This window comes from Chelonoidis abingdonii, chromosome 6, assembly GCF_003597395.2.
Source record: "Chelonoidis abingdonii isolate Lonesome George chromosome 6, CheloAbing_2.0, whole genome shotgun sequence".
Lineage (NCBI taxonomy): Eukaryota > Metazoa > Chordata > Testudines > Testudinidae > Chelonoidis > Chelonoidis abingdonii.
Genome location: NC_133774.1, coordinates 136731698 through 136803786, shown reverse-complemented (window position 1 = coordinate 136803786; position 72089 = coordinate 136731698).

The following is a 72089-nucleotide window of genomic DNA, read 5'->3' as shown; positions in this document are numbered from 1 at the left end:
GAATCTCGTTGCGACGAACTATCCCATTTGGCAGAGATAAACCAGCAGTCTTGTGTATCCAGCTGCAGACCAAGCAATGAGAGCAGACAACCTCAACATCGCCACAAAGCTGCCAATGATGTTGGCATTGAGTTTTAATGCACCTCAAAAGTTGTCTTCAGTTTCATAGTTCCTTCACTAACGGACTGGCATGACCAAACGGAATTGATGGCAAAACACGCTTTAAGACCATCTTCGATGAATATGAACAGTCTCCCAAAACTCATCTGGTCGGAACGATGTTTGAGGGCTGCCATCACACCATCGATGTTGTTGCAGGCTGACTAATCTCACTTCCTCATGAGCAGAATGGGATAAGATCCTTTGATGTCACAGACCATGGAAACCCTAACATCACCTGCCAGGAGATTCCACTGCTGTAGTCTGGAGCCCAACAGCTAGACTAGAGCCAATCAACAATTTTAAGCATCATTTTCTTTCTCAGTGACCCAGAATTAGTAAAGTTTGACTACATTTGTTTCAGAAGCATTTTGGCTGTAGAGCAGTGTAATTTCAAAATGTTTTGTTTCAAGTTTGACCTTTTCTCCTTTTAACTCTTTTAGGCTACATTTACTAAACTTGCAAAATAAAAGTCCCATTTCAACAATTTTGAAACTTTTCTCCCAAAAATTTAGTTTGGAGATGTCTCCGAAGCAGATCTACTTCATGAACAGTCTAAGTTTTGACAAATCAAGCTTTTTTTTGTGTGTGTGTGAAAAAGTTTGTTGAAAAACTGCCAACAAGCTGTAGCTCAATGCTCCAAATTTTGAAACTGAGAAAATTATGGAAAAAAGAAGAAATTATGATTCTCCTCCTTCCCCTGTCTTTTGAGCAGTGCTAATCAGTAGGTTCTCAGCATTTGTGGACTTACATAAAGCCAGTGATCAGAACCATCTTGTCTGGGCCAGAGGCACACTCAGATCACTTCTCTGGCAGAGGCAGAGAAAAATCATGGTCTAAAAAGAAGGGACTTCTAAGAAAGAAGTCTTTTTTAAAACCAAAACTCATCTGATTCCTGTTCAGATAGATTGGCTGAAGGACCTGAAGTTTGTGGTGATGCACTGAAAGATGAGTAATGCATGGGTGATGAAGTACCCTTCTATTCAGAAGTAACTTAAGGATTAATGTGATCCTTGAATGCATAAACAGGGTACTTCCGAGTAGGAGTAGAGAAGTTATTCTATCTCTGTATTTGGCACTGGTGCAACTGCTGCTGGAATACTGTGTCTGGTTCTGGTGTCCACAATTCAAGAAGGATGTTGCTAAACTGGAGAGTGCTCAGAGAAGAACCACGAGAATGGTTCAAGGATTGTAAAACATGCCTTATAGTGGTAGACTCAAGAAGCTCAATCTATTTAGCTTAACAAAGAGAAGGATAAGGGGTGACCAATATGCTCGGGCCATACTTGGGGCAGCTAGCCCCTCCCACCACACATGGTGCTGTGGCTATTCTATTTTTAGCATGCTACATAGATCATTGCTAGCCAAAATACGTTTCCTCAAGCTGGGAAACACACCTCCAGCTTGAAGTGTAGACATACCCAAGACACATATTTGATAAAAGCTCTTCAGCCTAGTAGACAAAGGTGTAACAAAAGCCATGGCTGAAAGCTGAATAAGACAATTCAGACTGGAAACAAGGGATATATTTTTAACAGTGTGGGTAACTAGCCGTTGGAAAACTTACAATGTTTATGGTGGACTCTGGATAATCGGTAATTGTAAAATCAAGAGTGGATTTTTTTTTCTATGAGCTATGCTCTGTTCAAACGGGAGTTAATTCTGAGAAGTCCTGTACCTATGTTATAGAGGAGATCACAGTGGTCCTCTTTGGCATTGGAATTTATGAATCTATTAGCTGGGTGCCTCCATGCTGAGACACAATTTGGCTAAATTCTGCCTTTAGACCTGCTACCTGCAAGGTCTACTTATCCCAGTGCAGTGTCATTGACTTCCCTGAAGGTGGATGGGGCACAAATCAGCACATAATAGTCTGGAACTGACTTTTCAAAAAAAGTTCAGTTTGACTCCAGATAAAGGAGAAACCTAATTATTTAAAAAAAAAAAGACTGGAGATTGTTGAATTTAGTTTTAAATAAGTTTATTTTGGAATGAAGAACATGAGAAAAAAGGACTGTCGTGATATTTCACTATCATCACATCATAAATCAGAAAACTTGGAAGCAGCTGTTCCATTTTTATATGTAAAAAAATCAAACAACTTTATGGATTAATTACTGAAGCTAAGATGCTGCTAGAATGCACGTGAACCATGCCAAAGGCACAAATGTTCTGATCATGTACATTTTTCTTAGCTCATGATGTGCTGCCAGTTAAGGCATTTTTGCAGTCTTTTTTTTTTCTTTTTATAAAAGAGAGGCTGATACAAATGGAACATTGTTGTAAGGAGTGATATTTGAAATGGCAATGTTGAGTACAAAGTCACAGAGAAGAGACAGTTGTGTCTTTTGCCTTGTGCAGAAAGTCCAAGTAAATGACAGTGATATCAAACAAGAAATAAAACAAAGGATCATTTACGTTATGAGAAGAGTTTCTCAGTAAATCAGAGTGCAAAGCTACACTTTATTACCCAGATAAATGCTTGCTTTGGTAAACATGTGTGAAACTGATTCTAGTACATATGGAATCAGATCTTCAGTCCCTGCTAAGGTCCATTTGCAAGGGGACCTTAAACCAGCCCTAATAGGGCTGATGAGGAGTCCCCTGATACAGAAGAATCCTGTGTTTGCATAAAGTCATTACACCCAGCTTTACATGAGCTCCTCCTAGATTTTCCATGATAGTAGAAGCAAGTCTGTCAAATGGAGGTGGAGCACAAACATTCTGGGGCAGGAAGGGAACGTGATGGGAAATCTCATACCAATCTTACACTGGAGGAACAGCTCCTAGAGACCTATTCAAGCCAGTACAATTTAGGGCAGCTCTGTGACTGCTTGAATGGCAAGATTTGGTCCCAGTAATTGTCATGGTACCTTGTCTCTGCTCCACATCACAACCTAATCCCCTTCCAAAATCATGAATAGGTAGTGGAACTAACACAGTCAAAATACTGCTGTTCTCCTAGTGCAGTCCTCCCCTCCATTTTCATGGTGAATGTAGAAAAGCATAATTTTTTAAATGTGACTAACAGGGTTTTGTCACAGTAGTTCCTGATGCTTTGGAGAACTGAGTGCACCAGCCGGCATCAGTATTCAACAATTCCAGCCACATACAGCAGATGATCTATTTTAGGGGTGTCATAAACAGATAGCTAAGGGTTAATGTCTCTTTCACCTGTAAAGGGTTAACAAACAGTGACCTGCAATACCTGAAAAAAGAACCAATCAGGAGACAAAATACTTTAAAATCTCGGTGGAGGGAAGTCTTTATTTGTGTGTTCTTTTCTTTGTCTGTGTTCTCTCTGGGATCTAAGAGTGACCGGACGTACTACACGCTCTAATTTTCTATTCAAGTAGTAAGTGCAAGTAGAAAGGTGGTTTAGTCTTTTTAATTGGTTTTCTTTATTTGCAAATGTGTATCTGGCTGGTAGAGTTTTAATGCGTATTTGGCTAAAAGTATTTTAAATTGTATTTCTGCTGGAGGAGGCTTTTTCTCCAGTTTCTATAAGCTGAAAGACCCTGTAGTAATCCATCTTGAATTTACAGTGATTATCTTTATTCTTCTTTCTTTTATTACAAGCTTTTCTTTTAAAATACCTAATTGATTTTTTCCCTCTAGTTAAGGCTGATGTATTGAGTCTGTACTCACCAGGGACTTGGTGGGAGAGAGAGGAGGGGAGAGGAAAGGTGAATTTCCTCTGTGTTTTAGATTCACGGAGCTTGAATCTGTATTGCCTCTGGGTAAGGGGGAAGGCAGGAGGGGGGAAGGGACATTCCTCCCTGTTTTAAGATTCAAGGAGTTGAATCCCAGTGATCTTCCAGGGTAACCCAGGGAGGGAAAGCCTAGGAGAGGCACTAGTGAGGGAAAGAGTTTACTTTCCTTGTATTAAGATCCAGGGGGTCTGGGTCTTGGGGGTCCCCAGGGAAGGTTTTGGGGAGACCAGAGTTTATCAGGCACTCCAAGTCCTGATTGGTGGCAGCTTATCAGATCTAAGCTGGTAATTAAGCTTAGAGAAATTCATGCTGGTACCCCAATTTTTTGGACTCTAAAGTTCAGATTGGGGAAAGATACCATGACAAGGGGTTTATACTGCTTCCCATTGCTGTAGTATCCAGGGACGGCTCCAGGCCCAAGCACGCCAAGCGCGTGCTTGGGGTGGCAAGCCGCGGGGGGCGCTCTGCCGGTCACCGCGAAGGCGGCAGGCAGGCTGGTCCCACAGCTTTGGTGGACCTCCCGAAGGCTGCGGGAGGTCTTCCGAAGCCGTGGGATCAGCAGACCCTCTGCAGGAAAGCTGCTGAAGGCAACCTGCCTGCCGTGCTTGGGGCAGCAAAATGCCTAGAGCCACCCCTGGTAGTATCTGAGCGCTCTGGGAGATCGGGTTGCTCTTAAGTCAGTTAACAATGAAGCGCAATTCCTTGCAGTCATGTGGTTTACCATTAAAGGATACGGATGGGTCAGCATCGGGGAAAGGCCTACTGATGGCCATATAGTTACCAATATGCCTTTGTTTTAAACCTCTGGATATGGGAATGCTTAGTCATGACTAGAGCTGAGTGAATAATTTGAGTTTTCAGTAAAAAAAATTGTTCACATGAAACAAAATATTGTGTTCAATTTGAAATGATTTTTTCTTCATTTTTGTCTGTTTACCCTTGTTTTTTAAAAATCAATCTAACTAAATTTCTTCTAAACGAAACTAAGGACTTGTCTATGCTGTCCTCTGTTCAGATTACTGGGATGCAAACAGCAGTGTACACCAAACTGCAGCACTAAAACTCCCCCATGTGGATACCTTGGGTGCAAAATAAAAGGTTCCTAGTTTGCGCTAACGTAGTCCTCTTCCTGCAGCAACCATGCAGAGAGGCAGGGTTGTGTGTGTGGTTACAGCAGAGTACTTTGGTGCATACTGCTATTCACAGTAGTCCAAAGTGCGGGGACAATGCCTCATTTAAAAATAGCAAAACAAAACTTTGACTTTCAATTTTCTTTTCATTTCTTTTCAATCTGAATTTTTGAATAGTTCCAATGATCTGTAACTGCAATTTTAGTGAACAAACTATTCATCCAAAATATTTCACCCAGCTCTACTCATGACATTGAGGGGATTACTGCTCGAATCCTTGTAGCAGCCGAGGCTATGCCCTGGTTTCACCGATTGCATCCAATATCCATGAATGATTGACACAATTAATTGCAGTCCCTTAAACAGAGTTCAGTTACAGAGCAAAATACTGAATACTGATCTGTACTAAGTTTAGCTTGCAAACTGGAAGACAGACTAACAGTAAATGCAGGTTATACTTTGTACATAATAATGTACCTACCATTTGTCTACCTCCAAGTCTGGATTACTAACCTCCAGTTTTAACTAGCTACCATTTCTAACACAAGATATTGGGACAATGCTAGAACTATAACTCGAGATACCTTTACAGCAAAGATAAGCTCATACAAACTATGATTGTGACCCTGATCCTTGAAATTAGTGCCCCTAAATTACCTTCTCACCTTTAGAGATGGTCTCTTCAGAACACTGGCAAGGACCATTTGGTGTGAGAAAGCTAATGTTCAAACTCTGCTATGAACCTGTTTTATGTATGAAACAGAGGGTGTCATTCTCTGCATTACCAATGCCAAACATTCAAAAACAAGGAGTCAGGTTCCAAATATCATGAAACTGGTTTAAAGATCATGGGATCTGACTTATTTTTTGAGCTTTTCTCCATGACCATGGAGCAATTGTGTTAAACGAAAGCTAAGATTCTCACATATTCACATGCTTCCAGGACCTGGGGCTTTAACAAAAACATCAAAGATTGGGAGACATAATAAAAATCAAGAAAGATGGCAAATGTGCATTCTTCAGTACTATTAATTCAGCACCATGCCTGGGAACTAAACTTTGCATTAAGAAAGAAAATTAATGGTATAAGAATTAACTCATTCTTTCCTCCACCCCCTCCATATACAATGGAGCAGCCAGTCATGTTCACAATATTTTGCTCTTGAGCTTCTCCAGTCAAAAGATGAAAACAGAATGAGATAGTATTGTCCCCATCTGGAGTGAGCTGTGAATAGTGGTTAATAGTGTACTACCCCTCTAGCCCGATATAACTTGAATTCAGATATAATGTGGTAAAGCAGTACTCCGGTGGGCGTGGGACTGCACACTCCCGTGGATCAAAGCAAGTTCGATATGGATGGGGCTGGGAGCGGCTGGTGGAACTTTTCTGTTCTAGGAGCAGCGCTGACTAGCAATTGTTTCCCCAGCCCTTGATCTTGGCTTGGTGTCCTTGTTACCTAACTAGAGAGCAGAATGCGGGGGAGGGGATTGAGGCTCGTGCATTGGTGGTTGCTGGTGGGAGTGAAACGAGCCACCTGGTGCTGGTGTGGGGCAGAGGACAGGCGGGGTGGGGCGCTGTCTGGGTGCTTGAGAAGGGGGGCCGTGTCCGGGTGGCTGGTGTTGGCCTGCTTACTGTTTTCTGACAACTGGTCTCCCATTGGCCCTAGTGAGGGGTGGGTCCCTGAAAGCTGGGCTCCTGTTGGGCCCTCACTAACTGACATTTCTGACAGACTCATCTTCACTTCAAAAAGGGGGAGGGATAGCTCAGTGGTTTGAGCCTTGGCCTGCTAAGCTCAGTGTTGCGAGTTCAGTCCTTGAGGGGGTGATTTTGGGAACTGGGGTGAAAAGCTGCCTGGAGATTAGTCCTCCTTTAAGCAGGGGGTTGGACCAGATGACCTCCTGAGGTTCCTTCCAACCCTGATATTCTGTGATAACACAGGAAGATTTTTTGGCCCCCAAAGACAGCATTATATCGAGGTAGTTGTGTATGTTGGGCTGAGGATGTTGTTTGCAACTCTGTTTAAAAAGCATTCAGGTACAGGAGGACCCCTACAACACAATTTCTCTCCTGGAAGATTGCTTTTTCCCTAAAAGGGATGTTCTAAGCACAAATGTTAACTACATGTTGGAAAAATTGCACAAGGAATTGAATTAATTTAAATGTTACAGATGGAGCTAAATATTAATTTGGCTAGAAATTATCTGATGACTTGTTACCTTTATTGCTTCTTCGTAATCACTTTCTACATCTAAACAGAGATAAGTATTCAAAGCCAGTGGCTGTCTGTTCAACTACCTGCGTTTCTCAAGCCAAAGTCCTTATTTCCTCTTCTTGAAAACCCCACCCTGACAAAGTGCTCAACGTAAACCCAGAGTAATAGGAGCATAATTAAACTTTGTTACTGCTCTTTTGAGCTGCGCTTCTCCCATCCTAAATCATCCAAATGTACTGTTTTCCAAGCCAAATGTGTGTCAGTTTGATGCCATTAAAACCCCTAATCCCTTCCCATGTTCCTGCCTTTTTTGTTACTCGATGTTTATTGCAGATACACCTCAAAGATTTACCTACGTTTTTAGGATTTTTAAAATTTTTTTACACCAGAATAGATTATGTACATATATCAAATTTGATCCTTAATTGAAATTCCAATAAAACTGGCATTTCTGCAGTTTTATTTAGTTTTCCTGATTTTTAATGAAGTCTAGATTCTTTCCACTGTAATCTGAGAGATATTTTGAGGGCCAGCCATGCAGAACATGGGGCTGAGTTCTGCTGTCATTTCCACAGGAGGAGCTCCCACTAAAGTCAACAAGAACTAAGAACTGAGAGAAGAAAGAGACCCCTCTGGTCAAGTTCACCCCTAGTGGAACCTCCTGAAAATCAATGGAGTTGTTTCAGGGGTGCGTGTGGCCTCTAATGTCCATTACATAGTATGCTGTGTACTTGCTTTCAGGATTGGAAACAGCAGTCGGGACAGGGATGAATGCAAATGAAACATATTGAAACCAATGGGAGTTTGCTAGGGATGCAGGTCTGTTTATTTTTTTTTTTTTAAATCTTGCTCAGCTAATGTGGAAAAATGCTAACACTATTCAGGAATGTGAAAGTGGCATTCAGTGTAAGATAGATGACTGAAGTAGCAGCAGCCAACAGAACAAAAGGGGCTCAGGCAAGCCCTGGTTGTAGTGGGGCTGTCAAGGTTCCTTCCCCACTCTGAACTTTAGGGTACAGATATGGGGACCTGCATGAGAACCTTAAAGCTTAATTACCAGCTTAGATCTGGTTTTACTGCCACCACCCAAATCCTTTAAGAGTTATTTGGGAAACTCTGTCTACCTCCTCCAGAATATCTCCCTCCACCAACTCCCTGGTGAACACTGATCCAAGCCCCTGGATCTTAAAATAAGGAGAAATCAATCATTCCCCTCCATTCCCCCCACCAATTCCTGGTGAGTCCAGATCCAACCCCCTTGCATCTTAAAACAAGGGAAAATTAATCAGGTTCTTAAAAAAGAAGTATTTTAATTAAAGAAAGAATGTTAAAAAAATCATCTCTGTAAAATCAGGATGGAAAATAACTTTACAGGATAATCAGCTTCAAAGAGCCCAGATGAACCCGCTCTAGCCTTAGGTTCACATTTACAGCAAACAGAGGTAAATCCTCTCAGTTAATAGGAACATTTACAAGTTGAGAAAACAAAGTTAAACCTTAGATGCCTGGCCTGGCTGTTACTTACAAGTTTGAAATATGAGAGACTGGTTCAGAAAGATTTGGAGAGCCTGGATTGACGTCTGGTCCCTCTTAGTCCCAAGAGAAAACAACCCCCAAACCAAAGAGCATAAACAAAAGCCTTCCCCCTACCAAGATTTGAAAGTCTCTTGTCCTCTTATTGGTCCTTTGGGTCAGGTGTCAGCCAGGTTACCTGAGCTTCTTAACCCTTTACAGGTAAAAGGATTTTGGTGCCTCTGGCCAGGAGGGATTTTATAGTATTGTACACAGGAGGCTGTTACCTTACCTTTATACTTATGACAGGGGCTTAAAGTGGTCCCTGTGGGTATGTCCACCCTGTAATGATAGGGTGTGACTGCAGCTCATATAGATGTGCCTGAGGCACCTTTAAGCCAGCTAGCTCAGGCACTGTAACAGTGATGCTATGGCAGAGCAGGCTTCAGCAGGAGCTACTTAAGTAGGTTAAAACTAGCATGGGTACGTGGCATGGGCTGCAATCACCCCCCTGATTGCAGTGCAGAAACATCCCATGCCTTGTGCTGGCTTTCTGGACAGAGGTGAATTTCACTCATTTCCAGCAGGCAAAAGTAGCTGGATTTGATTGTCCTACCTTGGCAACCATGACAGTCCATTTTAGGCAAGAAATATGTGGCCAGATTTTCTAAAGAGCTGGTGGATGCTAAACTGTTTTGGAAATCTGACTTTCAGTGTTTAAATGGGAACTGCTGGGCCTTTTGGAAAATCTGACCTCTTCATTTGCCTGTCTAACTGAGATCTCAGCTCTTTTAAAATGCTGTCTGGGCACTGCCGGGTACTTAAAAGTCTGGCCCCACAGGATTATTCCAGGTGTGTTCTTTAGTAATGTGCAAAGTCTGTTCCTACAGAGTGCTCCAAAGGAGCACCAGGAGAATTCCAGCTTGTCAGCTTCACTAACACTATACCAAGGGGGCTTTTTAAAATTCACCTTAAGTAATGAGCACATGTGGAGCTAAGGCAAGATGTAGTGACCTAGCTGCAATTTTGACACAGAGTTGTCATCACTGGAAGGCACCAATATTAGTCTGACAGTAGGAATGGCAGGCGAGTCCTGGTATAAAAGAGGTGTTTCGTATTCACAGATAAGGGGACTATTAGGTTCTTGTTTTTCAGAAACAATGATTAGTTAATACATTTCAGATTGACTTTTCTTTTCCCCTCATCAAGAATGAAATCAACATGTGTGCATCTGTATCCCAGGAGTGATTATGTTAGATTTATTGGATAACTCATAAAAACCCATATGATCAAAGGAATAAAAGAGAAATCATTTTCCAAGCTCTTTAGAAAAGACTTTTTTGTTTTTATTTAAAGCCTTAGCACAACATCAACATACCGACAATTGGGCATGTCAGTTAGTATTGCAGATTTCTAAAAAGATTGTGCTTGATAATTAAGATTTTTTTTGGTGATGGGGGAACATTGGGGATTTAGTTACTCTTTTGTAACAAATATTTGTTTATTTTAGCGCTTCGCTAAAAGGAAAGTAAATCCTCATTTTTACTGCAGTAACCATACAGATGTGCACAACAATGGTCCAACAGAGGAAATAAGAAACATGCATTCTCTGAACAGCTTCCATACGTTGTCCATGTTCTATTACAGCATTCAGCTAAAATATCAAATGTAGAGGTGTCAGTGGAAGGAGAAAAAAGCTCCCTCCCATTCAGATTCAACTTCACACTCAGACTACCAAACCAACCAGCTTCTCTTTAACCTGAAGCACCTTCCAGATATCCACACACCCCTGCAACCAGTACATCCTTACAACTGATAGGCCCATCCTGGCCAATGTTATTGCATGTCAGTCATTTTACATTTCCATCTATCCTAGGATCCTCTAGAGCCCCATGATTGTAATATCTGAGCACCACACAATCATTAGTGTATTCCTCCTTGCAAAATCTCCATGAGTAGAGTAATGCTGTTATCCTCATTATACAGATGGGAAACTGAGGCATAGAAAGACAGGAATGGAATTCATGCCTCCCAAGTCCTAGGAGTGTGCCCAACCACTGGACCACACTTCTCCTCTTTGTTTTTCAATGTCAGTTCCCTGACATAGCAGAATAATGGAAAACAGTTTCACAGATACCTTTGGATAAATGGAGTGACTGCTCTGCTGCTATGTACAGATCTGTATCATTTATTCATGAGTATTCAGATAATTGCTGGGTATTCATGAATATGCTCACAGATCCCAAAAGTTACAGAGTTTAGCATAAATGATTATTCCTCTGAACATGCATCACTAGAGATGTTATTTGTCAATCATTCTCTTGTTTAGAAAGTCATCCATCAGGGATGCACTGAACAATACCATGTGACCAATTTTTCACCTTAAGGGACAAACAAAGACTAGCCAAGGCAAATACGTTGTGAACAGGCTACATTCATCCAAGTTATCTGGCAAACACTCATCAGTTGCAGATGTAGAAAGTAGGGTCAGTTGTGAGCAATCCACAACCATGAAAAACACTTAAATTCACAATGAAAGTTATTCACAATGAATAATTCCACCAGCTTGTGTCCTGTGCCCTAGGCACGTTAGTCTCTCATTCCTTTAGTTAGTCTCTTTCCTGTCCTAAACACTCCCTCCCTTCCCCAGAATTAGGGCTAATACTTTCATGTTTCATTTTGGATGCTTATTAAATTCCTATGTATGAACAATCGCTTTGCATCATGCACTCTTCTGATGTCACTTTCTTATGTATTTGCCTAATATGACTTTCCAATTTTGACATCAATATCAAATAATAATAATGTGTAAACACATTTTTTACAAGCCTTCACAGGCTTCCATGTATTACATCATGGAATGAATGAAGCAAATGCCGACAATTAATTGCAATGATGGAAGAATATCTGCTGTAACTTGTACTCATCAAAATTAAAGGCGGAAAAGGCCAGCAGTATTAGGTCATCTCGACAGTGCAAGAGCATTCCTAGTATGGTAATTACACATCCTTTGGCTTCAAAATAAATCCTTCTAGACGGCATTTCATCCTGTGGCAAACTCGGCTTCCTTTAGGTCTCTCACAGGTTTGCCACACATAGAACCATCTCTTAACATGTGATGTAATTGATTATTTTTGGGAATGAGGTACCTATTATTTCCTTGATGGGAGGAGGTGAGTGAAATTCAGCTTGCATAAAGAAGTTGAGAACATGCTCCTGAGGAAAAGCATTGTTCACATACCATGTATTTAGCAACCTTTTTGACATTACATTTTCCATAGGCAATTCATTGGGTGGTGTTCTTTTCTCTGAGCCAGTACTGATCCTATGTCCCAGAACTGTATGAAGGGGCACAATGTGCTGGAGGTGCTGTCTTGCAGAGGAAATTTAAAAGTAAGGCTCTGACCACTTCTTGTCATTCGGACTGAGATTTCCTGAGGCCTTAAGGGATTTGAGTGCCCAATCCCTAAAGCGGCTTTGAAAATCTCAATCCTATTGACCAGAAGTGTTCAGAACCTTGAATTGAATCCCATCAGAAAGGCATCAACACTAGCAGTACTGATGTCCTGGAATTTTTCATAAGAGTTATAATAGTTATATGTTGCATTCATGGGCCACCATGAAGACTTTCTGGACAAATGAACCACAAAACCAATGATATACCTAAAATACATCAATTATATTTTCATCCTCTGGACAGATGACTTAAACCACCACCAATCCATTAAACTCTTTCTGGAACACTCCCACACTAGCATCAACTTCCTGGATGCCACAATTAGCTTTGACAATGAAACCCTACAGACAACTCTACAAGAAACCCCGAGATCACCACATCTACCTTCATAGATCCTGTAAACACACTAAGAAATCTATTATCTACAGCCAGGCACACAGATACTGCAAAATATGCTTTGAGGAGGAAGTCTGGCTTATATATACTCCTTAACACACTCAAAATTGCCTTCATCAAACAAGAACACTCCATCAGAGAAGTAGATTGCATCATGGAATGATTCATCCAAATATCCCAAGAGAACCTTTCAGTACAGAAACACCCCTTCTGACTGCACACCCCAAGTTGTCGGCTACCACCCCATACTAGAACACATTTGGGGTAACAACTACAAGTTAATGGGGACCCCATCCTGAAAGAAATCTTTCCTGAATCCCCTCTTCCAGTCTTCAAACAACCCCCCCAACTTCTCTAAGCTCATTATCAGATGAAGCTCCCCACAGACCACACCAATTCAAAGCAGCACTAGACCCTGCCAGAAAAACAGATGCAAAACCTGCAGACAGATCTCCACTGCTACAATGATCAACACGCCCCACAACACACCTTTCAGGATCCATGGGTCCTACACATGCCTATCGCAATATGTGGTGTATCTCCGGGATCGGTTTTGGGACCAATCTTATTTAATCCTTTTATTACTGACCTTGGCACAAAAAGTAGGAAAGTGCTAATAAAGTTCGCAGATGACACAAAGCTGGGAGGTATTGCTAACACAGAGAAGGACCAGGATATCCTGCAGAAAGATCTGGATGACCTTGTAAACTGGAGTAATAGTAATAGGATGAAATTTAATAGTGAAAAGTGCAAGGTCATGCATTTAGGGATTAATAAGAAGAATTTTTGTTATAAGTGGGTGATCAGTTGGATTAATTAACAAGAGGAGGGGATAAGACCTCGGCGTATGGTTATCACGGAGATAAAACTCCTGCGGGACCCGCCAATGTGATATGGCCATGAAAAAAAGCTAATGTGATCTTAGGATCCATCAGGCGAGGTATTTCCAGCAGATATAAGGAGGTGTTAGTATTATTATACAAGGCACTGGTGAGACCTCATCTGGAATACTGTGTGCAGTTCTGGTCTCCCATATTAAAGAAGGATGAATTCAAACTGGAACAGGTACAGAGAAGGGCTACTAGGATGATCCGAGGAATGGAAAACCTGTCATATGAAAGGAGACTGAAAGAGCTTGTCTTGTTTAGCCCAACCAAAAGAAGGTTGAGCTTTGATATGATTGCTCTTTATAAATATATCAGAGGAATAAATACCAGGGAGGGAGAGGAATTATTTAAGCTCAGTACCGATGTGGACACAAGAACAAATGGATATAAATTAGCTATCAGGAAGTTTAGACTTGAAATTAGACAAAGGTTTCTAACCATCAGAGGAGTGAAGTTCTGGAACAGCCTTCCAAGGGGAGTAGTGGGGGCAAAAGACATATCTGGCTTCAAGACTAAAGCCTGATAAGTTTATGGAGGGAATGGTATGATAGGATAGCCTAATTTTGGCAATTCATTCGTCTTTGACTACTAGCTGTAAATATGCCCAATGACTTGTGATGGGATGTTAGATGGGGTGGGATCTGAGGCCTGGTCTACGCTACGATTTTAGGTTGAATTTAGCAGCATTACCTTGATTTAAGTCTGGACTCGTCCACACAAAGCCTTTTTTTTTTTTTTAAATACTTAAAAGGCTCTTTAAATCGATTTCTTTACTCCACCTCTGATGAGAGGATTAGCACTGAAATTGGCCTTGCTGGGTCGAAATTGGGGTAGTGTGGATGCAATTTGATGGTATTGGCCTCCGGGAGCTATCCCAGAGTACTCCATTGTGATCACTCTGGACAGCGCTCTCAACTCAGATGCACTGGCCAGGTAGACAGGAAAAGGCCCGTGAACTTTTGAATTTCATTTCCTGTTTGGCCACCGTGGCGAGTTGATCAGCACAGGTGACCATGCAGAGCTCATCAGCATGATGTGCGCATTGCCGGGACACATTGCCCGGCCCGTACTTTGTGAGACGTCTATGTCCATGTTTATGTCCTCATCACTCTCGTCACTGCACTGCTGTCACCTCCTTGCCTGGTTTTGCAGCTTCTGGTTCTGCACTGAAAAAAGGCGTGAAACAATTGTCTGCCATTGCTGTGATAGAGGGAGGGGCGACACGGGAATTAAAATCAACAAAAGGGGTGGCTTTGCATCAAGGAGAAACACAAACAACTGTCACACAGAATGGCCCCCTCAAGGATTGAACTCAAAACCCTGCGTTTAGCAGGCCATTGATTTCACAAAACAAATCAGGTCAATTTCTTGTTTTGATCCACTTCATCTATCTTTTACATCTTAGGTTGGCAGCAGATGGTGCAGTATGACTGCTAGCCATCGTCATCTCCTGGGTGCTCAGCAGAAGATGGGAATGACCTGGCTGAGTCACTCCCATGTCTGCCCAGGTGCCCCTGACTGACCTCACCGAGGTTGGCTAAATGCACACCCAGGAATATGATGACGATGGCTACCAATCATAATGCACCATCTGCTGCCAAAAGGTGTATTTTGGCTGCTGCTGCTGTGTAGCAATGCAGTCCCACGTCTGCCAGCGCCCAGGAGACAGTGACGGTGAGCTGAGCGGACTCCATGCTTGCCGTGGTATGGTGTCTGCTCAGGTAACCCAGGAGAAAAGGCGTGAAACCATGGCCTGCAGTTGCTTTCACAGAGGGAGAGGGGGGCCTGACGACATGTACCCAGAACCACCCGTGACACTGTTTTTGCCCCATCAGGCATTGGGATCTCAACCCAGAATTCCAATTGGCAGCAGAGACTGTGGGAACTGTGGGATAGCTATCCACAGCTACCCACAGTGCAATGCTCTGGAAGTCGATGCTAGCCTTGGTACTGTGGACGCAGTCCGCCAAGTTAATGCACTTAGAGCATTTTGTGTGGGGACACACACAATCGACTGTATAAAAACGATTTCTAAAAAAATGACTTCTATAAATTCGATCTAATTTCGTAGTGTAGACTTACCCTGGGTTACTAGAAAGAATTCTTTTCTAGGTGTCTGGCTGGTGAGTCTTGCCCATGTGCTCAGGGTTTAGCTGATTGCCATATTTGGGGTCAGGAAGGAATTTTCCTCCAGGGCAGATTGGCAGAGGCCCCAGGGGTTTTTCGCCTTCCTTTACAGCATGGGGCACGAGTCACTTGCTGGAGTATTCTCTGCACCTCGAGGTCTTTAAACCACGATTTGAGGACTTCAGTGGCTCAGACATTGGTTAGGGGTTTGATATGGGAGTGGGTGGGTGAGATTCTGTGGCCTGCATTATGCAGGAGGTCAGACTAGATAATCATAATGGTCCCTTCTGACCTTAAAGTCTGTGAGTCTATGATTCTTCCTATGCACTAAATGCCCCAGATACAGGCAATTACAGATACTTGTAACTCCCTTCTCTTCATGTGCCAATATATATTTATACTTGTATCTAATTTTCACTCCATGTGTCTGAAGAAGTGGGTTTTTTACCCATGAAAGTTTATGCCCAAATAAATCTGTTAGTCTTTAAGGTGCCATCGGACCTCATTGTTTTTGTGGATACAGACTAACACGGCTACCCCTCTGATACTTAATAATGACTATGTGGGTGAAGCCAGACAATCACTACACTCTCAAATGAAGTCACCCAGGAAAAATGATAAAAGAAAAACATCCTATCACCTGTCAGTGAACACTTTTCACAAATATCAGAGAGGTAACCATGTTAGTCTGTATCCACAAAAACAACGAGGAGCCTGGTGGCACCTTAAAGACTAACAGATTTATTTGGGCATCAGCTTTTGTGAATAAAAAACCCACTTCTCCAGATGCAATTTTTCACAAAGCAACTACTCTATATTTGACCTATTAGCCCTCCTCTGCCAACGAAACGTGCATAACACTTTCAAAAGATGAGCCTGGTAGCTTAAATTCATAACTTTGCTAGACACTAAAAATCATGGCCTGAACAGAGACACTGGATTTACTGATTACAACAATCTGTAACCTGCTAACTCCCCTTTTTTTCCTATGACTGTAGGGATGTTAACAGGCCACTCTGCCTTGAGTAGTCCCTTAGAATATGTGCTAACTACTTCTGCTAAATTATCTGTTCAACCTTGTATTTAGCTGTGACCCTCTGAATTCCTTTCCCCAGACCTGAAGAAGAGCTCTATGTAACTCAAAAGCTTATCTCTCTCACCAATAGAAGTTGGTCCAATAAAAGATATTACCTCTCCCTCCTTGTCTCTATAATACTTGGTATAATAAGGACACAGTTGCAGTGATTTGCCCTAGACTATACCCTGAGTTGACGTAAAAGCCACAAATAGAACTCAGGGCTTCTGACTCCCAGTGCTCTGATGATGAATTCATGTATGTTTGTGAGGTGTTGAGATAATGCAGTGACCAACAGCATAAGAAAGTGTATACACAAATAAACATAGAAGATGCTGCATGTTGGAAAAGACAGAGTCTGGGAATCAAATTCAGCCCTGGTGTGTGTATCTTGACTGATTTCAGGGGAGTCACACCAGGGATGTGTAACTTTCTCTGTAGTGCATTTGGGGAATGTAGGGTCTTGCACAGATTAGATCTCACTACTTGGCCTGTAGGTTGTGTTTTCAGGGAAAATATTACATTATATTCCCACAAGAGAAAATGAAATCATAGTTGGGCATAGTGGTGTTTCATCTTTCCTTTAATAACCTCTCTTATATATCTTACCCAATGGTAAATTAGGTCATTAATTCTTCACTTTTCTAACCTCATTCAAAGGAAATGCCCTAACATTTGTAATAAAGCTCTTTTGGTGCAACAGCTCTGTTATGTGACAACTGAAATCCATACATGCTCCACCAGCTAGACTTAGAACATGTATCACACCAGCAGTTTGATAAATAGCAACTAATCTTCAGTGGAGGCCTGTTCATAATCCCCTAGTATTGTATTTAAACAGAATATTTAAGTGTTCCTTAAAAGTAGTCTTAACTGTATGGTTGTGTATAATATATATTAAATATTTACACACTATACATACAAATATACATATAGGGCATGATTTTCTTCTTGTACTGATTTTATACTTACGTAACTCTGTTTCCTTCAGTGGCATCATTCTTCTAATCTTTCAATCTCTAATGAGATTAGAATCTGATCTAATATATATTTCCAAGTCTAAAACTATAGTCAGCTGGAATTAAGTTTGCATGCACACCAGTAACTTGAGGGTAAAACCTGTCATGATTATTCCCAAAGCAAGCATTACAAACTCAGGAAATTCAGAGTTAAGATTGAAGTTAAAAGATACCCCCTGCGGTAAGGTATGGAAACGCACAGCTAGGGCGCACGAAAAAACCCGTAACTTTGCCCCATGGAATTATTATTAGTGTATAAATAGTTGTAGCCCCAGATTAAATGATCACCTTGATCTAATCGGTCCTTCAGCCCTCTTATAGATTGCGCTGATCACAACATGTCTTTAATTCTTCTTGTATCCTGGCCTTCCTTCTCCACATGTGGCCACGTCGTTTCATGATAAAATCTTCTCATCTCTTTGGAGGTCAGCCGAGTGGTTGTTTCAGTTCCCATGGGTATCACTCGGTGACATCAATTGTCAGTAAGGCTTGTTATATGCCCAGTCCACTGCATTTTACTATGCCTGCTCTTAACAACAACATCCTGTACTCCACTCTGCTGTCTGATCACTTCACTGGGGACTCAGTCGCAGACTGAAATTCCCGGAATTCTTCTTTCCATCACCCTCTCCATGACAGACAGTTGCTGCTTATCTGTCTTCATCAGCACCCAAGGTTTGGTGCCGTACAAGATTTCTCACAGTACTGTTGACTTGAAGAGGCTGGTGTGTTTTGCCTTATTTATTTTTCCTTGGAGGACATCCTTGATAGAATTGAATGTGCACCAACCTGCTTTCTTTCTTCATGAGAGTTCACCTTCCTCATTGTGGTGCATGTTAATTTCTTGGCCCAAATAGACATATTGCTCAACTTCTTCTATTTGTTCTCCCTTGATTGTTATTTGGACTTTTGGCATGGTATCAGACTGCATACATTTTGTTTTGGAGTGGTTAATTTTCAGTCCGACTTGGCTGTATTTTGTGTTGAGTTCTTGCAGCATTTTCTGTAGTCTAATAGAATTTTTAGTGATCCAGACAATATTGTCCGTGAATCTGAGATAGTTTAACAGTTTAACTGCTCTCTGTTGATGTTGATTCCACCTTTCCAATTCATCTGCCTCATTAACATTTTGAGGCAGGCTTTGAAGAGTTTTGGTGAAACCATGTTTCCTTGTTTCACCCCTTTCTTAACTGGGATGCAAAGGGGGGTATCAAATAAAGTTATATCTGTAATGCAGTCAGAATTTGCTTCCTTTAATAGTTTGATATAGTTTGTGTTGATGCCCTGGTCTGCAAACACTTTCAACACTGCATTGATCTCTACACTGTCGAATGCTTTTTCATAGTTGACGAAGGCAATACAAAAAGGGAATTTGTATTCCCTGGAGCATTCCAATAGCTGGTTTATAGTGAAAATATGGTCCATTGTGCTGAAATTCCTTTGAAAGTCTGTCTGCTCTCTCAGCTGCTGATCATCCAAACTCTTTGAGAGTCAGGTTGTTATTACTTTGGTGAACAGCTTGTAGACATGTGAGAGCAGGCATACTGGATGATAGTTCTTTAGATCTTCATGTTCACCCTTTTTCTACAGAAGAATGGTGTTGAACTCCTTCCAGCTAGATGGTATCTTTTGCATTTCCAAGTAATGGCAAAACCTCAGAGCAAGGTTTTCCCAGAAGTCTTGGCCAACAACTCTTATAATTCTATTGTCAGTCCATCTTAACGTGGGGCTTTTCCTTCCTTCATTTGGTGAACTGAATGTTGAATTTTGCTGACAAGGACTGAGAGTACGTGCTTGTTGTTCTGTTGAAATGTTGGTACTGGGACATTTATCTGAGATGTAAACAGTTCGGTATTGAAGTCTTTGCAGACTGCTTCCATCCCTGTTCTGTCAATTACTAGTTTTCAGTCCCTGTTCTTCAGCACCATTATTGTTGGCCTTTTGCATTTTTGGAGGCTCATGCGATCTTCAGCCGTCTTTAAGAGTCTTTCGTTTCCGTACTTCTCTAAGTCCTCCTTTAGTCTTCTTCTTATCAACTTGCTAGAGGAGGGAGGAGGGAGTCTGTCACCATCATTTCGTTTCATATTCCTCTGCTTCTCTAGCAAGTTACACATTTCCTCCAAGATTCTTTCCTTCAATCTTTTTGGTATTTCTTTCTCGGCTAATTTCATGCATTGCCTCAATTTACCAGTGAAGTTTTTATAGTCCTCATTGCAGTTATCTATAAGACTCCAGTCTTCCTTGGAAATGTTCACTTTCAAGATTGCCTCATTGAATACTTTTGGCCACTGTTCCTGATTTGCCATCTGTAGTGCTTTCTTCTCCACCTTTGTATATCGTGTAGTCACACAAGGTGGTTGAAGTCAGTGGCACTGGAATGTGGGGTGGGGTGGGAGCGGGAAAGGGGCCATAGCCCTCCCACTTTTTGAAAAAGTCCATTTCACCTCAATGGACCTGCCCTCTTCCCCCCAAGGCAACCCCCAAGCTTTAAAAACTGTGTTTGTTTTTTTCCCTTTGGAGCCCAGCTGGGGAGCCCAGGCAGCTGTGGGAGACACTCTACCTGCCTGCAGTGTTGGGGCCCAAGAGCAGATCCTGGCCAATGTTCTTGCCTGCTGGGTTCCCTGCCCAGGGCAAGTGGAGGTAGAGGATCTCTACTGGCTCCCCATAGTTGCCCGTGCTGCTCTTACACTGATCCAGCTCCGGCTGAGGGGTGGGACCTTGGAGCCACAGCCTGGTCATGGTAAGAGCTGCACAGGCAGCTGTGAGGAGCCATGGTGGACTCTCCACCTGCCCATGGGGCAGCGTGCACAGAGCAGCCCCCAGCCCATGTCCCTGCCTCCCGGGCTCCCACCCGGGCCGGTGAGGGGTCTGCGCTGTGGCTGTTACCATGGCTGGGCTGGAGCTCCAAGGCCCCACCCCTTGCCTGGAGCCAGACTGGGGTAAGAGCTGAGCGGGCAGCTGTGGGGAGCCTGTGTCCCTCCACCTGCCTTGGTCGGGGGAACACAGGAGGCAGAGACATGGGCAGGGGGCTGCTTTTGGCTTGGCCACGGATGGAACCTCTGGGGAAAGATGTTGGGTGGTGGTGGGGCTTTGGGGGAAGAGGCAGGGCCTTGGATGAAGAGGAGGGGCTTCCGGGGGAATGGGTGGGGGCAGGGCCTTGGGGTGAAGAGAAGGGGCCTTGTGAGGCAGGGGTGAAGGTGGGGCTTTAGGGGAAGAGGAGGGGTGGGGCCTCAGGAGGATGGGTCCCCTGCCCTCCCCACTCTTGGGAAGGCTCCGCTGCCTCTGTGTGAAACACTTTCTAACCAGAAGGGTCTCATTTTACATGTATTTTGCATGGGAGTCAATGGCCATACAAGATACAAAGCTCTGGTGAACAGGGCATCTCTGTTACTTACAACCGTATGACCGGAGAATTGCTAACATAGTTCCTATCTTCAAGAAAGGGAAAAAAAGTGATCTGAGTAACTATAGGCCTGTTAGTTTGACATCTGTAGCATGTAAGGTCTTGGGAAAAATTTTGAAGGGAGAAAGTAGGTTAATGGAATTAGAGTCAATGGTAATTGGGACAAATTTCAACATGGTTCTTACTAAAGGTAGTTGTGCCAAACCCACCTGATCTCCTTCTTGAGAAGTGACAGATTATCTAGACAAAGGAAATGCAGTAGATCTAATTACCTCGATTTCAGTAAGGATTTGACACGTTCCACATGTGGAATTGTTAGTTAAATTGGAAAAGATGGGATGAATATGAAAATTGAAAGGTGGATAAGAACTGGTAAAAGGAGATCCAACGGGTCGTACTGAAGGGTGCACTGTCAGGCTGGAAGGAGTTACATGTGGAGTTCCTCAAGGATCAGTTTTGGACCAATCTTATTTAACCTTTATATTACTGACTTGGCACAAAAAGAGGGAATGTGCTAATAACTTTGCGGATGACACGAAGCTGTGTGGTATTGGTAACACAGAGAAGGACCGGCATATCAATACAGGAGATCTGGATGAACTGGTAAACTGAGTATGTAATAGGATATAATTTAATAATGGAAAAGTGCAAGGTCATTGATTTAGGATTAACAACAAGAATTTGTATTAAACTGGGAACACAGTTGGAAGTAACGAGAGGAGGAGAAGGACCTTTGAGTATTGTGCATCACAGATGACTATGATCCGCAATGCGATATGGCATAAAAAACAAATGCATGTTTTGAGTGTCAGGGCGGATTTCCAGCAAAGATAAGGGGTGTTATACCATGTATAAGGACTAGTGAGACCTCACCTGGAATATTTGTGTGCGTGTCTGGTCTCCCATGTTAAAGACAGGCTGAATTTCAAACTGGAACGGTTCAGACGATGGGATCTCCTAGATTGATCCGAGCGGGATGGAAAAACTGCCGTTAGAAAGGAGACTCAAAGCAGCTTGGTTTAGCGCCTAGCCAGAAGAGAAGGCGTGGGGGGACATGTGCTGGGCTCATATAGAATATCACGGGAGATTAACATTAGGGGGCGAGGGAATTTATTTAAGTCTTGAGTACTAATCGTAGGAAGTCAAGGGTCAAATGGAGGTCAAGACTCGACATTAGGAGTTAGACTTGAAATTAGACGAAGGTTCTAACCATTAGGAGAGTGAAATTCTGGACAGACCTTCAAGGGAGTAAGTGGGGCAAAAGAACATATCTGGCTTTAAGACTAAAGCGTGAATAAGTTTATGGGAAGAGATGGTATGATACGGAATAGGTTAATTTTGGCAAGTGGATCTGGTTGATCAGCACGATAAATTGCTCAATTGGTGCTGCAATGAGCGATGTTGGATGGGGACTGGGATCTGAGTTACTACGAGAAATCTTTCCTGGGTGCATGGCTGGTGAGTCTGCCCACATTGCCATCAGGGGTTTAGCTGATACCAATTTGGGTAGGAAGGAATTTTCTCCAAGGGCAATTGGCAGAAGCCTGGAGGGTTTTCGCACTTCCTCTGCAGCGTGTGGCTGGGTCACTTGCTGGTGACTCTCTGCAGCTTGAGTCTTCAAACAAATTTGAAGACTTCAATAACTCGGACATAGGTTAGGGGTTGTTATAGAAGTGGATGGGTAGGGTTCTGTGGCCTGCTTTGTGCAGGAGGTCAGACTATATGATCATATTGGTCCCTTCTGACCTATGAGTCTATAAGTCTATGAACAGTGAAACCAAAAGAAGCATTTGAATGTACAGCATATAATGTTCATGAAAGGAATGATATTTATACTTAAGGCTGACAGATGATCTCCAAATCTTAAACCCTCATTTTTCAGCTACTCATCACTTTCTCAAACATGTTGCTTTTGGCCAGAACAATTCACCTGACTGGTTCCAGCCAGAAGATGATTTTCATTTGTTTGTTTGTTGAATTACAACTAGAATTCAAAAGTTAAAATCTGTTCCAGTGACTGTTAACAATCTGCCTAGGGGAAAAATAGTCACATCACATTCAGATTACTAGGTTAAAGCTTCAAGCATTAATGAATTTTTCAACAGATCCTGAAACACACCACACCACTTCCACTGAATGAAAACCAAATGCATCATCTTCATAAATGAGTTTAAGTCACTCTGCAAATGTGCATTGGCTTCCATAAGTCATTCTTCAAACATGCATCAGCTTCCACCAGAGCAAAAGTCACTTGCATGTACACACACCACCACGCATAGATACAGAGTCTAACCAGATCACAGCGGAAATAGATCCCATGGCAACAGAAATATAAACAAGGATTCCCTCAGTGGGAGTTCTGCTGGAATGCGTAATACAATTTAGGTAACTGTTTGCAGGTTGTAGTTGGCAGTTTCCATGGAGACTGACAGCCGAGTAAGGGAAACCCTTCTGAGTGAGGCGCCAACAGCTGTTTACTCTTTTGTGCCTTGCACGCAAGCATTTTTCCCTCACACCCTGTGTGGGAGGCAGGAAGGCGGTCACAGGTGTGTGTTTGGTTAAGCTGGGAAAGCACCAGAGTAAATTCCTTTTCTAAAAATATTCCTAACTGCGGTGTCCCTTGTTGACTTGGATTTAGTTTCAATCTGCTGCAGTTTGAACATACAATCCAAATGAGGGGACAATAGTAACAGTGTTCTTTTCCAGGGTCAAAATCACTCTGCACACAATGCTCCATTATATCCCATGCCAATACTTTGGAAAAGGACACAGCATCTATCTTTATCCTGAAATATCACATGGTTATGCTGGTTTTTTTAGCTCAGACTCTCACAGAACATCACTGTTTGCACATACCTTTCCATGATATACTGTAAATAGACCCAGACAAACAGTCAACACCCCTAGGAACCTGGAAAAGGGCATATGAGAAGGTTCATCATCCAGTCCTAGAGTCTTCAAAAAAAAATTCCTAGCAAAGCAAGCAGACATAATTCTAATTGTCTGATACTGTGAACAGCTTTCAATCTTTTGGTGTTACTCATCATGGATCACAGCCAGAATGGTTCTGCGGAGCAGCAAATCCCAGTCAGCTCTTCTTGAAATTAACTAGATGATCTGTTTTCACAGTTTAAGGGGATCACTTTCTTCAGCATTGCTCCACAAACCTACCAAAGTGTAAGTTTCCCCTTGCAACCATCCACATTGCTGAGATCATCTCTGAAGAAATTTTTCACATAGCGCTGCTCATCATCCTATCCACCTATCACTTATGGATGAGTCTCAACTGTTTTGGAGTTCTGTGATGGCAAGAACTGAAAAGTCTTGGTGATAGCTAAACTACCCAAACTTGGCTAGAAAAGGCACAAGAAAAGCTGTTCTAGGATTTCTGCTTCTTTCTCCTTTGGATCAAGCTAGAAATATCACAACATTCCCTTTTCTGGTGGTATTTCAACACTTTTTCTTCTGATTTTGTCTGAACCTTAAATGTAGAGTAGCACAAGAAACAAATAATGAAAACATAGTGAAAAGGTCAATTTATAGAGCATCAAAATTAGTTCCAGAAGTTTGGGTGAAGATTCAGCTGTATCTTCTCCCTCCTCCTCCAAATGGACTTGCTTAGCATTCACTCTTACTCCTCCTTTCCCATTCATGTATTATTTCATTATAAATCCATAGCTGACCAACACTTCTGAAGCCATTAGACAAACAAGACATCTAATCATTCTTAAACTAGGATAGACACTGCTTTTCCCACAGGTGTTATTACTGAACTGACTCCCATGACAGGTATTTTATAGTGATTAATACTGCAGGTAAGCGCATAATTAACCAAGTGCTCTGTGCAGGAGTCTAACTGAAGTCAGTGGAAAAGATCATGGGTACAATTCAGTCATATTAGCTTGTCAAGGGAAAAAAGGCTCTATTAAAAATGGTGTTCTGCATGAGTCCCAGATGTAAACTGCATGGCTAATTGTTTGTATTATGCAACAAGTTTCATGAGCGTGATGAAACCAAACGGGTGCTTCTGTGTCAGTTCATTTTTTTTAAACTTGTCGTCAAAAGATGAGTAAATTTTAATAATCTCTGAAACAGCGAAACAAAAAAAGACAGTGTCTACTGCCTGTTTGCTAAGATCTACCTGACGAATAGCAAAGAACATTTCCACTTCATCCAGATGGCCAATTTATAGCCAATCCAATGCACTGGAACAGAAAGAGTTCCATCCACATTTAGAGTTGAAATCTGTGAGTTCCCTTTTTCAAACATTGATCCTTGGTGCTACTACAAGTCACAGGGCAAGATCCGGTGCTGTGCTTCTAAGCAACCTGGAGGGAGTGGGTGCTACCCTGGGTGTTAGCCACCTTTACACCTTCCCAATCCTGGGCTGCTCCAGAGACTATAAGGGACTATGGCATAATTTAGGCAGCCCGGGGGCCAATACTATGGCTGTCTCCCTTGGGCTGCCCTGGGGCCCCCAGAACTGCCTGCAATTGCTGCTGTACTGCCCCAACATGCCCTTCCCACCACTGACTTGCCATATATGCCAAGACCTGTGTGAGTCCTTGGAAAACAGCCTTACAGATGTCTTCCCAGGGCCGGTGCTTCCATTTAGGTGACCTAGGCGGTCGCCTAGGGTGCCAGGATTTAGGGGGGCGGCAATTCGGCGGCGGGGGGTCCTTCTGCGCTCCGGGTCTTTGGTGGCAATTCTGTGGCGGGTCCTTCACTCGCACCAAGACCCGCCGCTGAAGTGCCCCGAAGAGCAGGAGCGTGGATGGACCCCCCCGGCCCCTCTGCTGAGTTGCTGCCGACTGGGAGCGCGGAAGGACCCCTGCCTAGGGTGCCAAAAACCCTGGTACCGCTCCTGTGTCTTCCACAGTGCCTTCACTGAGGGAATCCTTTCCCTGGCTGGACACGGCGTGTGTAGGCTCAAAATTTTGCTCTAGTCCTTTCACACAGTGAACGAGGACAAGAACAGGGGTGAGGATCAGATCAGTATCTCCTACAAAGTGATGGATCTGAAGTCAAACAGTTGAATCTATCCAACAATTTTACACTACCACCTATCATTGCAGGAACTGAGCGCCTTCCACATAGACTGCACTTAAATATGCATTTAAGCATATGCTTAAAGAACCTGATTGGTTCCAAGGTTGGAAGGGACTTCAGGAGGTATTTAGTCCAGCCCCCTGCTCAAACCAGGACCAGTTCCCAACTAAATCATCCCAGCCAGGGCTTTGTCAAGCCTGAACTTAAAAACCTCTAAGGAAGGAGATTCCACCACCTCCCTAGGTAACCCATTCCAGTGCTTCACCACCCTACTAGCGAATAGTGTTTCCTAATTCCAATATAGACTCCCACACTGCAACTTGAGTCCACTACTCCTTGTTCTGTTCATCTGTTACCACTGAGAACAGTCTAGATCCATCCTTTTGGAACCCCCTTCAGAGTTGAAAGCAGCTATCAAATCCCCCTCATTCTTCTCTTCTGTAGACTAAACAATCCAGTTCCCAGCCTCTTCTCATAAGTCATGTGCTCCAGCTCCTAATCATTTTTGTTGCCTCCACTGGACACTTCTCAATTTTTCCACATCCTTCTTATAGTGTGGGCCCAAAATTACACAGTACTCCAGATGAGGCATCACCAATGTTCGAATAGAGGGAATGATCACATTCCTCAATTAATGCTGGTAATGCTCCTACTTATACAGCCCAAATTGCCATTAACCTTCTGGCAACAAGGGCACACTGTTGGACTCATATCCAGCTTTCTCATCCACTGTAACCCTAGGTCCTTTTCTGCAGAACTGCTGCCTAGCATTCAGTCCCTAGTCTGTAACAGTGAATGGGATTCTTCCGTCCTAAGTGCAGGACTCTGTATTTGTCCTTGTTGAACCTCATCAGGTTTCTTTTGCCCAATCCTCTAATTGTCTAGGTCCATCTGTATCTTATCCCTGCCCTCCATGTATCTACCTCTCCCTCCAGCTTAGTGTCATCTGCAAACTTGCTGAGAGTGCAGTCCACGCCATCCTTCCAGATATTAATGAAGATATTGAACAAAACCAGCCCCAGGACTGACACTCCACTTGAAACCGTCTGCCAACTAGACATGGAGCTGTTGATCACTACCGCGTGAGCCTGACAATCTAGCCAGCTTTCTATCCACCTTATAGCTCATTCATCCAGCCTATACACTTTAACTTGCTGGCAAGAATACTGTGGAGACCGTATCAAAAGCTTGCTAAAGTAAAGAATAACACATCCACTGCTTTCCCTCATCCACAGACCCAGTTATCTCCTCATAGAAGGCAATTAGGTTAGTCAGGCATGACTTGCCTTGGTGAATCCATGCGCTGTTCCTGATCACTTTCCTCTTCTCTAAGTGCTTCAGAATTGATCCCTTGAGGACTTGCTCCATGATTTTTCCAAGGACTGAGGTGAAGCTGACTGGTCTGTGTTCCCCGGATCCTCCTCCTTCCCTGTTTTAAGATGGCACTACATTCGCCTTTTTCCAGTCATTCGGGACCTCCCCCAGTAGCCATGAGTTTTCAAAGATAATGGCCAATGATCTGCAATACATCGCGCCAACTCCTTTAGCACCTGGATGCAGTCATCCAGCCCATGGACTGGTCTCGTCCAGTTTTTCTAAAAGTCCCTGTTAAAATATAGATATTCAGGCCTGCTGCAAAGGCTATATTTTAAGAATTTAGGTGTATCTTTAAAGAATCAAAAAATCACTGTCTGTGTAATTGCCTTCTCTTACTGTGACAGTCTGAGGCCTGGTTTCAGCTAAGCAGCCATAAACTGGAAATGTATGGTCACATCCTCACATTCCAACTAGTCACACTGAAATAAGGCAATCTGAGCCGTTAGAAAAAGGCAATTCGATCTATCACCTCCAGAGAAAGTGAAGGCCTAAACATGTAAAAGCAAATTAGTTTGATAGTTTCTGTTCTGGTAAGACTTACTTATCAATAGACATAGCTGGAGAACCCTTATGTCTGTGTAGATGTAGTTGTGAAATCCTCACTTCTGTATTGTTTTATATGTTTTATTTGCATGGTCTCTGTCTGGTTCTGTTGATTGTTTCTGTCTGCTGTATAATTAATTTTGCTGGGTGTAAACTAATTAAGGTGGTGGATACAATTGCGTAGCTAATCATGTTACAATATGTTAGGATTGGTTAGGTAAATTTTAGTAGAAGATTGGTTTATAGGTATAGCAGAATATTACTATACAAATTCGCGGGCAAACAGAAGTAAGTTGGGATTCGAAAAATAAGAAAACGGAACTTGAATTAAGCTTGCTGAAGTTCACCCCAATAAACATTGAATTGTTTGCACCTTTGGAATTTGAGTATTGTTGCTTTCTGTTCATGTGAGAAGGACCAGGGAAGTGGGAGGAGTGAAGAAAATAAGTTCTCTAACAGCCCGAAACACTTCTTTCTCCACAGAGGGCGGTCACTTTCTCTTCATACTGTGCTGCCCAGTGCAGCAGTCTGGGAGCTGACCTTGTTCGTGAGGACAGAGACAAAAAAATTCATTGATTACATTAGCTTTTCCCACATCCTCTGTCACTAGGTTGCCTCCCTCATTCAGTAAGGGCCCAGACTTTCCTTGACTTTCTTCTTGTGCTAACATACCTGAAGAAACTCTTCTTGTTACTCTTAACATCTCTTTGCTAGCTGCAGTGTTACTTGGCCTTCTGATTTCACTCCTGCATGCCTGAGCAATATTTTTATACTCCTCCCTGGTCATTGGTCCAATCTTCCACTCTTTGTAAGCTTCTTTTTGCGTTTAAGATCAGCAAGGATTTCACTGTTAGCCAGATTGGTCACCTGCATATTTACTATTTTCTACACTTGGGGATGTTTTTTTCCTGTAACCTCAATAAGAATTCTTTAAAATACAGCCTGCTCTCCTGAACTCCTTTCCCCCTCATGTTATTCTCCCAGGGGATCCTGCCCATCAGTTCCCTGAGGGAGTCAAAGTCTGCTTTTCTGTAGTCCAGGGTCCATATTCTGCTGCTCTCCTTTATTTCTTGAGTCAGGATCCTGAACTCGACCATCTCATGGTCACTGCCTCCCAGGTTCCTGTCCACTTTTGCTTTCCCTACTAATTCTTCTGTCTGTGAGCAGCAAGTCAAGAAGAGCTCTGCCCCTAGTTGGTTCCTCCAGTCCCCTACACTTTCCAAAAACTTCCTGGATTGTCTGTGCATCCATGTTGATTGTTTCTGATCATCTTTCTCTCCTCCAAGTGTTTCAAAATGGATTCCTTGAGGACCTGCTCCATGATTTTTCCAGGGACTGAAGTGAGGCTGTAGTTCCCCTGGTTTTCTTTCTTCCCTTTTTAAAATAAGGGCGCTATATTTACCTTTTTTCAGTCATTTGTGATCTCCCCCATTCGGCATGAATTTCCAGAGATAATGGCCAATGTCTCTGCAATTCCCTCGGCACCCTCAGATGCATTAGATCTGGACCCATGAAGTTGTGCATGTCCAGCTTTTCTAAAGCGTTCTTAACCTGTTCTTTCACTACTGAAACAGGTATGAACTTAGGCACATGCTTAAGTGTTTTTCTGAACTGCAGACCTGATTCATAGCCTATTGAATGGGAATCTTTTCCCTGTGATGAGTGGATTTTAGATCAGGCCCTAAACTCTGAATTTCTTGGCTTGTGTGGGATTAAATTTTTAATTTTACCCATAAATAATTTAGTGACTTTCTTTCCTTTACGGTGTTGCTCTATTTAAGTCTTTAGAATCTGGGTCTTAAAACTCCCAAACAGTTATGTATCCAAAAGCTTTCTAAGGCTCCAGCTGACTAGGAGGTTAAACTGTAGGTGGTCTTTTTCCATTCAGCCCTATAAGAAAATAAAAGGAGAATTTTTTATACAAATACCTTGGTGTCTTTTCAGTTTTTTAAAAGTGCACTGTCATTACACATTTTTGTAATTGTAAAGCATACATGTATCTATTTGTGTCTAGGGTATATTTAAAAATCTGGATAATTACAGCAATCTTTCAAATATATGTTTGAGAATTTTTTAAAGACATGTATTATTGACTCAGTGGACCAAGCTGCACTACAGACATGAGAGCTTCTCATCATGTGAATCTCCTTATGTTAGACTGGGCGGTATAATAGAAACAGATGCATGAGCAGGCTTCCTCTACTTGCTTTGCCAGATTGTTAGCCTATATAGATATTACTAGGCCTATTTGTGTATAGGCCAAGTACGACTGGAAGAAGGATGCCAGATGTCTATTACTATTTGCAACATAAAGTGATTTTGTGATGCAGCTCCACTGGGAACTAAGGATGATGAACTCAGTTTACTTAGTATTCTCTAGAGGCATAACCATAGTATTATGTGGGCCGTGTGTTTATGAGAATACTAAAGAAGCAGAGCACTATGAAGATCCCCTTAGGAGAAGAGACAGATTAGCATGTGCATGAGAAGCAATAGCCTGTTTGTTTCAAACTGGGGTACATAGCTTTTTCCAGAGAATATTATTCTCTCTTGCAGGAAAGTGTGTGTGTATGTTTGTGTTAAGACATTTGGACATTCAATCTCAAGCTTGTTTGGGTGCCTTAACTATGCATTTTCATACCTTGGCATATTTGGATTTTTATTAAATTTAACCACAGCTTTGAAATTCCTGGGTTTGTAATGCTTGTTTTAGGGTTCATGGTAATATTCTTGCTCTATTTTATACTCTTAAATAACTAATATGTACCTCTCAACATTAATTCTAATTTAACTTACTTTTTGGTATGTGAATACATAGGTGTATTCATGTGCGATTGATATATACAATTCCTTCATTTTCTGAAATATGCCTAAAGGAAGATGATGGGGATCAGGCTGTTCCATGGTATGGAGGTCAGCTTCTTCCCGAAATGTATGATTAAATTATAATATTCAAAGTCCTTGGAAGCAGTAATAAGGAAACAGTTGCATTCCCAGTGTTCTGACTCACTACTTCATGCATTCTATGTCTCCATTGATTGTTTTAGACAGTGAATGTATGAGAAAGCTCGCTAAAGGGCACACGTAAAGATTCCTGCCGAGAACTGTACCAAGCATTGAGGCATCTGTACTGTACCTTAACAACTCTTCATGGGCCACTTTAAAGAAATACACCTTGAAAAAATTATTTTAAACCCAATGTGGGCTGATTGAAGCCCATGTCTTCACTTTCATGGCTATTTTTCTCTATAACAGCTTGGATAGCTGATAAAGTCAGTGATGGCCAAGATCCCTCTGAATTTCTGAAAATGTTACGCTGAATTGTATTATACACATTATATACCATAGACTGATCATCATTTATTGTTACTATCACAGAAGCACTGACAAGCCCAACCCACATCAGGGGCCCATTGTGTAAGGCCCTGTACAAATGGACAACTTCCAGTCCAAATGGACAATGGGTGGGAAGGGAAACAGTGGCACAAAGAGGTGAAGTGATTTACCCAAGGCAAAGCCGGAAACAGGACTCCTGAGCCAGTGCCCTGTCCACTAGGTCAAAAATAGTGCCTTCCTAAAAAAGCTTAATTCACCCACTAATCCACTAGCTGTCACCTTCAGCCCCCAGCTAAAACCTCTCCAGCGCATCAAAGAACTACAACCTATCCTGAAAGATGATCCTCACTCTCACAGATCTTGGGAGACAGACCAGTCCTCGCTTACAGACAGCCCCCCAACTTGAAGCAAATACTCACCAGGCAACCGCACACCATACAACAGAAACACTAACCCAGGAACCTATCCTTGCAACAAAGCCTCTGTCCACATATCTATCCAAGTGACACCATCATAGAACCTAATCACATCAGCCACACCATGAGGGGCTCATTCACCTGTACATCTACCAACGTGATATATGCCATCATGTGCCAGCAATGCCCTTTTGCCATGTACATTGGCCAAACCAGACAGTCTCTATGCAAAAGAATAAATGGACATAAATCTGACATCAGGAATCATAACATTCAAAAACCAGTGGGAGAACACTTCAACCTATCTAACCGCTCAGTGACAGACTTGAAGGTGGCAATTTTGCAACAAAAAACTTCAAAAACAGACTTTAAAGAGAGACTGATGAACTCGAATTAATATGCAAATGAGATACAATTAACTTAGGTTTGAACAGAGACTGAGAATGGTTGGGTCATTACACTAATTGAATCTATTTCCCTATGTTAAAATATCCTCAGACCTTCTATGGTCATCTCGATTATCACTTCAAAGGTTTTTTTCTCTTTCCTGCTGATGATAGCTCAACTGAAAGAGTCCAGTTGGTATGGCTCCTTTCACCTTTTCATGTTCTCTGTATGTATAAATATCTTCTGTCTATGTGTTCTATTCTATGCATCCGTTGAAGTGGGTTTTAGCCCACGAAATTTATTTGAGCGTAAGCTTTGTTAGTCTCTAAGGTGCCACAAGTACTCCTGTTCTTTTTGCGGATACAGACTAACACGACTGCTACTCTGAAACCTTAACTTAACTGTATCTCCAAGATTTAAAGCCAGATACTTCCTTAAATGAGCATAATCTTAAAAATCTCCAATGTGAACTGACAAAACTACTTTTCCAGCTCTTCATTCTGGCATGTACAGAACACAACCACTGACTCTTCCTTAGGAGTGGGATACTAGGGGAAGGGCAGACACTGGAGAGTTATAATCCAACTCCTGATATAGAGAAATAACATGGAACCGGAGCTCACATGTAACTGTGGCCATCACTCCTTCTACTGGGCTGGAATAGCCACCACAGCCCTAAGGATCATTTGCACAAGTTGCTAGAGTCACTGGATCCACATAACAGATGCCACAGTCCCTCCTCTGACCCATTCCTGGCCTGTTTCCAGTGATTACCTGAATCTCCAGAACAGCTGCTTTGCAGCAATCCTGTGTATGCTGGAAGCTTCTCCCTTCTCCCTAGGTTTTGCTAGTCATAAGCAGGTTTATGTTTTGCCAAGGTTCTCATAGGAGTTCTGCTGACAGAGGCTACTGAGGGTGTGCTCTGAATCGGAGTATTCTTTGGCCATTTTACTCCAGCCCTCCCCCAGGCCAGAAACACCCACTCTTGTGACTATGCTAGATAACCCCTACAGACCTTCCTAATGGCGAGAAGGTGGCAGGTGTCTTGTGCCACCAGAGCCTCTCCTGACTGATGTTTCACCTCCATGGTTTTATCACCCTGGAGAATTTGCCTCCTCATTGCTCTCCACTCAAAGTCCATGATTCTAATCAACAGAAACAAAGTCCTCATGGTGCTCCTCATTGACACACATAGGTCAAAGATTCTGAAAGCTGGCTGTATAGTACTATCCATATTACAGGGTATTTCTAAAATCCTCTGAGCGCTGAAAGCATCACATAGAACAACCATTCCTTGTATTACCCATTGAGGTACATTGGTCCCCCAGTACCAATACCCCTTACACAACTCCCCACATATAGACACCTTCATGGAACAAGACAAATTCCCAGGGCAAATCTTTAGGGCAAATTTGGCAACTTCACTCAAAATTTTCCTCTTTTGCCAATCATGAAACATTTCTTTGTTCCTATCCATTTTTTTTTTGTCCTTAGAAGCCACTGGCATCAGCCACTGCCAGTTGCAGGATGAGGTGAATCACTCATCTACTCCACTGTATATTGGAATTCCTATGATGGCTTTTGGTAGGTGAGAGACCATGCTGTGTGGAGACACGTTTGTTTGCAGAAAGGCTGATTCACTGCTGCTAAAACCAACAAGAAGTTGCTTCTTCAAGAAAGGATGAATCAAGTGTGGGAAGGGGCATAGCCTTGCCCAGAGGGAAGGTAATGGAATAGATAAACATACATCTCTCATACTGGTTGGATAGTTCCACAGTACTTATAGTATTCCTATATCTGACAGTCTCCAAATTCTATAGGCATGTCTGGTGAATTCCTACTTTCAGGTATACAAAAGTGTGGTGAGACTCTGAACTATGCTTGAACCAGGCCTAAGATGACAACTAATGCTTGGGGTGAATCATTTGGCATTTCAAGTCTTAAGAATGTTCCCTTTCCTTATCATCTCAGCTAGTGGGGAGGATGTTTGATCAAACATGCAGGGGAAAGACAACTCCTGAACTCCCGAGAGGAGAGGGAAAGGGAGTGATATGCTTAGGTCTGTGGGGCTTTCCCCATTCCCAGAATACACATGGAGATCATGTCTGATCTGGGAGGGCGGAAGTGGGGGGAGGAGAGGATACAATGTCCTCTTTCTCCTTCCTGCTATTGGCTGGGCTGCAGGGGTGAGGGAAGAAAGGAAGAGTTAATTGTCTCTCACACCGAGCCTCCTGTGTGGAAAGCCCTCAGGGCATGTGGTTGTTGCCCTGAGCTTGCTAACCTATAAAATAGGTACAGTTTGAGCTGGATTTCCAAGATACCGTAGGGGTAACCGAGCTCTAGTTTTTGAGTTCAGGAAGGAATTTTTCCCTTGGCACACAACTGACAAAGTCTCTGGTGGGTTTTTTGCCTTCTTCAAGGCATCCGGGAGATGTTAAACAGCTTTAGATTAATAAGCAGAAAGGAGAGGATTTTAAAGTTGTTTGTTTAGACATGAATTAGTCATTTTGTTGCCGATCCCAGTGCAGATGACAAGCACAAAGGAGCTGTCTCCAGAGGTAAACATGAGACCTGGGAGATATCTGTTGGACCCTGTTACTCTGGAGGAAGAAGAGAAGATCTTAAGCCTTCATAGGCTGAGGTAACCTACATGTGTCCTCTCAACTCCCCTCACAGGGGGAGTGCAAGAGAAATTGGACATGGGCTGAATCCTAAGAGTTAGGATGAAGGAGGCCGACCCTGAATATTAGTTATTTAGTACAGAGGCCATTTAACAGAACACTGGACCCAAATAAATACCTGGTATTTGCAGGTGGGGCACCTTTGCTCTCCTAAAAGAAAATTAAAAGTTATACAATTGCTTTTTAAACACCATCCCTGTGTCTGTATTTCATTCTCATGATCAGCCTCTCATACTATTTTACTGGGGAGTGCAGAACTAGTCACAATTTGCTAATCGGTCATTTAAACCTCTCTTTTTTTAAAGGGTGATTCAACTGCAAAAAATAACAGAGAAAAACATGTCTTCTGTTTTAGACAGAGAAAGATTCCTATTGCCAGCATTCCCACCCACAAGCAAAACCAATCAGATCATTTCCCATATCTTTATGGAAACCAGAAAAAATATTGTACAACATTTTTCACAAATTTCCTCCCTGTTAATTTACCAGATTTACTAAAAAGCCAGGTTAAGTGCAGGTGGCTTCCCAATGTATGGTATATACACTGTAACATGCTAGGCCAGATCCTCAGCTGGTGTAAATTAGCTTAGTTCCATTGACCTTAGTGCAGCCATGTCAATTTATGCCTGCTGAGGAACTTGCCCATATTTGTCTTTTATTTGCATACTTATCTCTTCCATCTCTGCTTCTTTCCCCCAGCCAGACTCTCTCTGCTTAGTTCTCAAGCTGCCCCATTTCTTCAATTTACATTGGATTTTTTTCTCCCTGACTGCTTTTTTCTTACCTCTTCCATGTCCTTCCACAATCTTTCCTAGTAGAATGCAACCAAAATACAATTTACATTTGAGTCAAATGAAGTGGGAACATATGAAAACTACAAGTGAAAAAGTCTACAGAGTTCAATCAAAGCCTTGTCCATATTTAATACAAGAATTTATATTATGTAGTTTATCTCAGAAATAAGAGAAAACTTACTATGTTCACATGTTTTATCTTAGCTGGGTTGATAAAGAACAGGATTTTTCTTACATTTTACCAAGAGTTTCATTAAAGAGGTTTATTTTTCTGTTGTGGCTCTAAAATACCACAAGAATAAAGTTCACGACTGATCATTCATTCATCCAGTGAAATACCAAGCCCCCTTTTAAGTGTCTCAAACTTAGCAGTTAATAACTGAGGCAGCCCAAAACCATTACTTTTGAAAATGTGGGTCCATGTTCTTGATATTTTCAGGGAAATAACCTAGATTCCACAGCAAGTCTGATTTTACATAAATAACTATAATCAGCCTTTTTGTTTTCCCCTGATTTGGGTTAAAACTTGCTCTATCTCCAGGAGGAGCTGGCTTTTGTCCTTGGTTTGAGTCAGCGCTGTGACTTTAATTTAAAGCTGCATGGAATTGACGTCAAAATATGTGCAGGGAACAGAGTGGTAATATTCTGAGTGTGATTGCAAGCAACCTTGAAGAACACATATTTGGAATGATCATAAAACACATAAAAATAAGTGTTGTGTGACAATGGTGAAGAACCACAGAAATCACACTTCCTTCTAGCCATGAAGGAAAAACAGTAATATCCCTAAAGCTGTTCTTCCTCTGTCTTTGCTTCACAAGCAGACCTTCTTCCTACAATATTCCTCAGCCTCTCTCTCCTACTACAAGCTTAAAGGACTAGTACTCATATCCTCAGATTCATATACTATTATATTCTCTAATGAGATAAAGGAGATATTTAAACTATTCAACTTCTGAATAAAAGGTTAGTTCATGACCTTCCCAGAACTTAAAAACAATATTAAGTGAGCACAATAAAATAGGACTCATCCGCATCCAAACACGCCTGAAATAGCTAATAACCTTATTACCATTAAAAGTTCCAAATCTCTATTTCCCCACAAATGAATCAGGCCACCTCCTGATTCGTATGAGAAAAGAAAAAATAACCTGGGGTGAAGCATGATAAATTACAAATCTCTCCAAGTTAAGAAAGTCTCCGGATGACAAATGTAAAATGTGAACTCATCTGAATCCATCCTTCAATGCTGGTTTAATAATTATACTAAATAAAGGAACTTCAGTGTTTTAAAATTAAATGTTTGTTTTTTAATATTCAGCACCAAGTGTTTTTCTAATGCTTGTCTATCGGATGTTACCAATGGGAGACATTTTTCAGCCTGTTACAGTTGGGCCTTCAAGTCTGAGACCCAAAAACATAGTTCAGTAGAGAGGGGCAAAGGAAGCAATGTCCAGATGCAGATCATATTGGTCTTGGGGTTTAGGATTGAGGCAAATTAAGGTGAAGGTTTTGGTTCAGATTTGATAATATTGAAATCTCATATGTTGTTCCTGTGAGATTTTAGTCCCAAGTGGTAAAAATCTCATGAGTTCGTGAGACTCAATTATCTTGAACTACATGCAAATCAGAGCTAAAGAGTCCAGCCATGATATGACCTGATATGAATCCAGCCATGAACTGTAGGGATAGGTTCAGATATGGGTAGATTCAAAATCAGTGGTTCCAATTCAGATATTTCTTGGATGGAGCAAATTATGGTCCCTCCATCCCCTGGCAGGGACTATACTTCAGTCCCTGCTTGTTCCCCTTCCTTCCCTAGGGTCTCCAAGTTTCCCTCAGCCAGGGAGTTTTTCCTCTCTCTTACCACAATGTGCATGAGCTGGTGTTTCTAGGAGTCAAGTTCTCAGCAGACTGTCCTGCACTCCACTGTACAGGAACAGAGTCCTCATGCATCAGGTCACAATGTCATTTGACTCTGCTGCCACTCTGTCTGTATGGAGGAACAGCCTGGTCAAATGTTAGTAGTGTGACTGGAATGTATCTGGTTAAAAAAAGAACTAGATAAATTCCTGGAGGATAGGTCCATCAATGGCTATTAGCTAGGGAATAGGCAACAGGGGATGGATCACTTGATGGTTATCTGTTCTGTTCTTTCCCTCAGCAGACAGGACACTAGGCTGCATGGACCTTTGGTCCGACGCAGTGTGGCCGTTCTTATGTTCCATGGCCTATGGAACTTTGAGAAAACGCAAAAACCTTGGGGAGGGACAGACCCCCTCTGTCCTATTTCCCTACTGGAAACTTTAAGTACAACATTCCAGGAGTGTGTTTTACCCAGTACTCATGTATTTCATCATGTTCACTGTAATCAAGACCGTTTAATTGATGCCTTATGGCTCTGTTAGGCCTTGATCATTTTTAAATTCTTATTGGGCTCAGTTTATTCTTATTCAAGTTTTAGGGAATAAATAATTGAGTGTATGGTTGGGAACCCCATAATTTATTTGAAGAGCATTTGGCATGCATATATTTCTCGTGTATTTGTTTTGTGTGTGTCTGTCTTATTTCCAGCCAACACACACGCATGCACTTGAGGTAATAGCTTGTATAACATCTACCAATGCTGTCTACAGAGTTGGGGGACCTGTCAGAAAGAAAATACCTTTCTATTATGTGACCTATTTCCTCCTCTGCAATAATCTCTCTTTAATTGCACACTGCGTTTAGCCTCTATGCAGCCTCAATGAGTCACAAGAGTAAATCTTGGCTTGAGCTTGTGCCTCCAGGGTCCATCTCAATCATCATCTGGCACCCTGTAGTCTTGCCAACTTTACAGAAACTTTTGTTTCTCAAAGAATGTCAGGTCCACTGTGAATCATTTTATTATTTTTTTCTGAGCAGTGTCAGTAACATCATCTACTTTTCCATGTAAAAACCATTTTACTCTCATACCGTTGAACATAACACAAGCCTTATTATGATAGCAGGAATAGAGATGGCTACAGTCGAGGTTGCAAAGCAATTTCCCTTCTAACTCCTATTCTTTAGTCCCTCATGATTTTTTGAAACTTTCACCTTTCAGGCTGAAATGTTCCCGACATTGTCTTTGCCCACAGGACTATTTTAAAAGTTTGAATAAAATTGATTTAGAGTGGAAACCCCACCTCCCTTTGTTCCCCAATATGTAAAACAAATGTAGAATGTTGTCCTGAAGATATCTAGTGGCAAAGCAGAGAGGTAGAATGACGACATTTTGCATGGAAAAAACTCCAGAAGTGGAATAATTTCAGGTGTTCTTATGAAAACTGGTCTTGGCCTGGCTGTGTCATAGTTCTTTGACAATCTCACTATGCACGCGCACATGACATATTGCCTTACCATGTTTTTTGGCTAAGAAAATAGCTGAGGAATACAGGACTGCACATACAAATGTATCTGCAGTAGACCCTATTTCAGCAAAGAATTTAAGCATGTGCATAAGCCGAGAATGTACTTATGTCTCATTGACTTCAATGGGATTTATGTGAATGCTTAAAGTTATGCACATGCTTAGATACTTTGCCAAATAGAGATGCTTTTAAGAAGATGCTTAGGTGCTTTGCCTTTACCCTGCTGTAAGAAATACAGTTACCTGAATGAATGCAGGCGATCTTATTCAATCCCTACATGTACTGTAAGGCACCCTATTTACTGCACCATTTCATAGGGAGTACGGAATATTTTCCATGTGAAGTAATGGATCCTAAGCTGTTTGTTTTCCCCTCAACATCATCCTTCCCTTGACAGTAGCCAGCAAACCACAGCTCTTATAGAAACCTATTGTTTTCTTACTCAAGGCCCTATAAGTACTTTATGAGAAGTTTGACGGACACTACGTAAGTCTTCCTATGCCAAATGGGTTCACCTCCTAGGGAGACTCCTGGCAGTTACTGACCTGATGCAACTCCCATTGACATCAACAGAAAGTACCCCATTGACTTTAATGGCAAGCAGAGCAAGGCCTAAATCAGCATGCTGAGAGGAGAATAAAGGGAGAGTGGTATTACATTGTATCATCTCAGCTATACTTTATGATTTTGCAGTTAATGAATTGAGTGACATGCATTCTTTCCCCACACCCCACTAAAAAGTTACAGACTGTAGCCAGCTGACAGTAACCACACTACATGCTAATTTAAAAGTTCCTTTTGCTCAGTTATTTTATCTCTTGTTCTGCTTGGAGGAGAATGGAAGAGCTAGATTGAGCTAGGTGAGTTCTTATCAACATCGATTTCCCATTCTATTAAACTAATTCTCATTCAAACTGTCCAGCATTCCTCAAAGTCTGTTGAAGGCCATGACAAGGTGCTCACTGACTTGAATAAGCATTGGATCAGGTGCTCAAAGGGCAGGCTGTAGTGTGAAGCACTCCTGAGGAATTAGCTGGACCAGGTTTTGATCTAGGCTAGTGTGATTCTCATCAGAACCAGAGCTAATGGAGGTTAGATGAGGACAGACAGTAATGAGACAAGCTGGGCTCTGTATTATATACTTCCTGTGCAGCCCTATTGACTTCATCTGGTTGCACAAGGTGCAAGCAAAGGCGTAATTTATCCTGACAGCTTTGCACTCCAAGTCAGCTTTCAGAAGATGTTTCAGAGTCTGATGTCTAGAACAGGTCACCTCTTGTATTTCCTAATATTTTGTTGTTCCCCTCGTTCCATGTACCACCAGGGAATATAGCTCTGGGGAGAATATACAGGCATGGCTCAAAGAATCAGAAAACACAGAACACAAAAATAAGGAGAGACAAAGCAAGAAAGATCAGAACTTTGAAAACAAATAAAGCAATACCAAAATATGTTTCTATTAGTTGTATAGATTAAGAAATGTACATTTGCTAGCCTGGCATTTTTCCAGTGCAGCTTGTCAAACCAGGTTACATTTGAAACATGCCTAGAGCAAAGTATGTGAAAGATCGGCATAAAGATGTGCTGAACTATGCACAGGCTTGTTGGATTTGGGGTGATTTTCACTTTTCATCAAAGGAACCACCTGATCCTCTTTCATGGGTAATGTCTAAGTTCATTACTATTCCTCTGTTTGCTTTGGTTACTGGGGCTCATTAGAAAAAACTTCTTATTTAATTTCTTATTTCCCCATGAAGAGCCATTTCTTATAAAGATAAAATGTTCCACTTTGTTCTCTTGACTTTTAATCCACAAATCCCTCTCTGCCTCTGCTGTGTTTATTTACACCCAAGGGAATCTGTACTGAACAACAAGTCACTCCAGGTTATTTTTTCATTTCCCAAGTTTTATCTTTTCTAGGGGAAAAAAATACCCCGAGACCTAGGAAAAAATAATTCCTTTCATGCACGGAAGGGGAAAGCTTAGATGTACAACATGACTGACTTCAGCATGTGTAGGTCACAAAGCATACTCTTAACTGCCTTGCCTAAGGCAGACCAGCAGATTCAAAGAAAGGGTGGATGCATGACCTGCTAAATACATGGGCCAAAGCAGTCACAAGTGGGTCCCTACATTTAAGTTAATGATTGCACACTAGGCTCCTGAATAACAGAGCCCTGCTTTTCCAGGTGCTGAGCATCTGCCACTCCCCTTGACTTCTGTGTAAGTAGTGGTTAATCAGCACCTCTGAAACTCAGGTCATTCTTATTGAGGGGCCTAAATAAGCATTTAGGAGCTTGATCCAAGTCCACTGAAGTTAACCGGGATCCTTCTACTGACTTCATTTGGGTTGGGTTAGCTCCAAGGTGCCTAACTTTGAACATCTACTTTTAAAATTGTAGCCATTAAGTGGACTGATCTGTCGGAAATTCTGGCCCCAGCCACATGGATGTTGTGTACCTTTGTGGAGCAACAGCCCTTATACTTTATTCCATTCCCTCTGGTAGCATAACACACACACACACACACACACACACACACACACACACACACACACACAGAGCGGGGGAGTTATGCTGCTGTCTGACCCTTGGTCTTCAGCTTTGTCACTGCTTCCCTATAGGCCAGCAGAAGCCAGGAACGGGAATTTATTGCTTCTCTGAGCAGCATTATGTGGTGTTTTTGACGCAAATGTTGTTGGTTTTGGGGGGTTGGCGAGGGCAGGTTTTAGGTTTGCTCATCCCAGCTGTGAGCACAAAGAAAGATGCCTGTTATGAGAAACATTCATAAGAAACAGAGAGAAAGCTACATGCTTATTATCACCTGATACTCCAAGTATTTACATGCATGAGTGGGCAACTGAACTTGTGTATTTGCAGGATTGAGACCCTGGAAACATACCCATGAAAAATGGAAAAAAAAAAACCCTACTAACACAAAACTGACTCAAGGGAAAGACAAAACTGCCAACCCAAGCTGCTGTTCCTTCAAAATGACTGCATGTTTTCTGCAACATGATTGCAGGGCAATGTTGTTCTCCTGGGAGTGATACCAGCTTATAGGAAAGGGTCGATTGGCAGATGCTGTAATGTCTCTCAGGAAAGTTTGTCATAGATTTTAAAGCCAGCAGGCCCACCAAACCATCTGACTTCCTGTGTATCAGAGGCTACCAACACCAACCAGCTACCTGCACACTGAACCCTACAACCAGATATAGCCAAAATATAACCCTCAGGCAGAGAACAGGAGGGACTGCGGTACATCAATGCTTGAGGGACTTGCAGTGGCAGGGAACTGATTAAGTGAGATATAACCACAGTTCTTCTTTCCCATTATGCACTAGTAGATACAGTAGGTAGTGACTTCAATACCAAAAGTATCCATTGACATGCTAGATATTTTTGAGATATGTGGAATACCCACTGTTACTCTACTATGTTATATGCCCACTACCTAAATGCTAGAGACCTAATCCTGATCCCAGAGACATAATAGCAGTATAACTCCATTGACTTTAATGGTACTCCCTTGATTTACACAGAGAGGATCCCAGGCATTTCATAACTTCATGCAGGTAAAGATCTCAAATTAACAACATCCTGGAAATCCAAAATTTCAGGCTATCACACAATCCATGACTTTGACTAACATTGTTTCACAAGCTTAAAATGTTGAAAACTAGTTGATTAGAGTTAATTTCCTTGCTTTCAAAAGATTACTAGAATGTTGGAAAAAGTCATCCAGGTCTCTCAGACTAGCTTTATGAATTTCTCCTTCACACGTTCTCCTCTTCTGAATAGAACTCCATCCAACTGCTTTCTCCTTTTCCCTTCCATGTTGCTGTCATTAATCATTCACCCAAGTCCTCCTCAGCCTTCCTGTCTGATTTTGACTCCTGGTTCTATCTTCCTGTCCTCACAATCTTCCACATTCATTCTTGGTGACTCCAGCTTCCATGCTGAAAATCCCTCTGACCCTTTAGCAGCACTTTTCCTCACCCTCACCATTCCATTCAACCTGCAACCCTAGTTCAGCTCCCACTCACCAAAAGGGCCACTTACTGGACTAGGCCTTCACCAAGTATTGTTCTCTCTGTTTCCGAGTCCCCCTTTTCCGATCACCACCTACTCTCTTTCAGCATCACCTATCAGCTCTATCCTTCATACTCTGTCACTCAACCCTGACCTCTTGTTCACTCTCAGTCTCTCCTTCCCTGTCTTCTCTTCCCTTTCTCCATTAACATGATTCTTGACTCTTCCAAGAATCATGGAGAGATTCTCGGAAGAGTCTACCTTTGACTCTTTTGTCTCTTATTTCAAGGTTCACTCAGCCAAAAATCACCCCTGCTTTCCCATTGTCTGTTTCTGTCATGCTGAGGGGCATCTCTGGTAGAAATCCTGTCACTAGGATGATTACCTCCACTACAAATTTGCTCTCTCCTGCTACAGCTCTTCCACCTTTCTTGCTAAACACCTCCCATTTTCCAACTTAACTGAGAATCATGCCTGCAATTCCAATGGTCTTTTTGCTGCTTTTGGCTCATGCCTCACTCTCCCTTTTTCTTGATTCCAGTTCTCTCTCCAAAAGGTCTGACATGAACTTCCTTCTCCGATGAGCTTGCCTTCCCTTTCCCCCACAACTATTGTCTCCTTCACCTCTGTCACAAATACAAAAGTTTCTCAGTTTCTCTCCACTTGCCCTGGTAACCCCATCCCATCACCCTCATACCCACTCATGTTCTTCCTTACTCTTTTCCTTAACCTATCACTCTCCCCTCTTTCCTCTCATAGTAAAAAATATGATCTAGTCTATTCCACCTTAAAAAACACCTTTGACCCCACTTGCCTTTCCAACTACCACACCTTCTTCCTTTTCAATGCTAAGCTAATTGAATGTACTCTACAATGGCTGCCTGGAGTTCCTCTCTTCCATTTTCATCCTATATCAGAGGGGTAGTCATGTTAGTCTGGATCTGTAAAAGCAGCAAAGAATCATGTGGCACCTTACAGACTAACAGATGTTTTGGAGCATGAGCTTTCGTGGGTGAATGCCCACTTCATCAGATGCATGTCTGACAGGACATGAAGACAGAAAGACAGGAAGAGGCCAATTTCATCCTAGATCCACTTCAGTTTGGCTTCTGCTCCTTGCACTCCACTATCACTGCTCTCATCACTTGTTCTGAGGTCCCAAAAGAGGCGAGAGTTAGACCAATTTAAAGTTTTTGGAGGAAGATAAAAGGGGATAAGGGAGGTGATGTCATGGTAGGGATTCATTATAGATGACCAAATCAGAAGGAGGAGGTGGATGAAGCATTTCTACAGCAGATAAAATAAATATCCAAAACATAAATCTGGTAGTAATGGGGGACTTTAACTGCCCTGATATCTGTTGGAAAAGTCATATGGCAAAACACAAAATCTCCAGTAAGTTCTTGGAATGTGTTGGGGACAACTTTTTGTTTCATAAAGTGGAGGAAGTATCTAGGGGAACAGCCATCTTAGACTTGATTCTGATTAACAGGGAGGAACTGGTTTTAAACCTGAAGGTGAAAGGCAATTTGGATTGAAAGTGATCATGATTTCATGATTCTTAGGAAAGAAAGATGTGAAAGCAGCAGTATAAGAAAAATGGACTTCAAAAAAAGCACACTGTAACAAACTCAGAGAACTGGTAGATAAATTTTCCCCCCATGAGACTTTAAAGAAAAAAGGAGTTGAGTTGAGCTGGTAGACAGCAAAACATCCTGATGAGAAGGAAAGACAGGAAGAGGCCAATATGGCTCCATCAGGAGCTCTTTAATGACCTGAAAATAATAAAGGAAATCTGCAAAAAGTGTAAACAGGATGAATTCTTAAGGATAAATAGAAAACAATAGTGATAGACTTTGGGGACAAAATCAAAAAGACTAAGGCATAAAATGAGTTACACCTAATAACAGACATAAAAGGCAATAAGAAGAGAATCTACAAATACATTGGGATCAAAAGAAAGATGAAGGAAAGTGAAGGTCAGATACCTAGTAGGAAAGGAGAGAGAATAACAGATGGCATCAAGAAGGCCGAGAAGTTTAATGCCTTTATTGCGTCAATCTTCATTAAAAAATATTAAGTGCAACCAGATGCTTAACACAATCAATATTAACAACAAGGGGGAAGGAACACAAGGCAGAATAGGGAAAGATCAGATTAAAGAATGTTTAGCTAAATTGGATGTTTTCAAGTCATCGGGGCGTGATAAAATTTGCCCTAGGGTACTGAAGGAACTAGCTGAAGCAATCTCAACCATTAGTGATTATCTTTGAGAACTCATGGAGGATGGGTGAGGTCTCAGAGGACTGGAGAAGGGCAAACATAGTTTCTCTCTTTAAAAAGAGGAGCAAAGCGGATCCAAGGAATTATATGCCAGTCAACCTAACTTCAATAACTAGAAAGATACTGGAACAAATTATTAAACAATTAATTTGCAAGCACCAAGATGATAATTGGGTTATAAGGAATAGCCAGCATGGATTTATTCAGAACAAATCAAGCCAAATCAACCTAATTTCCATCTTTGACAGGTTACTGGCTTAGTGGATGCAGGGGAAGCAGCAGACGCTCTATAGCTGGATTTTAGTAAGGCTTCTGAGACAATCTCACATGACATGCTCATGAGCAAACTAGGGAAATGTAGTCTAGAAGAAATTACCAAGAGGTGGTTGTACAACTGTTCGAAAAAACATATTCAAAGAGTACTTATCAATGATTTGCTATCAAACTGGGTGGAGGCAACAAATGGAGTCCTGCAGCAGTCTGGTACTATTCAACATTTTCATTAAGAAAGTGGATAATGGAGTGGAAAATATACGTATAAATTTACAGATGACATCAAGCTGGGAAGTGTCTTTTGTGCTAGTTTTGTCAAAGAGCTATTTTTACAATATGAAAAGGAGTTGAGTTGAGCTTGTATTCTAGGAATACAAGCACAAAAGACTACACTTTGGAAGGAAAAAAATCAATGAACAACTACACAATGCAGAAAAACTGTCTAGGTGGTAGTACTGCTGAAAAGGATTTGGGGGTTATAGTGGACCACAAACTAAATATGAATTGTCAATGTGCTGCAGCTACAAAAAAGGCTAATATGATTCTGGGGTATATTAACAGGATTGTTGTATGCAATATATGCAGGTAATTGTCCTGCTTTATGCAGCACTGGTTAGACTTTAGATGAACTATTGTGTTCAGTCTGGGGCATCATACATTAGGAAAGATGTGCATGAATTGGAGACAGTCCAGAGGAAAGCAACAAAAATGATAAAAGTTTAGAAAACCTGTCCTGTGAGGCATGTTTGGTCTTGAGAAGGGAAGACTGAGGGAGCAATATGCGAAGGGCTGTTCTAAAGAGGACAGGGATCGATTGTTCTGCATGGCCACTGAAGGCAGGACAAGAAAGGACGGAAGGAAATGAAGGTTAAATATGACAAAAAGCTTTAACTCTCAGGATAGTTAAACTCTGGAACAGGTTCCCTGGAGGTTTTTAAGAACAGGTTGGACAAAAACCAGCTGTCTGGGTTTGTCCTTCCTCAACATATAAGGCTGGACTAGATGACATCTCAAGTTCCCTTCCATCCTCACATTTCTTCCTAACTGTCCTTCCTATTTTTCTGGGTTGTCTTCTCTCTGTCATCATTCGATCACAAAGATTCACTTCTCAATCTTTTTCTGTTTTATAAAACTTGGTAAATACAAGGTTAGCTGTTTGATACATCTGTGTATTTCATTATGTATTTTTGTTTTGATTGTAAAAAGCCGAAGCTGGGATTTAGTCACTCTGCTCAACACTGGATAGTTATTTAGTAGAGTGTCCATATATTTGAAAATCTCAGCCTGGGGTCCTGGTTCAACTTTAGAGCTGGTTGAAAAAAAATAATTAAAACTTTCATATTGTAAAAATAGCTCTTTGACAAAACTATTTTAAAAAGTTTCATTTTCACTGCATTGTTTTTTATATGAAAACCTAGAACATTTTTGAGGAAAATATTAAACAAAAACAAAAATGTTGATTTTCATCTACTTTCTTCAGAAAAAAATAATCATTTCCTGACCACCTCAATTTATCATTGCGTCAGTTTTATGCTGGTATAAATCCGTTGATGTCAATGCAGTTGTAATCAGTGCATTACTTGGATGTTTCATAAACTTAAAGCTGGAGTATTGTAGTGGTGAATCAAACCATTTGTCTTATGCACAGATAGGGTTATTTTCTTTGAGAATGGATTTACTATACACAATTCTTCATAAATGTATAGTCTGCTGTAACAAATTCCTTAAAAGCTTTGTTTGTCACTCATAATTTCCCTTGGACCCAAAGATACTCCCATTACAGCACCCAGGATTAAGCCAATTAGGAAGAATAGCTCTTATTTTAACTACACACACCTAGTGTTATCTTATTTTCATTTGTATGTTGAAAATAGTTTGATTTCTTGGACAATGCTGAATCCTCACAACAGCAATGGGCATAGTAGGCTCTCCAACAGTCTCATGCATAACAATTGGGATGAATGTTATTTTTATTAAAGAAATCATACACAAGTGATACCTTTGCGCTTTATGTTTTGGCTCTTTATCCCCCAAACAGATATCTTGGCAGTTTCAATCTACATCATAAATATTCTGAAGACTGAAACCAAATTCAAGAAGACTGGGAGACCACCTAGACAGGAAATCCAGGAGAAAACAAATGATGTACTTTTCAGCTATAGCCACTGAGTATTTGCAGAGCCCATGTTTGCAGATCAGATGCAGATACCAATTTTGTAGCCACACAGGGCTCTAAGTATTTACACCGAGATTCAGGCTCTTTCTGGATTTCACACAAAGTGCGAGTTTGTTATGCCATTATGTCGAACAGTATTTTATTCCACAAGCACAGATACTCCCCAGGTTGCAGAAACCTCACTTATGGTAATCCGGATTTACAGACTTTTTGGGGGGGCATAATTGTTGGAGATACGTTCCTGACTTACGTAAAATTCGACTTACACAAGCGTTCTGAAATGGAACGCTTGAGTAAGTCGGAGAGCTTCTGTAGTCCCATTAGTGTTAATGGGTCTATTTATAGAGTGCCAGGCAATGTATGTAAGTGTTTCAGTCTAGCCCAAAGGAATCACAACCTTGCCCTCACAATTCATTAGGGCTCTAGTCTGGGAAATGGGAAAGCCAGGTTTAATTTTCAGCTTCTTCACAGACTTCCTGTGTGAGCTCTGGCAAATCACTTAGGCTCTCTGTGTTTGTTTCCCATCTGTACAATGGGGATAATAGCACAAGGGTGTTGTGGGATAAATACATTAAGGATTGTAAGGAGTTCAGGGCAGGTCTACACTACATCTGGGGGTAAGCCACCCAGCCTGGGTCCACAGACTTTAGTAGCAGGGCTTGTGCTAGTGCTCTAAAAATAGATGTGTAGACAATGCTTGGATGCTGCGTGGCTGGAGCAGGAGCTCTTACGCTCCCTCTGGTCCAGGCTTCGGAGCCTGATCTGCAGTGTCTACACAGCTATTTTTAGAGTGCTAGCTCAAACTTCACCAATGTGAGTCTGAACCTGGGCTGAGATACTCACTCCCCCATGCAGCGTAGATATACTCTCAGATACTAAAGTGATGGGGACCAAATAAGAACCTACAAAGATAGAATCTGGCACAGGGTTATGCTTGGAGCTGTCCATCCTTAACTTTTTAACTAACCAAATTTCAACTAGATTTGATGATGCCACCAGCAGCTTGCTGCTTGGAGAGCTGATCGAATTGAAATATGTCCCAATTCTGCCAGCTTTACTCACAGCAAGTAGTAACTTATTCTATAAGTAGTCCCGCTGAAATCAGTAGTGCTATCACAATGTTGGCCGCTACCCAGAGTAAAGGTAAAAGCCTACTGGAGAAAAAACAATAGCACCCATCCAAAGAAGCCAAACCGGGGACAGATGCTATTTGGAGTAGCAACAGTGAAAAATAGAGGAGAATGATCCCTTGATACAGGAATCTCAGAGAGGAACATGTTATTTCCAAGGAGTACATCATTTTACAGTTATAATCTACAATTATTTCTCCCCAAGTAAACATCTTTTATGACAGCCCTTAATGTTGGCACCCGGCCAGTCACATTTAAGAGCAAGGTGCAAGTGTTACAAAGGCTAGAACAATCATTCCACCACAAGGGAGACTATGCTATCTGAGATGAGTGGATAGGCTAGGGTAGAACATTAAAGAGCAAGCAAACAAGGATAGCATTATCACTCTCAAAGCCCTTTTGTGTTTGGCAAGAGAACAAGGACCCGTCATGAGAGCGGTGCCCAATGAGGTGCCCTCTGCAACCTAATCTGCGCAGTTCAGATTAAGAGGAACCCTTTGCAATAAGATGCTTACGGCCCAGTGCCAAGCCTCACCTAGGATTGGATGATTCAGAGCTTCCCACACATGCACAGAAATGATGCCAATACTTTCTTCTATGATAGCCATGTCCTTGGAGGCACACAACACACCTAAATTCTTCTCTTAAATAAACGTTGCTCTGGTGCTTCCAAAAAAACAAATATTGCAGCTAAATTGCGGGGTTGGAAGGTAGGTTACGAAAGCGATCAGAGAGAGGATGAAGAAACATAGCTAATGAGGAGTTTTGACTGAAAACACATTTTTTGTTTTCTTGGCTCAGTAGGATCTCCCCGCCCCCCAGCACTGGGCAATGCATTCCAAAGTTATTTCAATATGCAACTAATATAACATGATTTAGGCTTCACTCTTTTTTCCTTGAATAAACACAAATTAAATTTTGACTCCACACACTGAGTAATTAAAAACAATGTTATGTTCCCATCAGAGAGGGCTGATTTGAAATTTGCTGGTGGGAAAAAAATGATAGATCATTGAGATGACAGGAGTGCTAATGGCATCTGAACAAATAACTGTTCTCTTTCTCTAGCGGTAGATTTTCTGCCAGTTTATACCTTGTATAGACATTTCTAGTAGTGCAAAATTGGTGTAAAGTGCTACCAAATCCAAATGGAAGTGATTTGCACTTATTATGCTCTTTTATAGCTGACAATGCAACATGCTGAGCAATCAAACTCTCATTCTTTAAACACACAGACAAGAGGAACTAGATGTTTTCACAGTTGCTAGCACACAGAAGTTATAAACCTCTCTGTAGCTACTCCAAAATCCAATGCAGTCCTTTGCAATTACTAAAAGAACAAGAAGGAATAGTGGAGTGGTTTGAGCATTGGCCTGCTAAAGCCAGGGTTGTGAATTTAATCCTGCAGGGGGCCATTTAGGGAACTAGGGCAAAAATCTGTCAGGGGATTGGTCCTGCTTTGAGCAGGAGGTTGGACTAGATGACCTCCTGAAGACCCTTTCAACCCTGATATTCTAGGATACATACTTCTGTGGTCCCATCATTCTGTAAGCACAGAAATAGGGCAGTTGAGTTGATCTAGAAGGCAGTAATAAAAGTATTTATGCTATTTTAGCACTGGAGAGAACTAAAGCAAAAATACTTGGCAAAAGCAGTCATGACAATACTCTGGATATCCACTCAGAAATTATGTCCCAGATGTGTTAAATTTCCACCACAAAGAAAGGGCCATATTGTGCCAGGTTTTCATACGGATGCAGCATTAAGATGGCACCTGGAGTGTTCCCTGTCTTGTGCATACAGTGTAAAGGCTCCTGTTAAAGCTTCTGTGTTTTCTCCCCAGCTGCCCCAAGGGTACCCGGCATCTTAGTCATTGGGCAGGTGAATGTTTTAACAAAATAAATTATGACTGGGATTACCAAGTATCCTAAAGGAGTTAGGTACCCAACTACAATTGAATTTCACTGGGAACTGGGCACTGTTGTAATAATTGGGGCCTAGCAGGCTTCCTGTAATTGTGAGTCTAACTGGTGAAAAAGTGGGTAAAGGTTCATGAATTGTCACAATGAATTATTATATAAAATTGTATAAGAAAAGCTCTAAGAAGGAGGCATTTAAACAAAGAGGTCTACTGATTCCACCCAAGGACTGTGTTAAGATCATGTCTGGTAAACAAGGAGTGTGGGACCAGAAATTAGGCCTAACTGGTGGATAAAATGAGGAGATAAACTCTTCTGCCCACCACCCATTTGGGAGATCTTTAAAAAGAGACTCAGGGGAAATAAATGACTACTACTACCATTACAACAGCTACTGCTAAGGCATTTTTCACTGCGACACACAGACCTTGGCACAACCCACCATCACCACTGCACAAGCAAGAATGCCTCCCGTGTGCATCCCATTCTGTCTCCCAGTAGCTTGCTTCTGTCCTAACTCTGTCAGCTATTCACCTGATCCTGAAATCAACTTCACTGCACAGAACCAGCATTACAAGATGAGACAGCCCATCCAGTTGTGCTCATTCTGAAAAGAATTAATGAAGGGGAAGGACCTACCAGACCAACCAGATGATGTGTCTCATCAATTAGAATCATAGAATATCAGGGTTGGAAGGGACTTCAGGAGGTCATCTAGTCCGTCCAACCCCCTGCTCAAAGCAGGACCAACAGCAACTAAATCATCCCAGCCAGCCTGACCTTAAAAACCTCCCTAGGTACCTCCCTAGGTAACCCATTCCAGTGCTTCACCACCCTCCTAGTGAAATAGTGTTTCTTAATATCCAACCTCAACCTCCTCACTGCAACTTGAGACCATTACTCCTTGCTCTGTCATCTACCACCACTGAGAACAGCTGAGCTCCATCCTCTTTGGAACCCTCTAGTTGAAGGCTGCTATCAAATCCCCCCTCACTCTTCTCTTCTGCAGACTAAACAACCCCAGTTCCCATAGCCTTTCCTTGTAAATCATGTGCTCCAGCCCCCTAATCATTTTTGTTTCCCTCCGCTAGACTCACTCCAATTTGTCCACATCCCTTCTGTAGCGGGGGATCAAAATGAGAATACTCCAGATGTGGCCTCATCACTGCAGAATAAAGGGGAATAATCACTTCCCTCGATCTTCTAGCATTGCCCCTACTTATACAGCCCAAAATGCTGTTAGCCTTCTTGGCAACAAGGGCACACTGCTGACTTATCCAGCTACTTATCCACTGTAACCCCTAGGCCCTTTTCTGCAGAATTGCCGCATAGCCAATTGGTCCCCAGCCTGTAGTGGTTCATGGGATTCTTCTGTCTTAAGTGCAGGACTCTGCACTTGTCCTTGTTGAACCTCAGATTTCTTTTGGCCCAATCCTTTAATTTGTCTAGGTACCTCCGTATCCTGTCCCTACCGTCCAGCGTATCTACCACTTCTCCTAGTTTAGTGTCATCTGCGAACTTGCTGAGGGTGCAATCCATCCCATCATCCAGATCATTAATAAAGATGTTGAACAAAACTGGCCCAAGACCAACCCATGGGGCACTCCACTTGATACCGGCTGACAACTAGACATTGAGCTGTTGATCACTATCCATTGAGCCCGACAATCCAGCCAGCTTTCTATCTCCCTTATAGTCCATTCATACAATCCATACTTTTTTAACTTGCTGGCAAGAATACTGTGGGAGACCGTATCAAAAGCTTTGCTCAAGTCAGGATATATCACATCCACTGCTTTCCCCTCATCCATAGAACCAGGTGTACCGGAGTCCAGAGCAACAGCTGTCATGTCTGACCTGCCACCCCAAAGCATCCATCCTTACTGACTACATTGACATAAGCCATACTTTCACCTATCTTGACTATCTTATCTTTTCTCTCCCTTCTTTATCTATCTGTTTTGTCAAAAGCAAGAAAGTGACTGTCATTCCTGACTCAAAACTGAAGAACAGAACTAATCCTTTCTTCCCAACAATAAGGATCGCTTGGCAGAATGACAGACTCTTACCAACATTCACTCTCTCTTTAAAGAGAGGTTTTGATTGTCGCTTTTGCATAATCATTCATTTTCAGTTTTTGCCTTGTCTTGATTCTTTTCCTTTTTTTGTTTTTCAGTCTATAAATTGGTAGCGTTTGGTATGAATGTCCTTGTGTGTTTGCCATGGTACTAAGCAAGTGGAGGTCTCTGTATACCAAACCCCAAACCTTGTTTAACACTGGTTAATGTTACACTGTGACAGGGTCATATTAAGAACTTCGACTCTCACCTCACTCCATTTGACTTAGAAAAATCAAGGCACTAATTTCTTTTGAAATATTAATGTACAGCATCTGCTTTCACTTTCCTCAATACATATTTATCAGTGCTTAAGAGCTGTAAAAATATATTTAAAAGAAAAATTAAGTGACTCTTTCCAGGATAGCCATGTTTGTACTCCTGGAGAGAGAGAGAGAGATCTTTGGGTGTAGGCATTGTCCTGTTCGATACGTTTGCAATATGCCTTATGCAATGGATCCCACATCTGGTTGGCCTGTAGATGCTATCACAATATAATAAATACATAATCATAATAATCATAATAATAATAGAAGAAATTATAACCCCCCACATTGTAACAAAATCGCACTCTCCTTTTCCTTCCCCATTGACATAATTCAGTAGCAGAGTTGTATTATACACATTTTTTTAAAATGTCCTAAAGGAAACAGTGATCTCATCCTGAATGTTACCTCTCATTTCTGCTGTTTTCCAGGCTTCCTTGATTACAATACTTTGAAATTCTAGTCAGGGTTCAGTGGCTTCAATTTGACTTCCAAGCTTATCCTGCTGAAGAATGAGTTTAAGGGGTATGGATGGAAGTTCATGGGATTTTCTTTGAAGCTTTGGCAGTTTGTTCCCAGCAACTCAAATTGTGTCACGTTTTATCATCATGACACTATATCTATTATTTTCAGTCCACACTGTCAAGCTGGGTTGAGTATATATGTGTGTGTCAAACAGTTCATCCACTGTGAAGTGTCTTATTCTTCATATCTAGCTCAACCTTTCATATAGCTAATAGATCTCCACTTCAAACATCTTCGTATTTCACGGTGGCCATTTCATCAGGGTGGTTCAAGGAATAAATCATTGACTGTCATATACATTTCATCATGGCATCAATAAATCTTGACTAGTATAAGTAGATTTCCAGTTCCAAATTATGCAGATGCGCATATGTAGAGAGTCAAATAATAAATTGTATAATGTATTCAATGAATTTCACAATGTTTATCAAAGAAATTACTCAACAAGGCCGAGATTCAGGAAGCATTTAATCATGGGCTTAAATTTCATTGACGTCAGTATGAGACATATATTATCAGCCAGGACCCATAAGACAGGCAAATAGAACATATAGGTGTAGGTATGTGTATCTATATAATTTGCTTATCTTATGGAGCAGGGCTGATAATTCAATGACCATAGTCACAAATTATTTATTCTGTGGATTTTGAAACATTTGTGAATCAACTATATATTAGAGTTGGTTGAAAATTTTTTGACTGAACAATTTTCCATAGAAAAATGTAGTTGTTGAAATTGAAACATTGTGGGAATAATTTTGATGAAATTTTCAATAGGAAAAAAAGTCAAAATGGTTTGATTAATTTTGATTTGATTTTATATTAGATTAGAATATTAATTTAACATTATTTACATACAATAGTTAACATGACATATATACAATATATATTATATTTATCATTTGAATATATAAAAAGTCAAAGAAACATTTTTTCAATTTGAATTCAATTTTTTTGGAATTTTTTCCCTACAGGAAATTTCTAAATTTCAATTTTTCAATTACATTTTAGATTTTTTTTAAATGTCATAATTTCTCAGAAAATGGAAATTCCCATACCTGACTAATTCTAATATAAATATAACTATTTGCCCAATTCTACTAATAGGACTGTGCAGGATGTGTTCATATAATTTAGTACTTTACCAGCAGTTGATCATTTTTCATTAGGTCTATTTTCACACCTGCTATAATTAACCCTGGCCAAATTCTCTAACCAATATCCTAACTTGATATTTAATGATCTGAAAAGAAGTGTTCAGGTTTTGTGAAGCTCACATTGACTTCAGTGGGAGCTGGGGATGCTTAGGCATCTTTGAAAATCAGCCCATTTCTATTTAGGCAGCAAATATTTAAGAGCCTAACTTTAGGCACTGATGCTTAAAAATATTGGCAAATGTCTCAGTGAGAAACTATTCCCTATAAGCTCTTACAAGACCAACTTCATTGATGAAACATGGGCCAGAGTGTTTCAGCCCAAAATAAAAGGAATACAGTGAGATCATTTGGCACCCATTCTCCTATTTAAGTCATTAGAAAGCATTTGCTGAAAAGGTTTGATTAGAGAAATCCATTGCATAGTGGTGACATGGTTGTTGCTGATGAAAGACAGAGCTGCTGTACTGTGAGTACAAAAGACCAGATTAGAGCTGAATTAGAGACGTATTATTTGGATCCCAGTCCGGATCTCAAGCACCACAAAGTTTGAGGGATGGTTTGACCCAAGGTTTGATTTGGTCCATAATGGAGGCCATTAGAAAAATTCAGATATGGCTTCAGATTTCAAACATGGGTTTTTGGTTCAACCCATGTCTAGTCTGGACATTTGTGATTTACCATCATTTCCTATATACCACCCTATAGATGGCTTGAGTCCTGTTCAAAACTTTCTTAGTTTTATTCATTTTGAATATACATGTTGGCAAGTTACATCTTGCAAATCAATCTCTCTATTTCCTCTGGCAATAGGTACTATAAGTATCATAGAACATACTGAAATAGTGTGAGAACAAAGCACTTATTCCTTTCCAGCACATGTGGTAAACACCGATTGCTATTAATTATATTCAACTGTATCTGAATTCAGTAGGAGCTCTGCTTTACGATCTCCATAAACCCATATGGTTGTTAGTCAGTACTGAGATAACTTTTCATTGCAAGCCTTTAGACGCGACTGCCTGGTAAATCAATGCCACAGTCGATGTAATTTTTGCTTGTGACAATGATGCTTTGTCTCCCCATTGAGTTTACATTCTCTACATTTGGCAGGTAACCCTTAAATGACAGGAAGACCTTTGTTGTGGTCCGTGATTCATTTCAGTTACCCTTCTACCACTCCCTGGGTGTAGTTTTATATGATCTAGTTGTTTCACAATCAAAGCCAGTGCATCTCTGTAACAATGTGGCACTGCATGCAACGTAAAAGAAAATCTAGTGATTCAGCAGCTCTAAAATGAGGCAAAAGCAACATTCATTTACAAGTCTTCTACTGCCTGAGCCACCCTGAAACAACTCTGACAAACGAAAATGCTTTCAGTACACACCTCTCATGTAGCTTTCATTCCGAGAGGTGTCATTCATTTTAAACCTGCACTCCATGCAGATTTGGTTCCACTCACTTTTATTGTTACAAATGATTTATATAAGATATGAGTCCTGAAATGGAGGTTTTAGAAAGTTACTTACACGAAAGGAATTAACACTGCAGCACTTGCAATGGGAGCATGCACTAGGGTAGGGGTTCTCAAAAGTGCAATAAAAACCTCCACGACTCACCTGGGCCACAACAACTGGTTTTCTGCATATAAAAGCCAGAGATGACATTAGGGGGCAGCAAGCCGGGCAGTTGCCTGGGGCCCCACAAGTGTAACACTGGCTCTGCTTGGCAGACTCTCTGAAACCTGCTTGCAGCCCCCGCAACCCTGGTTGAGAACCACTGCTCTAGTGGATAGGGCACTGGACCAGAAGTCAGGGAATTTGCTTCTTTTTCCAGATCTGCCACAGACCTGCTGCCTGGCCTGGGACAAGTTACTTCACCTCTCTATGCCTCTATTTCCCCAATCCACCCTTGTCTATTTAAACCGTAAGCTCTTTGGAGCAAAGGTTGTCTCTCATTCTGTCTTTGTGTAGTATTTAGTGTAATGGGGCCCTATCTTGGCTGGGACCCCTAGGCCTTGCTATAATATATAAAAACAATTCTTTTAAATTTATTGCATAAATATTTTTGGGTCCCTCCTTATTGGTGTTGGTCCACACATGGTGTCACACATCTGGGCCCTGGCAGGTTGAGAAGTATGTGTCGAACGGGGCATCAATTAAGTTATAGATAGCAACTCTGATCAAGTTTGGGAACCTCTTTTTGGCGGGTGGGGGGATGTGCACTACTGACTAGTCAATGCCTTTACTGAAAAAAAAAATGGGTGTTTTTTACCTGGAATTAGATAGCCCATGTTAAAATCTCAGTAAAGACAGAGCAATATTGGTTTTAACCCTATGCTCCCCTACAAGCTTGGTGTGTCTTCACTGCTATTTTAACTTGAATTAGCTAATGTGAGTTAAGGTCACACTCCCCTCCCCCCCAAGTGAAGACTCATAGACTTTATAAAAGCAGCAGAGAATCCTGTGGCACCTTATAGACTAACAGACGTTTTGGATCATGAGCTTTCGTGGGTGAATACCCACTTCGTCAGATGAATGAGACTTTATGATCATCTAGTCCGACCTCCTGCACAATGCAGGCCACAGAATCTCACACACCCACTCCTGTAACAAACCCCTAACCTATGTCTGAGTTATTGAAGTCCTCAAATTGTGGTTTGAAGACTCAAGCTGCAGAGAATCCTCCAGAAAGTGACTCGTGATCCATGCTGCAGAGGAAGGCAAAAAACCTCCAGGGCCTCTGCCAATCTGCCCTGGAGGAAAATTCCTTCCCAACCTCAAATATGGTGGTACCATAGAAAGGATTCTAACCCAGAATTCCAATCCTCTAGGTGAGTGCTATGCCCACTTTGCAAGAGAAGTGCCCTTTGTCTTTGCAACAGACACCCTAATTTGCATGATTCTGTTACAAAACCAGTAGTGAAATAAGTAAAGTATGACTCAAGAGCAATTTGAGGGGTAGGGCTTATGTTGACATTAGCACCACTACATGGATCGGGGGTCAATATACAGATTACAGAACACTAGATGTGACTCTGTGAGCACCTTTCCTTATTGTTTTGAGAATTTTTGTAAGTGCTGTCTGGGCTTGTGAAAGGTTCCAGGCCTCTTCACAGTCACTTTACAGACCAAAAATTATTTGTAAAAAAGTTATGTGGCTATACATTTTGAATGTTGAAAAATAATCTGAAAACATTGTAAGCTGTTTGTGAACTTTAAGAAGCTAATTTCATTGTATGGTTTATTTGCTCTGAGTTACTTGATCAGCACGAAGGACACTATTTGGCTTTCTGTTTGAATGTGTGAGCGACCTCTGGGATGACCTCAGGCAAGTCACTTCACCTCTCGATGCCTCAGTTTGCCCATCTATAAAGGGGGGAGGGTAATAGTACTGACTTTCTTTGTGAAGTGCTTTGAGATCTTATTGATGAAATGTACTATATAAGAACTTGGTAGTATTAATTCAATCTGTCAATCAATGAAAATTAGCTCATAATGGATAAAGTCTAAATTCAAGCATTTCGTGTGTCATTATACTTCATAATAGTAGTGGTAGCCTTTTTGGAGAATGGCAAGGGAAAATGGGAAGCCAGTTATCTGTAATCGTACACGGAACTTAAAAATCATGTTTTGGTTCAAGGTTTTCCATCTTTGTTTTAAACGTGTATAAGGATCATGCAATGTACTTGGGTTTAAAAATATAATTCAATCATCATCAATACTAATTAATAGGAATAAAAATTGGTTTACTTTTATCTTTGTAGCACATTGCACTCCATTTAATTAGAAATCCCCGAACCTGCTAGAAGGCAGTGAACATTCACACAGAATTTCTATTCTTTAACTCTGCCCAAGTACCGAACAGTACTCATCCGATAAAGCCAGAGACAAGCAACCATTTGTAAAGGACTCTTGGGTAACACTACACAGCAGCAAGGTGAATTTGCCTGATTCTCCAGACACATCCCTTTGGATGGGTCACGTGTATTAGTGTCAGACGATAACTATACAGAACTTACTACATCCTAAGAACTGAAGTTGGCTTTACTCGGTTCTTCATGCCACACTTGAACTTTTTTCCACCAGTCTTTGGCTTCTTAATTCGAACAAATATAGTTGCCCCAGACTTAAGTTCATTTAATACTATTGCTTCAATTATTTCCCTGAATAATTTAGTCCCTACTGTATGGCTGATTCAGGCAGGTACTTACATATATGTAGAATTTTAAGCATGATTTATGATTTCAACAGGATGACACATTCTTATTGAAAGCAGCAACCCCCCAGGAAGGCATGTACATAGATATGGACATTTTGGGGTGGTTGTCTTACTAAAATAGCCAGTTAGTTCATGCCATTTTGGCCCATGTGCACTCAAACCGTTCAGTAGTTTATCTAATACAGGCCATAAATTATTCCTTATTTATTCTGGTCACCTGCATTTCTATAGCTGCTGTTTGTGTGTTCCACCATAGAGTTGACATACATGTTTTGGAGGCAGTTATAAGAATTCTAAACAGGTGTCTTCATGGATTAAATGCCAGTTTTCTTTAATCAAAGGTTATTAGCTAAGCACACGTGTAAGCGGTATCAGGTCCTCACTTTACTTTCAAAAGTATTCCATAGGCTTCAGCAGGACTACTCAAATGAGTACACTTATGCACATACTTAAGCATTTGACAGGATCAGGGCAGCTATTTCTTCCTATGAATAGAAGAATATTCCTAGTGGTGTTCAGCTCCCCTCTTCAGATCACCCTTCTTACTCCTATCCATGCAGTAATTAATATGGCCACTAGATGGCAGTACCGCATGATTAAAACTAGGTTCTGCTTTTTAAATTAAAAATTTCTCTGAAGGTCAACAACTTGTAAAGCAAACTTCAGAGCTTCTTGTAAGTTAAATCTTCCCCAAGCCACCTTTACAACAGAATCCAAAGAGCAGCAGGAGATTACAATGTTCAAATCAATAATATCTGTAGTATTTTTGCAATCATACTGAATATGTATAATTGATAACTGGATAAATTCTAATACTAATAAAACAAATTTTTTTTGTTGTAAGTAGCATGTATGGGAATTTTAAAGTTAAAAGGACTATATACTATTTTAGACATACTAAAGTGTTCATCATTGTAGTGTCTTGCTTGTAAGATCTCTAAAATATTAAGAGAGACATTAAGTATACCGAGGCTGGACACTTTCAAGAGTACTGAAATTTTCCATTGACATTTTGAATTTCTATGGGGAAAAAGGCAACGTTTTCATGATTTTTCCCCCTCAGAAATATCCATATGTTTTTCAAACCAGCTGTATTCCCAAGTCATTGAAACTGGTGTGGAAGAGAACAGGAACGGCTTGCCATGAATTAATTGAACTCTGAAAAGATCAAAGTAGTGCAGCACTCATCTTTCTTATTTAGCATGATGGAAAAACTTCCTTACCCCTAGCGGAAATAGTCACAGGAAGTTGTAAAATAGAAAAACATTCTAATGATTAGAACACATTTTCATTGCAATTCTAGTAACCCAGTTCTGTCTGAATACGGTATTTTGTTTGGTAGAAGATACCTCCAAATTGCTTTAAGACAAGAACTACATTGACTTCTGTAAAGAAGGGAATGAAACTCTTAGAGGATAGAAATGACAAGCCTGGACCAGTGCACGACAGCAGGCTTGAATCACTCTGTTTTCTGCTTGTGAGCATGCTGGAGACTGTGCGTGTTTCTTCCATCCGTACAATGTCAGAGACACGTAAAGCCCGCTACAGGCATTGTACGTGGCTTTTGCAACTTTTGTCCCACTTTTATTGGAGAGAGGGAAGAGAGTTTACAAAGTTATTCAAACATGTGAGGGCCACAGAATCCTCCCATTAGGACAATGAACTGCTTGCAAAGCCACTCCACAGCCTCTGCACCCCTTTGCTCCTCAGATTACACAGAGAATTTGTCATGTGGGTACATGTAGTCACTGGTGCACTGGATGTGATCCCATGTTACCCCTTTTCTCCAGGCACCCACTCTGGCCCTGATTCAACGTTTGTTGGAGTGAATGGACAGAACATACTTCACCAAGCACTGAATTAGGACCTCTGAGAGCTTGCTGCAGAGATTACCGTGAAACCATGCTTCAGGAAGTTGAGGGAGGTATGAGAGCTCCCCCGAAGACTTTCCATACACTTCCCATGCCTACTATACTAGACTCACACTGCTTCCATGGGTTCTGTACATTCTGTAACCCATATTAGGACCAGAGGATTGGGCCTCTGTTTTTCACAATACAGATCAAATATATAACTGCTCTCAACCTAATCGCTCCCAAAGGGTAAAGTACCATTGCAAATCCAGCAGGTTTCCTCATGAAGAACTGCCTTTGAAATCAAAGGGAACTCGGCACATGGCTCACCCACGGGATTGGATCTTTAAACGGCTTGTTTAATTTTTACGGGCATGGCACTCAAAACACTTCTGTCTCCTAAAGCAGAGTAAAAAAAAAATAAAATAGTCCTTTTTTTCTGATCCCCTTCCAAGAAAAAGATACATCACAAAACAATAAAAAACAAGAGAAGCAAGATAATCCACCTGTCCATAACAGAAACACTGAGATTAAAAGCACAGTGAAGCACTATTGTTTTTGGTTTCATTGATTCATGTTCTGCTCCTTATATTGCATTTGACCTAGCAGATGACAGCTCATCTTGCTACGATCGAGGTGGTGTCCTCTCTCAGGTTAATAAAGGGGGGAAATGAATTGCAAAGAGCCTCCAGGACTATTCAGCAAGCAACATCTGATACCCCGAGGATCCAAAGTGATAGTCTTACTGACAGTGTTTACTCTGGAAATGATCCAATGCAAAGGAACAGTCAGCATGAAAGAAGGCAATGCACAGTGCTTCCAGATAGATCTTAACCATGCTCTTGCGATGTAATTGAGAAAAATGCTTTGCAATGGCTAATATGAAGAGATATATGAATGTTGGCGAGGGAGGAGGAGGGGGGCGTATTTTGTTATTAAGTTTTGGCTGGGGGAATAGGCTGAAGCCATTCAGTTGGTTTAGAGGACCCATAACAATAGCCCCCTGCTATAGGAGCTATCTGTTGTCTAATGCATTTGATGATGTGATAATCACAGGGCACAAGGATTTATGCACTGCATAGTAAGTAAAGTGTCATCTTAATCACATTCATACAATCACACTCTCCTTTGACTGCTTGCCCATTTCCGAAAGATTTAGGGCACTCTGTTCTTCCTACAATGTTAGTTCATCTACTGGCTCTGCGCATCTCTAACACATTCTGCACTGTATAGAAATAAAAGGCGAAAGACTTATCAGAACATCTGGTTCATCTCTGCAGATTATCCCATTCCATTGATGGCAATGGAAGTACCATCCGTGGAACAAGGTTCTGATCCTCAGAACTGTCACTGAGGCAGGACCACAGCTGGAGAAACAAGGGGGCCAAAAGTGGCTCTAAATCACATTTGAGCTCCTCAGTGCCTGGGGGTGCTTTAGCCCTAGTGAAGTTTAGAGTGGACTCAGAGATACTCTAATTTGTGTTGGCCTCCAAGGGGACATCAGTGACAGAGAACAATCGAGTACAGCAGGGGTCGGCAACCTCTCTGAAGTGCTGTGCTGAGGCTTCATCTATTCACTTGGATTTAAGGTTTCGCGTGCCAGTAATACATTTTAACGTTTTTAGAAGGTCTCTTTCTATGTCTATAATAAATAACTAACTATTGTTGTATATGAAGTAAATAAGGTTTTTAAAATGTTTAAGAAGATTCATTTAAAATTAAATTAAAATGCAGAGCCCTGCCTACCCCTGGAGTACAGTAACACTCCAACCTTGCCAGCCTCTGGCCACAACTCTGGCATTCCCTCTGTGCTGGGGGGTTCCAGAGTGGTGACTATGTTGCTTCCTTCCCTAGTAGGCCAATAGCCAGCTGCTTGATTAAAGACGCAAGAGACCTATTGAGGGTGAGGTTCTGGTTCCAAGGGGACAATATGAGATAGAGATTCATGCTGCAGGTAAAAGAACCACGGTGCAGACAGGAGAGCGAATATATCACTTTCAGGAGGTTAGTCATTCACCAAGTGCCTGATTATTCATTGATTAACACATTGATATGCTGACTTCTATTACAATTAGAGCTTTATGGAAACCAGAATTTCCTTCCTGTGGAAAATTTAACATTAAAAAAAAGTTTTCCCCAGAATCTTTTGATTCCGTCAAATCAGCATTTTCCAACAGAAAGCTGACTAGAAAATTCTTGACCAGCACTAGTTACAATCTGAAAATCCTCCTGTAGCACAGCACACACTCACCCCTGGTCGTCCTCAGGAATTAGCTCTTTGACCTAGGAGCACCCTCTGCAGGCTGGTGATCCACATGCTGTTGGCCCCCCTTTCCCTCCCAGGACCCTGGTGCCCTTATCCCAGGATTCTGCCTCCTGCAGTACCCCACAGTCTTACTGGGTTTCCCCACCCCAGGGGAACCCCCACTCCCTATCCCCACATCGCCTCAGTTGTGGCTACTGCCAGTCTCTGTTTAGATCCCGCGCTCTGGGGCAGACTGCAGTGTATCAGCCAATCATCACAGGCAACAAGGGGTCTGGACTGGCTGCCTTTATCCACCCTCCAGCTGCTCCTCTGCAAGCCCAACATGTAGGTGGGCCTAGAGCTAGGCCCTGCAGCCTGAGGAGTTGCTGGCCTAGGGCTTCCCAGCTCCTAAGCCTTTCCCCAGCCCTGCCTTCCTCTAGGTTCCCTGGGTGAGCTCCTAAGCAGCCAGTCCTGTCTCCCTCTCCAGCCATTGAGAGATTGCTCAGGCCTCTGGCTCACAGCCTCTTATAGGGGCCAGCTGGGCCTGATTGGGGCATGGCCACAGCTGAGCCTACTTTCCCCAATCAACCCAGGCTTCTTATGCCAGCCACAGCCCTCTCCTGGGCTGTTTCAAGCCCCGCAGGGCAGGAGAGAGTAATCACTCCGCTACACCTCCTGAGACAGAATATAGTTAATGGGATTCATTCACTTTAGAAACCAGAAGTCTGTCACTGGGCAATACCAGTGCCTCGCACAAAGGAATCCTGACTAGAGCGAGGCAGGAAATAGTTTTCATGTCTTGAGAGAATTTTTGAGACTCCAGAAGAAATCTCATGGCCCAAATTGTGTCAAAAAGTCAAACTCTCAAAAATCTTCAAACAAACAAACAAACAAAAGTATCAGCTCAGTCAAAATCTTTCAATTTTGTAAGTTTGAAATATTTTATCTAGATTTCAAGCTTTAATTTTTAATTATTTACTTACTATAAATTAACTTCAGTTTCTAAACAAAAGTCATTTTTACTCAGAAAATAGAACTTTTGTTTAAAAAATGTCAAAATGGGATATTTTTGACAATTTTGAAACTTTTTTCCCAAATTTTTGGAAATGGGAAATTTGCCAAAACTAGTTTCAATGAATCAGCATTTTTCAACAAACACTTTATTGAAATGTTCCAGTTCTACTCCAATAAATAATTATTCATGGAGGTAAGAAGGTATTTTGTGTGTTGAATGGAGGAGAAAGCTGAAAACAATCAAAAGTACTGGGTTTTTTCATAGAATGCAGTAACTCCGTTAGCCAACAAGGATAATTCCTGAACAATTTGTTTAAAATCAATATCTTTGTCAATGTAAACTAACATCCCCGTTCGCAATAGCTTTCCATTTTTTTTTAGTAGTTGACCTTAAAATTACTGTCCACATCCACACATAAAGAAGCCCCACCTCCAGATTACGTGCACAAACATATGTTGCCTATGCCTTGATTTTCAGCAACCACATATTAAAGTGACATCATAAAAGTGCAAATCTTCGTAATGGTTCTTTGCTTCTAGGAAAAGGCTTAAGGAAAGTACACAAGCTCACCCATGCATTTTAAAAACTAAGCAGAAATGTCATGACGGGCTGGCTTGAGTTGGTTCCAAAAAGCTATATAAATTATAACCATCAGCACATATTCTGCCAAGAGCAGAGAAAGAAACACCATTAGGACTAGCTGCTCCTCCTTTCTCTCATGCAGAGTTTAGTGTCCATCATAGAAATACTCCTTTTAAATGCAGTGCACTAACATTAATTACCATCATTATGCTGCAAAGCCAAAGTGGTTCATTCTCTTCTCACTGTGATCATATTTCTTCCCAAATCCAATTTTGGTGATTTACTAAACATGGCCATAAGCTGAAATCTCTTATTAGAATCACTTTGAACAGGAAGTGGGGGTGGGGAGGGTGTCAGCTTTTAAAACCCAGGTCAACATTCTTCATTTTGTTCCAGACTGGATCCAGGCCTGATTTAGAAAGAGCTAAAGCATTGCAAGAATAGGCATTCTTGTGAGATTCTCACTCAAGCTGGCAGAAGTCTCAGTAAATCAGCTGATCTCCTGAGATTTTACTCTAATTTGGGACAAAATCTTGCAAGAATAGTTCACAAGATTTTATCTCCAGGGTAAAGCTGACAAGTTTTGAGGACAAAGGCATCAGCTAGGGATGACAACAATACAAGGGAAATATTATATTTGATACTAAATGACAGGAGAGAAACTACATCTCTAAGCCAGATCCCTGACCCAGTTCTCTGCTTACCTGCTTTGTGCCTCATCAGTAGAAACAGATCTGATAGGCTGGGTATTTCCCTGTCTAGGTGAATATGAGATGATAGGGACACAGACGCTTCTCTGAAGGAATATTGTGCCTCCAGTCAACTAAAGTTCTCTGAGCATGTCAGAACCAGAGCAGATCAAGGGCAACTGGGTTGAATAATTTAGTTGGACTTTGAGAAAGAATCTTTTCAAGAGACTATTAGGAAACTAAGTAGTCATGAGGTGAGAGGACAAAGTGGATCAGAAAGTGTCTGAGAAACAGAAAACAGAGTAGGAATAAATGGTCAGTTTTCATCATGACAAAAGTTTAACACTGGAAACCACTAGGACAGTTTGATGGCAACAGCATTACTTGCCAACAAATCCACAGGAGCACATACTTTCACCTTATGGGGATGCACCTGACTGCAATTACAACTACAAGTGGTGGCGGTCATTTCTGAGGGGTTATGCAGTGGAAACTATGCTAGTTTTCCAAGCGATGATGCTTGTCTAGAATGACTGCTCTCCTTCCAGCCAGTTACAGCACTTCACTTCCCACTGGAGCTCTCACCATGTGGAGTTCATATGGAGAAGTATTTTTTTTCTGGACTGGCAGGAGCATATAGCTTAGTTCTCCAATTCCCACTACCTTCTGTGAATACTGGCCATTACTAGGAGAATAATTGCATTCAGATGCTTTCTCTCCACTGCGCCATGGAGAATTGACCCTTCTGTCACAATTTAAAAGTGGCCAAGGGTAAGGTTGGTTGAAAATTTTCCATCAAACCTCATTTTGAACAGAAAGTTTGGGGTTAAATGGAATATCAGATTTTGAATAGAATGAAAATTTTCCACAGAATTTTTCAATTTTTTTGTCAGGAAACCAAATACTAGAAAATGATTTTTTCCCCCAAACCCAGATTGGGCTACATTCAGCTGAAAAAAATCAGTTTTTTTAATGAAATGTCAGCATTTTCCACTGAGCATTTCAATGGAAATTACACACTGTGACAGACCCAGGCCAGTGGGATACAGGAGTCTGGTCCTATTGGTATCCCTTTGCCCGCCCACTTCTAAAGGACCTCCCCCCAGCCTAAGGGGAGGATCCACAGGGCTATGACACCAAGCAATTCCGTGGGACAACTAATGAAAAAAACAGGATCGGGAGTGAGGTCAAAGGGCTAAACGAAGGGAACCCAATGGGGACACCAAGCAGAGAACCCAGGACAACGCCCACTGCTCCTCGAAAGCGTCAAGTGAACCAGTGGACGCTGTCCAGAGGAACTCTGCCCAGATGTGTGAACGGACAGAGGAGCAGAAATAGGTCCCACAGTCACAGGAAATCCTGTCAGCCAGCCTCCTCTCCCTGGTGTTGTAAATGGCTAGTTTGGCCAGGGCCAAGAGGAGGTTGATAAGGAGACCCCGCGACTTCGTGGGGCCACGGATGGGGAGTGCATAGATAAGCAGGTGAGGGGAAAAGTGCAACCAAAAACGCAATAAGATATTCAAAAGGAGCCAGAACAGGGGCTGCAACCTGACACACTCCAAATAAATGTGCGCCAAGGTCTCCTTATCGCCACAGAAAGGGTAGGTGTTAGGGACAGGGGTGAACTGCGCCAAGTACACGCCCGTGTTCACGGCCCCGTGAAGGAGCCGCCAACTGACAGCCCCGGTGGGCCTTGGGACCAGGGCACAGTATAAGCTGGCCCACCGGGGCTTCTCACCCTCGAGAGGTGGCAGGAGGTCCCGCCATTTGGTATCGGGGTGGGACGCGAGGGTGAGGGTAGTGAAGGGTGTGGAGCACGAGCGTGTACAGATGTTTCCGTGGCGCGGTCTGGAACAGAACCGGCTGCACATCGTGCAGCCGGCTTGCAGTGAAAGGGTGAGGGGCCGATTGGGTCCCGGGGCAGGGGCCCTATAAAAATGTCCATGGGGCCTGGGGTGGAGGTGGGCGGGGCGTGCCCTCTCGTAGGACCGGTCGAGGTAAGCCCGAGCAGCAGGCAGCAAAGCGGCCCTCACCTCCTGAAGTACGCGCCTGGGAGTATGAGGTCTGGAGAGCCCCATGCGCTGGGCGAGCGTCAGGGGATCCAGCCAGTCTCCCGGTCGTAGTCCAGGAGGTCTCCGACCCTGGTGACTCCTGCCAGACCAGCCTCTGGCGCACCGCGGGGGACTCCGCCACCTGCACACGAAGCTGGGGATTGTGTAGCAGGGGCTCCGCGAGGAGGTCGGTCCCCACGGTGGCCGCCACGGACCTGGTCATGGAAAAGAGCTTCCAGGTCCGGAGGAGGTCTTGTAGAAGACCGGCAGCCCGGAGAGGTCTCGCGGAAGACCTCTCGGATGGAGGTAAAAGAGCTGCGGTCGTATCGGAGCCCTCGGAAGCGGCGGAGGAAGGCGTGCGCCAGTACGCTCCACGCCGGACTACCTGCACCATACAGGAGCCTCTGCAGGGCCTGGAGGCGGAAGACACGGACCTGATGTGCGTAGGCACTTCAGGCCCTGCCCCCCTTCCTCCAGGGGCAGGTGGAGGACCCCTGCAGAGACCCAGTGCGTCCCTGGCCAAAGAACTCCAGAATCGCCGTCCGGAGGTTGGCCAGGAAATCCGGGGCCGGGACCAGGGTGTTGAGCCGGTACCAGAGCATGGACAGGACCAGTTGATTAAGCACCAGTGCCCTCCCCCGAAGGGAGAGGCACCGGAGTAGTCCTGTCCATTTCCGGAGCCGCTCCGTCACCCTGCCCTCCAAACCGTGCCAGTTCTCCGGCGGAGACGATGCGTGGCAGAAAGGTAAACGCCGAGATAGAGCAGCGGACCCGCGCTCCACCGGATGGCCTGAAGCGCGGGTGGGAGGGAGCTCGCCTGCCACCCGTCCCCGACCACCAGGCCAGAGCTCTTGACCCAGTTGACCCGGGCGGAGGAGGCCGCCGAGTACACAGCCTGGCAAGCCTCCACCCGCGCCAAGTCGCCCGGGTCCTGGACCACGAGGAGCACATCGTCAGCGTACGCCGACAGGACCAGCCGCAGCTCCGGCTCCGAAGCACCAACCCCGTCAACCTCTCGCGGAGGAGACAGGGAAGGGCTCGATTGCCAGAGCGTACAGCTGGCCCAAGAGGGGGCACCCCTGCCACACTCCCCGCCTGAAGCTGACCGGCTCAGTTAGGGTCCAGTTGAGCCTGACCAGACACTCCGCAGAAGCGTACAGCACCTGGAGAAAACCCACAAATCGGGGTCCGAAGCCGAACGCTCGCAGAGTGCTCAGGACATACCCGTGATCCACCCTGTTGAACGCCTTCTCCTGATCCAGGGACAAGAGGGCGAATGACAGACCATCCCTACACCCTAATTCCAGAAGGTCCCGGACCAGATACAAATTATCAAAGATCATGCGGCCCGGGACGGTGTAGGTCTGGTCTGGATGGACCACATCCACCAGCACAGACCCTAGCCCCAGCGAGATGGCCTTCGCAACGATTTTGTTGTCCGTGCTGAGGAGCGAGACAGGACGCCAATTCCGTAAGTTGCGGAGGTCCCCCCTCTTCGGCAATAAGGCAAGCATGGCTCTCCCGCACGAGAGAGGGAGGACCCCGCTCTGCAAAGACTTGGCCCAGACGGTGACCAGGTCTGGGCCGAGGACGTCCCAGAACATGCGGTAGAATTCTACAGTCAGCCCGTCCATGCCCAGAGATTTATTGGTGGGCATGCGACAGAGGGCTTCCGAGAACTCGGCCAGAGTGAGAGGCAGCTCTATCCTGTCCCGGTCGCTCATGCTGACCGTCGGGAGTCCGTCCCAGAGCACTCTGCAAGCGTTAGGATCAGTCGGATCCGGGGAGAAAAAAGAGTCACATAGAAGGCCCTGGCCCTCTCGCACATCTTCGCTGGATCCGTGAGGGGGGTCCCGTCCTCCGCCAGGAGGCAGGTGACGTGCTTCTCGGCCCCCCTCCTTTTCTCCAGGGCTTAGAAGAAGCGGGAGCCGCGGTCCATCTCCCGAAGGAGGTGAATGCGGGATCGAACAAAAGCACCCCGGGCCCGATGGTCTTCGAGGGCCTGGAGCTCCTCCCGCTTCTCCTGGTATGCTCCGAAGAGGGATGGATCCTTGGGGCTGGCGGCCAGATGCTTCTCCAGCTCCAAGACCTCCTGCTCCAGCTGCTCTATCGCCGCATCCCTCCGTTGGCTGGCGCCCCAGGTGTAGTCACGGCAGAAGGGCCTGGCATGCACCTTCCCCAGATCCCACCACCGCCACGCCGAGGAAAAGGCACGCCTCTTCCCTCGCCAGGCCAGCCAAAACTCCCGGAAGGACGCCACGAAGCCCGCATCCTCCAGCAAACTATTATTAAAGTGCCAATAGGCCGGCCCCGGCCTTCGCGCAGAGACAGGCCGTCAGAGTGGCAAGATGGTGATCCGAAAAGGGGGCCAGTCGAACGCTGGAGGAGTGGGCCCGTGAAAGGTGGAAATGCGACAGGTAAATGCGGTCCAGCCGGAAGTGGCGCGACCAATGGGCCTCCACCCAGACGAAGGGGAACACTGAGACGTCATCTGGGTGGTGGTCGCGCCAGACGTCCACCAGGGAGTGGCATTCGACGATCTCCTGGAGGATGTCCTCAGCGGCCGGGCACTGCTCGGTCTCCGAGCGGTCCCGTTCCTCGAGGGTGGTATTAAAGTCCCCCCCCAGCATCAGGCACTCACGAGGATCCAGGGAGCTGAGGAAGACGGACGCCTGCTGATAAAAACGCAACCTCTCCGGGCCCGATGTTGGGGTGTAAACATTGACGAGATTAACCACAAGCCCCTCCATGCGTACCCGGAGGTGCAGCAGGCAGCCTGGCACAGCCTCGGCGACCCCCTTCACCTCGGGCCGTAGGTCGGGGGAGAACAGGGTCGCCACTCCAGCCGTGCTAACTTAGATGTGGCTAAAGTAGGCCCCGTCCCCCCACTCCAGCCACCAGCTAGCTTCAGCAGCCGGATCCGTAATGGTCTCCTGCAGAAAAACCACAGAGTACCCCCCCTTCCAGAGGAAGGAGAGCACCTGGCTCCTGCGGAGACCCATTCTACAGCCCTGGGTGTTTAAAGTGGCAAAGATGATCGGCGCCATGAGGAAGGCTGGGCGAGATCCTCGCTGGCAGACTTGCCCACGGCCTCTGGCAGGTCACGCAGCAATCCGTGACCTACCCCTTAAGTGAGTAGAGACTCACGGAAGAGGCGGACCCGCTGGTAGGCCGCGGCGGCCTGCTTCCCGGTCCTCTTACCTTCCCCCATGAGGGCCCTCGCGGCCCAAAGGATGTGATGGAAATCCCCCCACTGCCGGAGCGCAAGCTGGACTTTGTTATGGGAGCCATGGACGTCCTCGAGGAACTCCCGCAGCTCCTCCCTCAGCGCATGGGGGGGTGGGGTCACTGATCTATGAGTGTCCCCCAGTGGGGCCCCCGTCACACCCCCGTGGCCCACCAAGGCGGGCAGGCAAGGGGCAGACCCCCGACGTGGTGTCCGATGGGCCAACACCACGCGACCTGCCCCACTCCCCGGTTCAAAAAGGGGTGGCAGAAGGAGAACAGCAGCCCCCGGTGGGTCAGAACAAGGAAAAACTAGTGAAGCCGCACCCTGGGGGGTGTTCCCAGGGGCAGCACTGGCATCACAGAAGGTCGGGGGGACAAGGACAGGGCTATCAGCAGTAGGGCGGGGATCAGGGAGAGAATCGGGGAAGGGGGTAGAGGCAGGATCCTGAGCCCCTGTAGTTGAGCCACTGGATGGTGGCTCCTCCTGGCCAGGCTCAGGGATCTGGGAAGTAGGAAGGGGACCCCTAACGATGCCGGGCTCAGCCACTGTGGCACATGCAGCAGCCCTGGCATCCAGAGATAGATGTTTGTCAATGGGGTCCCTGCCTAGGAAGGAGGGCGGGTCCTCCACACCCAAGAGGGACACCCTCTGGGAACCGAATCTCGGCAGCGGGGCACTGGCCATCGCCCCAATGGGCTCGGCGGCCCTCAACAGGGTGCCACCCGCAGCCAGGTTGATGGAAGAATCCAGGGGATCCTCAGAGGTGGGAGCAGAAGCAGCGGTCAGGGGAAGGGAACTCGGGGACAGGGGGACCGGGGTGAGGTTGCCCAGATCGAGGCCCGCTGGCAGAGGGTCGTCCTCCCCCTGCGTGACTGGGGTCAGACCCAGGGCCTCAATCTCCTCAAAGATGGAAGGGAGGTCACCCTCCACCACCCCAGGGCCCTCCCCACCAGCACCCAAGGCGACACCCATGGCGGCGCTCACAGAGGCTTCGAGTGTGAAGGGGCTGAGAGAGGCTCCCTCGGGGGCTTCCACGGGGAGGGACCCCAGAGGAGGGGTGGCGTTACCTTCCGGTGCTGCCACCATGTCCCCAGCCGGCACCACAGAACAGGAGTCATCAGGGGCAAGGCGGAAGGCTTGTCATCGGTGCCCCCCTTCCTGCTCTTCCGGGGGGCCTCCGAATCTGAAGGATGTAAGGAGGCTCGAGCCTTCCATTTGCCCTGCTTCCCCTGCACTAAGGACCAGCCCTCCATGGCATCATCC